Source organism: Trichomycterus rosablanca, chromosome 2 (genome assembly GCF_030014385.1).
Source record: "Trichomycterus rosablanca isolate fTriRos1 chromosome 2, fTriRos1.hap1, whole genome shotgun sequence".
NCBI classification, from domain to species: Eukaryota; Metazoa; Chordata; class Actinopteri; order Siluriformes; family Trichomycteridae; genus Trichomycterus; species Trichomycterus rosablanca.
The window spans coordinates 9,145,313-9,196,830 of NC_085989.1; the positions used below are offsets into that span (position 1 = coordinate 9,145,313).

Sequence of the window (51,518 nt, forward strand, 5' to 3'; positions counted from 1 at the left end):
CCACCACAGGGTAAATATTATTTGGATGATCATTCTTAGCACTGCAGTGACACTGACATGGTGGTGGTGTGTTAGTGTGTGTTGTGCTGGTATGAGTGGATAAGACACAGCAATGCTTAACTGTCACTGCTGAACTGAGAATAGTCCACCAACCAAAAATATGAGTGGACACGGTATTTGTCTGTGTCTGTGTCTGATCCACTCATACCAACACAACACACACTAACACACTAACACACCACCACCATGTCAGTGTCACTGCAGAGCTGAGAATGATCCACCACCTAAATAATACCTGCTCTGTGGTGGTCCGGTGGTGGTCCTAACCATTGAAGAACAGGGTAAAAGCAGGCTAAAAAAGGTATGTAGAGAAATAGATGGACTACAAAGTGCTTCTATATGGCAAGTGGAGCTAATAAAATGGACAGTGAGTGTAGAAACAAGGAGGTGGTTTTAATGTTATGGCTGATCAGTGTATATCTATTTTATTCGTTGTATATTCCCGGTTCACACCTTTCATTCTCTCAGCTCTTATGTAGGTATCTGCTATAAAAAATTGGTAGATGCTGCCCTCTCCTGACGTAAATAGCCACAAAGCTAACTTAAATGTACCAATTCTTTGGAAAATACAATAACAGTTGAAAGAGTCAAAGGTAAAATAGGAAAAGGACGGTCAGCAACAAGATAAAGGGATATAAATAGAGAAGTAATGAACGACCCATTAAGAAGCATGAACATCCAAACAGCAGACAGAATGTTCTGGAAAACACTATTGACTTGACTTGACACTTTAGCATAATAACCTTAAAGTACCTGGCTAACTGGCTTTTACTGATGTTTCTTTTCAAAGTGGCTTTAATCATTTAAAAATCCATGCTTTTATGAAATCTCCTTTCAAAAATTGTTACAGGTAGCACAACATCTCTTCATAACCATATCGAATAACAAAGCTGCACACTAGCATTAAAGTAATCACACCTAGTATACTAGACCACTGCTTAGGTGGTACAAACAAACTGTCTGGTTTGAAGTTGTAAATAAAACAAAAATTAAGCCCAAAGAAAGCTAGATTTTGCTTTTAATTAAGTCTTTATCATGTGGATGATATAGCAAACTGAGAGAAAATAGAGTAGCAGTACATTTTGTTAATACTACTGTTACAAATATTCATTCCCTACATGATATTGCTGATATTAAAACCTACTCCTGGTTTGTATGACCTAAAATTGTGTTACAACATAATTAATCCGTAGGCAACTCAATAACGACCTTTCATTTGCTTCAGCTGTGAAGCCCAGTTGTGTTCAAGGTTTGTTGCAACATGGTGAAACTTAGGCCCTCATTTCTGTCTTTAGCAATCTCTTTAGGACAATAAAAACAGTGTTACTGCAAAACTACTTACAGGATGATCCGATGAAGGTGTGGAAATGGCAACCATGAGAAGATTAACACTTAACAACCAATGACTCCATGGCCAGACTTTATGACTCTCGACCAAGTAACACAGGAAGGGAAAGGTGGAACATGCCAGAAGGAGATTGGATAAACCTGCAGAGTTCTGGGACACAGTTCTATGGCTCTTGACGAATCAAAAACTGGAACTGGTTGGCCACATGGATGAGCAGTTTGTCTGGCTTATAACAAGAAGAATACAATCCTTATAGTCAAGTATACGTTCAATGCTGATATTAAAACCTACTCCTGGTTTGTATGACCTAAAATTGTGTTACAACATAATTAAACCGTAGGCAACTCAATAACGACCCTTCATTGCTTCAGCTGTGAAGCCCAGTTGTGTTCAAAGTTGTGTTTGGCCCAAATTTTTGTCTTTAGCAATCTCTTTAGGACAATAAAAAAAGTGTTACTGCAAAATACTTACAGGATGTTCTGATGAAGGCGTGAAAATGGCAACCATGAGAAGATTAACACTTAACAACCAATGACTCCATGGCCAGACTTTATGACTCTTGACCAAGTAACACAGGAAGGGAAAATTAGAACTTTCCAGAAGGAGATTTCTGGGACACAGTTCTATGGCTTGACGAATCAAAAACTGGAACTGGTTGGCCACATGGATGAGCAGTTTTGTCTGGTGCAATCCTCATGGTCAAGTATACGTTCAGTTTTGACTGCAACAGGGATTCACAGAAATACCAAGACATTTTGATGAGGATTGTTATGTATTCTGTGGTTAAATTGAACTTTGGTGATCATTTGACTTTCCAACAAGACAATAATTCCAAACATACTTCCAAGTCAACCAAACAAAGCTTGGTTAAAGAATGTCTTTTCAGTCTCCAGATTTAAATCCTTTTTTAAATGTTTAATTTTTCCCCCCAATTTTCTCCACTAATCTAGTCGTGTCCAATCACCCTGATTGCGTCCTCTATACTGATTCGACCCTTCACCGCTGACTGAGGACGCCTCTCAACTGATATACGCCCCCTCCGGCACGTACGGTCAGTACAGACTGCATTTTTCACCTGCACGAATCGAGTTCACACACCGACGGGCACTGTGTATGTTGGGCCACACCCCCATCAGCATTATTCCTCAGCACTGTGCAGGCGCCATCAGTCAGCCAGCAGGGGCCGCAGTTGCACCAGTTATGAGGACCTATGATCCGACTTTTTACCCCTAACCCTATGAACAACAGCCAGTCGTTGTTCATGCAGCCGCCCAGCCAAGTCGGAAGGCAGAGCTGAGATTCGATGATGTATTTGAAACCCCAACTCTGGCTGCGCCACCTGAGCGGCCAGATTTAAATCCTTTATAAAACCTTTGGTGGGATTTAAAGAAAGCAGTTGAAGCATAAACACCATCAAACCTCAATGAGCTGGAAGCTTTTGTAAAAGAAGAGTAGGCGAAGATTCCACAAGAGGTTTCAGAAGCTTGTTAGCATTTACCGAAATTGCTCATTAGAGGATATCAAGACAAAAGGATGTTTCAAGTAGTGAGATTGAGAGTTAAATAACAGTGCACATGGACATTCGTCAAGAGGACTTGATGGCTTGGCTTGGCTCTACCATCTAAAGAATGAACAAACTAGCACAAGGAACTCAATAACAACAGAGGTCATTATAGACCTAATGAAAATTTGAATGGAAAGGGAACATATTTTAGCACAATATACCTTCAACTACATAAACATGAGTACTTTTCAGGATTAGTAGTTGTGCTTGTCTTTGGATAATTTAGCTGATTACTATAGCAAAAAATGCTGTAAATAGTAAGGACTGCAGTTTGCTTTTAGTACAATAAATTAGATAGATTGAAACAGATACACTAATTAGGCATAACATTATGACCACATTGTTTCTACACTCACTGTCCATTTATCAGCTCCACTTACCATACATAAGCACTTTGTAGTTCTACAATTACTGACTGTGGTCCATCTGTTTCTCTACATACTTTTTTAGCATGCTTTCACCCTGTTCTTCAATATTCAGAACCCCCACAGGACCACCACAGAGTAAGTATTATTTGGGTGGTGAATCATTCTCAGCACTGCAGTGACACTGGCATGGTGGTGGTGTGTTAGTGTGTGTTGTGCTGGTATGAGTGGATCAGACACAGCAGCGCTGCTGGACTGAAAATAGTCCACCAACCAAAAACATCCAGCCAACAGTGCTCCGTGGGCAGCATCCTGTAACCACTGATGAAGGTCTAGAAGATGATCAACTTAAACAGCAGCAATAGGTGAGCGATCGTCTCTGACTTTACATCTACAAGGTGGACCAACTAGGTAGGAGTGTCTAATAGAGTGGACAGTGAGTGGACACGGTATTTAAAAACTCCAGCAGCATTGCTGTGTCTGATCCACACATACCAGCACAACACACACTAACACACCACCACCATGTCAGTGTCACTGCAGTGCTGAGAATGATCCACCACCTAAATAATACCTGCACTGTGGTGGTCCTGACCATTGAAGAACAGGGTGAAAGCAGGCTAAAAAGGTATGTAGAGAAACAGATGGACTAGGGTCAGTAATTGTAGAACTACAAAGTGCTTCTATATGGTAAGTGGAGCTGATAAAATAGACAGTGAGTGTAGAAACAAGGAGGTGGTTTTAATGTTATGGCTGATCAGTGTAAATCGCCAAGGTAAAAAAAAAAACACAAGTCAACTTTAGGACATCAGGCATTGTTTAGTCAACATGGAAGACACCAGTATCTGACATTAGTACAAACACATCTAATAATCAAAATACAGTAAACAATTTACCACTTAATGAGCACCCCATCCTAAAGCTGATAGTTTCAGAGCCACAGAATACTTTCAATGATAAAGCAGCTCGAATGAGCACACAAATCACAGGCATACTAGAAATGAGTCCTGTAAAAAATCTGAAGCTAGGTTTTACATAGACATTGTGATTTGTGGACATCAGCACCTTGAGCTATGAGAAATCCCGCAATGCAAACTGCAGCCATAGGTTGGAGAGCTCGACGTAAGAGTAACCATTAATATCATGCCATACAAATAATCACAACATCCCTAGGAGCACCAAAATTCAGTCCAACTGAATAAATTGTTTATACTGGAGGCCAAATGCAGCAAGTTTAGTTTCTAGCTTACAATACAGTGAGATGAAGACACTAAAGTGTGCAGCCTACAAGTGTTGCATGAATTTATCATCATGATGGGGCAACACTTAACCCAGTACCATGTTTTCTTTAGTAATGCTATTAGAGTCCAGTAGAAAGTTCAGCACATTAAGGGCTAGATGTACAAAGGTGATAAGGCGCGGTGGAAATCACTGTGCAGTTACATTGCATCTAATTGCATTAGTGATCTAATTCTGTACATCATGCAAATTGGCCTGGTAACATATAACGCACAAACAATACTGCATACAGTATACAGGATACACTGAAAATCTGATTTTGACCACTAGCTTATGTTGTAATATACACTGATCAGCCATAACAATAAAACCACCTCCTAGTTTCTACACTTACTGTCCATTTTCTCAGCTCCACTTACCATATAGAAGCACTTTGTAGTTCTACAATTACTGACTGTAGTCCATCTGTTTCTCTGCATGCTTTGTTAGCCTCCTTTCATGCTGTTCTTCAATGGTCAGAACTCTCCCAGGACCACTACAGAGCAGGTATTATTTGGGTGGTGGATCATTCTCAGCACTGCAGTGACACTGACATGGTGCTGGTATGAGTGGATCAGACACAGCAGCGCTGCTGGAGTTTTTAAACACCTCACTGTCACTGCTGGACTGAGAATAGTCCACCAACCAAAAACATCCAGCCAACAGCGCTCTGTGGATCTAGAAGGTGACCAACTCAAACAGCATCAATAGATGACCAATCGTCTCTGACTTTACATCTACAAGGTGGACCAACTAGGTAGGAGTGTCTAACAGAGTGGACAGTGAGTGGACATGGTATTTAAGAACTCCAGCAGCACTGCTGTGTCTTATCCACTCATACCAGCACAACACACACTAACACACCACTATGTCAGTGTCACTGCAGTGCTGAGAATGATCCACCACCTAAATTATACCTGCTCTGTGGTGGTCCTGACCATTGAAGAACAGCATAAAATGGGCTAACAAAGCATGCAGAGAAACAGATGGACTACAGTCAGTAATTGTAGAACTACAAAGTGCTTCTATATGGTAAGTGGAGCTGATAAAATGGACAGTGAAAGTAGAAACATGGAAGTGGTTTTAATGTATGGCTGATCGGTGTATATTTAATGGGGGAAGAGAGAAAAAAAAATCCCTATGGTTGATTTACACCTGGTTTGGGGAGGATGAAGAAATTACACTTCCAATATCCCCACCTTTTAAGACCAAACCTTCTACATTGTTCCCGTATTTGCATATGTATAAGGTAGAAAGGCACGATAAGTCCTTTCATGTACATGACATGTACACAGCAAATGCGACTAAATTGCGCCCGAAAAGGGGCACAGACGGCTTAGTACATCTAGCCCTAAGTAGTGAACTATTATGAGCACCAGAGAAAATTTCCAAAACCGCAGCGTTGTGGAATGAACCTGAAATGTAGTTAACGACCTGAAAGTAAAATTCACTGTGTAATGTGCAGATAGTGTAAAAGTAAACCAGCAATTTTCCCCACACTTAATCGTTTAAGGTATCCGTGTGGGGAATGGTAGCTAAAGTGGATGTGCATATTTATTATTAGTAAAATAATATCCACAAGGAATGAAAAATGAAGTAAGAAGGTGAGAAGATGTCTAATGTCTCTAAGGTAAACTACTTTTATGGGAACACCTTGTACCAGTGTTTGACTTAAAAGCGTTCGGTGTAGAACGATTTTACTGGAGGGACACCTAAAGGATGTCCACGCTTAAGGACTAAGTGTCATGCTTCCTGACTTACCTCCTGCTGAGTTTGTGTATGTATACAAAAGTAATGCATACAAAAAGCAACCATACCATAGAACTATTCCAAAAACCAAAACAGAAAACACACACATATATATATAAAAAAGCAAAATAAAACCACAATTATTAAGGAACTGTCATTACTGGAACCATAAATTAAGCTACAGTTGTAACTATAGCCCTTTCATCCACCCATCACCCGTTTTGTATGTCAAACAGAGAGGAAAGTGAGGCTGGATGAGAGGAAAAGAAGCACCAGGTAAAGCGGAGTACAGAACTATATTAGTGTCTATAGAGGGTTTGGTGGGGAGGGGTTCACTCAGTCACGTTTCCCTTTCCTTTCTGCATCCTTCACTGCCCGTGTGACTGTATTTTCTTTGAGGAAATCTTATTTCTTCTTCCGCTCCTGTGTACATCTTGGGCAGTACCTAGACAAACATGAAAAATAGACATTTTAATGAGCAATGTAATATCAAGCTTTAGGATTATTGGCACCCTTGGATAAATATGGATAAACAGTTTAATTTTCAGGTTCACCAATCACCCATGGCATTCTATTTTACTAGAGTTTAAAAATATGGGGTGGCACAGAGGCGAAAAATTCACTTAGTCATTAAATTACATGGGGAGATTCGAGAATAGTCCAAATAAATAAATCACCATTGTAAACATTCAGCTACACATCTAAAAATGCTGCTTTTGTTAAAACAGTGTGGAGCTGTGATGAACCTACAACAGTGACAATGCTGGGTAGAGTGGCAACAATTTCTCCAAGTATCAGTAGAACTTAGTAGCATTTAAGGGACACTAATTAAGCACATTTTCATTGAAATACCAACCTAGTGCCAGACATCTTTATGGTGGCACTAGATGGCAGACAAAAGTGTCTACTTAGGCAGAACGAGGTATAAGGCATAACAAAGCCAAAATGTAATGTCCTCACATGTGACCGCGAGGTCTCCAGAGATTAAGGTAACGCCAGACAAATCATGATCACAAATCTAAGTGACTAGAGTTTACTAAACACTACTGGGACTAGTTAAACTAACCCAAAAAGTTGGCAAACTTTGGCAAAGTGTTTGAAAATGGCCCATGTAACCCAAAAAAGGATATAAGCCATAGCTCTTTCTATACTAGGCAATCTGTCTGTCTTTGCCTAAGAAGCTAGAGCTGGGTCAAGGTTTAATCTTTCAGCAGGACAATGCTCCACAAAATACATCCAAGTCCACACAAAACAGTATAAAATAACACAACTTTAAAATAATTACATTAACAGTTCCCTGTCATACACCCTGGATCTTGGAATCGTGAAGATTTTGATGAACCCAGTATTAGGCAGTATCTGTGTTTTCTAATCTCATTGAACAATTAAAGGAGAAAACTGCACAAAATACAAAGTGCAAAAATGACCAATGATTGTGACACATTATTTGGTTTAAAAACTTTTTTGTTGTAGAGTTTTTGGACATGGTTTTATTTTCTTGGAATACATTTAAGATTTGACTTTCTGTATGAGAAAATCAGTAATCACAAAGATATTTATGATTGGTTCTACCCATCCTCACCAAGGATGACAATGACAGCTGAGGGTTTTTAGGACACAGTTGATGTAACCACTCACCATTTTCCCCTGGGCTTGGTTGTCAGGCCTACACAGGCAAAGTGAAACCACTCAATGGAGCACTGTGAAAAGAGAAAAACATGAATGCATAATCAAAACAATTCCACTATATTCACAAAATATTATTTGGGTTCTAAGACGTGGAAGCATAATGTACAGTTTGATTTGAGTGTCGAGTGTTTTGAGTAGTCTGAAATGTTGGCAGCTTTAAAAAACCTTTTTCAAAGATCACAGAAATCAATAATGTGGGTATGACTACAGCCTGTAGTAAACACCGTGTCTTCAACAGCAGTAACTACCTTAGACCACCAATAGAGAAACCAAACTGGGGAAAAGAAACCTATTCCAAAACACTTAAAGCAAAAAGACCAAAATAAAAACATACATCTGTGTTGTCGCAGCCGATCATTTCTCCGTATGAGACCTGGTGGCACAGGCAGTAGGTTGGTTCATTAGGGTCCACCGGCATGTCCAGCACATCTGAGGGGTGAACGTTGCCGAAATTCACAGCCGGAGAGGAAAACTCAGTCCTGTATATAAAAAAGGAAAGGTTAATGTGTGTACATACTGACCTGATACTAGGGTTTGCAAAAAATTTACCTGATACCCAACTGTCACAGGGTTTAAAGACACACACCTCCAAACTAAAATACTGCCCCATTACCCCATTTTACTTCAACATCACTATAACACAAGTAGTAAGTATAATAATACTTCCATAAAGTGAAGTAGTTACTGTTTAGTAGTATTATTAGTTAAGTATTTAAGTTACATGTGCAATAAGGTTAATATATATGCAACATTACTGTTATTTTGTACCACATGTGCAATGCCACTACCTTATATAATGTGAAACCTGTAGCACCAATATACGTTTTACATTCTTTTGCATACTAATAATATTTTTGAGGACGTAACTGTTGTATTTCACTGTTCTAGTGTGTGTCAGTCTAGTCCTTTACTCAGTCTAGTCCTATCCAATTGCAACCTTATAGCAGCTGCTAATAAAAGCCATAGACAGACCACTGACAGTTTCTTTTTACCAGCTAGAGGTGAGCCTAGAAGTGTTGCATAAAGAAAGTTACAAACTGCCATTCACGATCAACTGTCCCTTTATTCAAGATTCAAGATTTACTGTCATTTTACTGTGTTTAAAATATATATAAAATAGTAATGAAGAAAAATATGTAGGATTAAAAAGGTACATCAAAAGTTAAATAATAATACTGACATTATGAAAATTGCACATTGTAGTTAAGTATTGCACATGCAGAAAAATTCAGTGGTTATACATAATGATAATTATTGCACATTTTGTTATTGAACATTTTGTTATTGCATGTTAAGATATAAGGATATTGCACATGTTATACCCATAGAAGAAATATTTATCAGATTTGGGTTAATTTGATGGCAGTCGGGTAGAGTGGCAAAAGAGTAAACAGTCTGCGACAGGGGTGAGTGGAGTCAATAATGATGCTCCTGACTTTCGACAAGAGGTGCTTTTGAGCCAGATCCTCAACAGGTGGGAGTCTGGCCCCTATGGTCTTTTCTGCTGCCCTAACCACTCTCCTTAAGGCCTTTTTTTTCCTGAGATGTTACAACTCTCGTACCAGAGAGAGATGCTGCTGGTTAAAACACTCTCTATTGTGCTTCTGTAGAAAGTGGTGAGGATTGGTGGACTGAGATGGGCCCTCCTCAATCGGCGTAAGAAATGCAATCGCTGGTGAGCCTTTTTGACCAGAGAGGAGGTGTGCAAGGACCAGGTCAGGTTGTAGGTCGGGGTGTGAATGGGCTGTTTTCTCCTGAAGTCAATCACCATCTCTCTTTGGTTTTAACAACATTCAGGACCAGGTTGTTATTGCCGCACCATTGCACAAAGTGTCTCACCTCCTCCCTGTATGCAGTCTCACTGTTGTCTAGAATGAGTCCCACAACTGTTGTGCCATCTGCATACTTTATTGTGATTTGTGTTGGACTTAGCACGACAGTCACGGGTCATCAGAGTAAACAGTAGAGCGTGCTTTAGAAGGTGCCTTGACCTGCCTGTAGAGGCCGTAATTGCAGCATAAATGAGGAACCCTGCTATATCATTGTCTCTCCCATCTACAAACACGACATCCTGCTAAGTCGGCTTCACCTACTCATCCGGACAATATGGCGCACGGAACAAATACCAACCACCTGGAAGAAAGCAATCATTGTGCCCATCCACAAGAAAGGTGACAACCAGGAATGTGGGAATTATCGTGGTATCAGTCTCCTATCCATCGTCGGAAAGGTGTTCATGAAGATCATCCAAACAAGGCTGCAAAGACATCGCGAGCAAACCAGTCGAGAAGAACAAGCGGGCTTTCGCCCAGGCCGTGGATGCTGCGACCAAATTTTTGCGCTTCGCCAACTTATGGAAGAGAGGACCAGATGTGGCCAACGAACCGTCATCATATTCATCGACTTCAGATCCGCCTTTGACTGTGTGCACTGGCCCGCACTGTGGAAAACACTGAAGAGCGAGCACGTCCCACACAAAATCATTACACTCCTCAACACAGCTTACAAGGACTGCACCAGTCAAGTGCGGATCCAAAATGAACTATCAGAGGAGTTCCATATTCAAACAGGAGTCCGCCAGGGAGATGTGGTCTCCCCACTCCTGTTCAATATTGTAGTGGACGCCATTATGAGGAAGGTTTTCAAAGGGAAACGTGGTGTCCAGTTTGACAAAGAGCACTTCCTGTCGGACCTCATGTTTGCTGACGACAGCGCTGTCTTCGCCGACAATGATGCAGCAGCTACGGACATCCTTTATGATATTGCCAATATCGCCCAGTCATATGGTCTTAAGATCAATGTGGGAAAGACAAAGGTGCTCACAACCGATGGATCGCGGGCCGTCATTCACCTAAATGGTACCCAAATCGAGCAAGTACAAGAGTTCAAGTACCTTGGGTCACTGGTCCAGGAGAAGAAAATAGCATCGTCAAATGACATCCACGCTCGAATTGGACAAGCGACCAGAGCGTTCGCCTCGCTCAAATGGTGCCTATGGAAAAAGAAAAATATCTCCACAACGACCAAGATCCGCCTCTTCCGAACGATGATCCTTCCAGTTTTGCTCTACGGTTCAGAGTCTTGGACTATGCTAAAGACGGATCAAAACAAACTCGAGGTCTTTCAAATGCGGTGCCTGCGACAGATTCTTGGTGTTTCCCTTCGTGACTGCATCACAAACTATGTCATCCGAGCCCGTTGTCAACAGCAACCGACCATTAAACAGCAGATACAGCAGCGACGGCTGAGATGGTTTGGACACGTGTGCAAACCGAACACCTCACCAACTCCTCTGGAGAGATCGACCTACCCAGTGGAAAATCCAACGCACAGCGCCAAAGAAAACGTGGGCAAAGCAAATCGAAGACGACCTAAAGCACCAAAGACTTAACCTTGACCAGGCAAAAACAGCAGCCATGGATCGAAAAGCGTGGAGGAATATTGTGAAGGAGTTTCGGAATCCTGCGGCACCCACAGCAGCGTACTGGCTAAGGAGTCGTCCCAAACCAGTCGCCAGCTAGGGACTTAAGAAAAAAAGATCTACAAACACACAGCCAATCACGTGTCCGTGTAGGCACCCAGTCCGTCCATAGCACAACTGTGAATTGGTTTATGATTTTAATAATATCAATGCAAGATAACTAATTATTTAAAGTAAGACTTTTTTCTTGTGTATGTAATGGGTATAGTGCTTACGTTTGCATTTTGACTTTCTTCTGTCCACCCTTAGGACTGCAGTCATCATCCGAGCTTTTGATCTTTGACCTGGTGCGAGATATCTTTTTGTCTTTAGGCCCACGTAGGTCACCTTCAAAATCAACAAAGATTAATATTGTTGTTATTATTATTATTGAGAATAAAAATGAAAAAAGAAAATTCCACTTAATAAGGTTATACAGCCACATAAAAAACACTAAATTAACATAAATAAGCTGATCGATTTATGAATACGCTTACTCTTATTTCCCTTACTGGAGGTAGAATCGTAGTCTGTGCTTTCTATTTGTTTTTCCTTTAGGTCTGCCTCAAAGCGGGCCAAGTCTGTGTCCAGCCTCCGGATGTGTTTATCAACCTAATGAGTGACAAAGCAAATGTAATGGATACCGTCCACGATGCAATAAGAAAACATTAACATTTCTTATCAGTCGATCTCAATTACACTCATTTTTAAATCGAAATAAATATAATTAAAGATAATGATTCACTTGTCTTGTCTTATTCCAAACAAATGTAAACAAATACTGCATTCAGACCCAACTGTATCAGACTGACCATTTCATAGGTTTGCATAGCCAGCTGGACCTTGTCATCCCCAAACTCTTTGCACTTCCCATAGGACTGTTGAATCTGCCTCAGGAGAGAGAGCTTTTGTTCAGAGGAGAGAGTCCGCGCGTTGGTTGTGTACTCATGTGCTAGGGAATCAATCTGCCCCTTCAGATCTTAATAAAACACAATAAACGAGCATGTAAATAAAAATCAGTGCTGTGTAGCCATACTGAATCAGCTGTCACTAAAACCTACTGCCACCTTTCTTTACCTTCAGTTCGCTGGTCCAGTTCTCGCATGAGCTGAAAATTCCTTTGCAGCTCGAAGGGAAGATTTTCTATGCCTGAGAACCAAACAAAAACAACCAAGTTTAAGATTGACTTTGTTTTTTTTAATATATATGATTTTAGCGTGTCCAATTGCGTCACGCTTCCTCTCCACTAATGCCGACCCCCGCTCTGATTTGAGGAGAACAAAGCTAACCCACACCCCCTCCGACAAGTTGGCAGCAGCGTTAAGCATTTTGTCACCCACACTACACGACTCTATTCATGCGAATCAGCCTTGTGTACGTTGAGACACACCCTGGTCAACGCACTCTTTTCCCGCCTCTGTGCAGTCGCCATCAATCAGCCAGCAGAGGTCGTAGTTCCATCAGTTACGAGGAGACCCTATCCGGCATAATACCCCAACCCTATATGAACAACAGACCAGTCGTTGTTTATGTGGCCGCTCAGCTCAGCCGGAGATTCGATACGACGTATTCGAGATCCCAGCTCTGGTGTGCTAGCTAGGATTGACTTTGTTCATGTTAAATTTTGTAAGCTATGAAATACCTATTAAAGTCCACTAGAACTGGTGGGTAATAAAGTTTGCCAACAGTGGCAAATGAATGTTGTCAAATATTTAGGATGTTTGCAGTGTTCCTTAGAGTTTACCTTTATTGTGGAATTTAATATTAGTGATATCCAAATCAATATAAAAAAACAATTAACAAACAGGTAGCTATTGACACAGTGATGTCACATACTACACTGATGTTCCCAGTCACTTAAGAAACATTTGACCCTGTTTTTTCGTACATATTACATTAATGCTGATGAACATGGCAACAAGTGAAAAATCGCGAAAACATTGTAGACACATACTTGTGAGTGGTAGGAATTGTGCTGGAGGTTTAACAAATAAAAACATGGCAGACTCCCTTCCTAAAAGGTTATGTGCCAAAATTCTACATGATGAAATGTTGGCTCAGTGGCAGCGGCCGGTCTGTATTTTACCTGATAATAATTTACTGTATTTCATGTGTACATGCACTGATCAGCCATAACATTAAAACCACCTCCTTGTTTCTACACTCACTGTCTATTTTATCAGCTCCACTTACCATATAGAAGCACTTTGTAGTTCTACAATTACTGACTGTAGTCCATCTGTTTCTCTGCATGCTTTGTTAGCCCCCTTTCATGCTGTTCTTCAATGGTCAGAACCACCACAGAGTAGGTATTATTTAGGTGGTGGATCATTCTCAGCACTGCAGTGACACTGTGACATGGTGGTGGTGTGTTAGTGTGTGTTGTGCTGGTATGAGTGGATCAGACACAGCAGTGCTGCTGGAGTTTATAAATACAGTGTCCACTCACTGTCCACTCTATTAGACACTCCTACCTAGTTGGTCCACCTTGTAGATGTAAAGTCAGAGACAATCGCTCATCTATTGCTGCTGTTTGAGTTGATCATCTTCTAAACCTTGCCCACGGGGCGCTGTTGGCTGGATATATTTTTGATTGGTGGACTATTCTCTGTCCAACAGGGACAGTAAGGTGTTTAAAAACTCCAGCAGCACTGCTGTATCTGATCCACTCATACCAGCACAACACACACTAACACACCACCACCATGGCAGTGTCACTGCAGTGCTGAGAATGATCCACCACCTAAATAATACCTGCTCTGTAGTGGTCCTGGGAGAGTCCTGACCATTGAAGAACAGCATGAAAGGAGGCTAACAAAGCATGCAGAGAAACAGATGGACTACAGTCAGTAATTGTAGAACTACAAAGTGCTTCTATATGGTGAGGCTGATACAATGGACAGTGAGTGTAGAAACAAGGAGGTGTTGCATTAATAAGGGCTGTTAATGTTGCATTGAAGCCTGTGGTCAGCAGTATGATACAGATGTGGTGAAAAAAAAACACAGTACACTGTTACAGCTGATTTAACTACCTGTTGTATTTAATTATGCAATAAATAAAACACTGACATCAGCGTTTACATTTTACAGCATTTATTTAAACACGAATATCTGGAAACTACCTGAATAACGCCCTGCTCACTGCACATGTACACTACATAAGCTGTAAGATTATGGTCTCTGCACCCTATCTAGTGCACTTCAGTCCCTTGCAGCCGCGATTTGGAAAAAAAAAAAAATACAACAAGGCTAGTAAAACCCGTCAGCGAGCTACACAACCGTGGCTAACTTACCATTATGTGTAACTACTAAAACAAGCTTTAATTAAATCCCACATAAATATGTGGAAACAATATAAAGTAGAACCATTCTTACTGCTGCTGCATGTCGCTCGCTAGCTTTATGAATAGTGTCGGATGTGGCAGATTGAATACCGATTTAAGCATTCATTATTAATACCTAATAATTACACATAAATATACGTAAACATTACACATATTAGGTGGCGTGGACACTTCGCTAAATTTTCAGCTCAAAATATTAAGCATTAAAATAAATACAATAGTCTTACTATCCAGATAATGCTCCAGATACATCCCAGCCGCCATCTTGGAAGATACAAACAAAAGTCCTTCTTCATGTTTTGTAAGTTAATGGCGGTTGACAGGACGACGTTACACCGCTGTACTGCCATCAGCAGGGCTGAAGCAAAGAGCTTCCACACAGTGATTTGACTCGCCTTTCCACCATTACTGCTAGTTCAGCAGAAAATGTAGACACGAATTGATTTATTGACGTTGCTTTAGTGTTTAAGTTTTGCTTTCTGGTCTGTTTTTGGCCAGGTCGAACCGAGGAGAAAAAATACCTCACAGACATAAGTAGGGCGGCCATTTCCATAACATCAAAAATGAGGGCATGTCGCTCAGGTGGCGCAGCTGTAAAAGTACGCTAGCACACCAGAGTTGGGGTTTCGAATACATCATACGGAATCTCAGCTCTGCCCTCCGACTGGGCTGGGCGGCTGCATGAACAACGATTGTAAAAAGTCGGATCATAGGTCCTCATAACTGGTGCGACTGCGGCCCCTGCTGGCTGACTGATGGCGCCTGCACAGGGCTGAGGAATAATGCCGATGGGGGTGTGGCCTTCTGTACACTGTGCCCGTCGGTGTATGAACTCGACTCGTGCAGGTGAAAAATGCAGTCTGTACTGACTGTACGTGCCGGAGGGGGCGTATGTCAGTTGGGAGGCGTCCTCAGCCAGCGGTGAAGGGTCGAACTAGTATAGAGGACGCATTCAGGGTAATTGGACACAACTAGATTAGGGAAGAAAATTGGGAGGGGGGGAATGAGGGCATGATAATGGGTAGCTAGCATAGTGTCTACAGTACGCAAAATTAAAACCTTAATTAATATAATTGTGTAGGGCAGCCACTTCCACAACATAAAAAATGAGGGCATGCCGCTCAGGTGGCGCAGCTGTAAAAGTACGCTAGCACACCAGAGTTGGGGTTTCGAATACATCGTATCGAATCTCAGCTCTGCCTTCCGACTGGGCTGGGCGGCAGCATGAACAACGATAGGCTGTTGTTCAGGGTTAGAGGGTAAAAAGTCGGATTATAGGTCCTCATAACTGGTGCGACTGCGGTCCCTGCTGGCTGACTGATGGCGCCTGCACAGGGCTGAGGAATAATGCCGATGGGGGTGTGGCCCTCCGTACACAGTGTCCGTCGGTGTATGAACTCGACTCGTGCAGGTGAAAAATGCAGTCTGTACTGACTGTACGTGCCGGAGGGGGCGTATGTCAGTTGGGAGGCGTCCTCAGTCAGCGGTGAAGGGTCGAACCAGTATAGAGGACGCATTCAGGGTAATTGGACACGACTAGATTAGGGGAGAAAATTGAGGGGAAAAAAGTGGGGGAAAAAATGAGGGCATGATAGTGGGTAGCTAGCATAGAGTCTACAGTATGCACATAAATATATAGAGCTGAGTCCCACAAATTCCTGGGCACAACCATTCAACAGGATCTCAAATGGGACAGGCATGGCACAGCAGTTATGAAAAAGGCTCAGCAGGGCTACACTGCTATAATTGAGTCCGTCATTACATCTTCAATCACCGCCTGCTTCGGCTCGGCATTTCTGCACACCAAGCGTAAGCTACAGCATACAGTGCGATGTGCATCGACTGTCAGCTTTCCACCCTTAAAGATCTGTACTCCTCTAAGACGAGGAAGAGGGCAGGGAAGATCATGGCTGACTCTTCACACCCTGGTCACTTGTTTTTCCAGCGGTTATCATCCCAGCGGAGACAGAGAGTGAGAGCCTTAAAGACTCGGACCAACCGCATCCTCCACAGCTTCTTTCCCCAGGCCATTACCATACTTAACAAGGACTATTCCCACATCCCTCTGCTTTAACAGAATGCACATGGTTTTATCATACAGTCAATGCACATGCACAGCGCTGATGGAATTTTAAAAACACCTCACTGTCACTGCTGGACTGAGAATAGTCCACCAACCAAAAATATCCAGCCAACAGTGCCCCATGGGCAGCGTCCTGTGACCACTGATGAAGGTCTAGAAGATGACCAACTCAAACAGCAGCAATAGATGAGCGATCGTCTCTGACTTTACAGCTACAAGGTGGACCAACTAGGTAGGAGTGTCTTATAGAGTGGACAGTGAGTGGACACGGTATTTAAAAACTCCAGCAGGGCTGCTGTGTCTGATCCACTCATACCAGCACAACACACACTAACACACCACCACCATGTCAGTGTCACTGCAGTGCTGAGATCATCCACCACCTAAATAATACCTGCTCTGTGGTGGTCCTGTGAGGGTCCTGACCATTGAAGAACAGGGTGAAAGCAGGCTAAAAAAGTATGTAGAGAAACAGATGGACTACAGTCAGTAATTGTAGAACTTCAAAGTGCTTCTATATGGTAAGTGGAGCTGATAAAATAGACAGTGAGTGTAGAAACAAGGAGGTGGTTTTAATGTTATGGCTGATCGGTGTATAGCGTTCCTTTTTCTACTATTTAATTTGATGTATATACGTTGACACTTTGCGAAAATAAAGACTTTGATTCTGAAGTAGAAAATTGCCATATTAATGAACGTTCTACTCACCACATTAAGAGTCTACCTGTGATAGTTTAGTACAAAAAGCATGAAATTCATCTTTCCTACTCTTTGAAATGAAAGGCTAGTGAGCCGAGCACTTAGAGCTTTACGTCATTACGTCAGCGTGAATAGTTATTAAAACTGGACAGGCAGATAAAAACAACTCTTAGTCCACCATACAACTGGACGTATGGACACGGTAGACAAAAAGCAGCTCTAAACAACATTAATTGGGTTTTGTTTCATAATTTAAGCCACCTATCTTTAACATTTAATATTTTTGCACCACAGCTACCATGCAAAAATCAGTGCTCACTTTACATTTACGTTTACATTTTCAGCATTTAGCAGACGCTCTTATCCAGTGCGACTTACAGAAGCGCTTCCATAGTGAACATTTCATTACTCTAGTTTAAGTAAAACAACAGTCCAAGAACACAAATCTGTTGAAACCCTGTAGAACCAAAGTGGTTTTTTTTTTTTTTTTTTTTTTTTTTAAAGAAATGAAAAAGTGTTAGTTAGTAAGTACAAGTCAGCTTAAGTGCTAAGTAAAAAGGTGATTTTTTAATAGTTTTTTAAAGACAGCAAGAGACTCAGATGTTCGGACAGACAGAGGAAGTTCGTTCCACCACTTGGGTGCCAGAACAGAGAAGAGCCTTGATGCTCGTCTTCCTCTAGTCCTGGGTGTAGGATCGAGTCGAGCGAGACTAGTGGCTCGGAGGTTGCGCGGTACAGAGCGGGGTTTGATTAGACCACAAAGGTAGCTTGGTGCTGGTCCATTTTTAGCTTTCTAGGCGAGCATCAGTGTTTTAAATTGAATGCGTGCAGCTACAGGAAGCCAGTGCAGAGAACACAGCAGTGGGGTGATGTGGCAGTGTTTAGGTTGGTTACAAACCAGGAGAGCAGCTGCATTTTGAATGAGCTTAGATAGCATTTTATTCAAAGTGACTTAACAACAAGACAATGCAAAACCACATGGCTGCGGAAGAAGAGGTTACGGGTACTGGCCTGCCTGCAGTCCTGACCTGCCCCTAATAGAGAATGTGAGGAGAATTTTGAAACAATAAATGTGACGACGACCCCGTACTGTTGCACATCTTAAGACGTGTTTGCAGGAAGAATGGGACAAAATAAAAGCTGAAACACTAAATCACTTGGTCTCCTCGGTGCCAAAACGTCTTTTAAGTGTGGTGAAAAAGAATGACAACATTAAGTGGTAAATGCTTTACTGTCCCAACTCTTTTTGGAATGTGTTGCAGACCTAAAATGCAGGAATGGATGCTTATTAATAAATGAAATGAAGTTGAGCAGATAAAACATGAAATATCTCAGGTTCATCCTGTTTATCTTCACACAAGCTTCATCAGTTCACAAGGTTATATCGAACACAGTCATGGACAATTTAGTATCTCCAATTCACCTCACTTGCATGTCTTTGGACTGTGGGAGGAAACCGGAGCTCTCGGAGTAAACCCACGCGGACACGGGGAGAACATGCAAACTCCACACAGAAAGAACCCAGACCGCCCCACCCGGGGATCGAACCCAGAACCTTCTTGCTGTGAGGTGACAGTGCTACCCACTTAGCCACCGTGCCGCCCATTTGGAGTTGTACGTAGTTTGTTGGAGCAGATTTTCTGAATTAGATTGTGTACATTGCATATTGATGTACACTAACATTCAGTTAGTTTTGCCTGAAGTTAAGCTGACTAACGACCCCCCACCCCCCAAACTGTTGTCCCCCGACCCCGCCTTAATCCCCATTCACCCCTGTAATTCTAACCATGATTGGAACGATACAGTCTGCTGCTGTAATTCACATTATAACCACTAGGGCTGCACCTTTTGTAAAACGGCGCTTCATTACGAGTCACTCACTCAAGAGTCGACTCTGGTGTCGACTCGTTTTCGAAAGCGCGTCACTAGTGTTTATTTGCGAGATCTTGCGGGGGGTCTAGTTCGTTATAGACGGGCATAATCTAAATGCAGTAAAATTATCTAAGTATTATCTATCGATCAGGATATTGAGATACTTTAATGTATTATGCTCTGATGTAATTTATGATCAGACGTCACTCGGCATCACTTATGCGCTAAAGCGTTTATCGTAGGCGAATAATTCAAAGTTGTGATTAAAGAATTCCGTGCTAAAAATTCTACAGCATTGAAATCGGAGTTCATGCCGGATTTTGAGCACTTTCGATTTTCCTACTCCAGAATGAATCCTGTTTTGGGTGGCAGTGCGTACCCGATCCATCAGCCGCAGAATCCGGGAGCGAGTTTATCAGACCCGGGATTCTTCTCTGACCCCGTCTACGGTTCACCCGATCCAGGATTTTACTTCGGAGAACCAGGACAAGGCGGTTTGGATTCGGGCGGACTGTCCCACAGCCTGCCGTATTTACACCTCAGCGGCTCCCCGCACCGCATCCACGCACCGCATCCTCCCGCAGCGGCCCTGCGCAATGACCTGGGCTCTAACATCAGTGTCCTCAAAACTCTCAACCTCAGGTTCCGCTGTTTTCTGGCTAAAGTGCATGAACTGGAGCGCAGGAACAAAGCTTTAGAAAAGCAGCTGCAGCAAGCACTGGAGTCCAATAACAACGACAAGGGATGTGAACATGACCAACCCATCACCAGAGACAGTACAGTCCAGAGCGGCTTCATAGGTGGGTCAATTTCATGCCTATTTTCTCTTTAATTCTTTATTGGGGTGGCACCGAGGCTCACAGCAAGAAGGTCCTGGGTTCGATCCCCAGGTGGGGCGGTGCGGGTCCTTTCTGTGTCGAGTTTGCGGGTTTCCTCCGGGTGCTCCGGTTTTCTCCCACAGTCCAAAGACATGCGAGTGAGGTAAATTGGAGAAACTGTCCATGACTGTGTTTGATATTAAACTTATTGAATTGATGAATCTTGTGTAACCGTAACTACTGCTTCTGTCATGAATGTAACCAAAGTGTGTACAACAATGTTAAAATCCTAATAATACACACATACTGCCATATTCACTTACACCTGGGTGTAGTGTACAATGAGGCAACCCTGACCAGGTAAATATGCCCTCCTCCCATTTATTTAAAGCTCTAAAATAACGTTTGATTGAATTTGCTTCTTTATAATAAGTGTTTTTATTATTAAAATGTATGAATTATCTATAATAAAAAGCATTTGATGTCCTGTACAAGTAAATAAGGTACAGCTTGCAATTTATAACTGTATATAAATGTAATACCCATGCCACCCAATAAACTTCAGACTACAGTGCATGACATGCAGTCCTGGGTTCAATCAGTTTCTGTTCAATCAGTTACTGTCTGAGGAGTTTGGTATGTTTTCCTTGTATTTTTTTTCTCTCAACTGCTAAAACATGTGAATTGAATTGGCAAAATCTGTGACCCTGATCAGAATAATGAAAAGTAATTATAACACTTTAAAAGCGAATAAATAATACATTAAAGAATAAATTCTCACGTATAAACTTTACAATCATAAAATACATTTGTCAGATCTGATGCACAACCCTGTCACAACTATGCAATTTTAGCTTTACATGTAAATAACCGTAATCATTAAATATGTTTATTATGTCAATTATGACAAACTGGTATAATATTTACACACTGATCAGCCATAACATTAAAACCACCTCCTTGTTTATACACGTACTGTCCATTTGATCAGCTCCACTTACCATATAGATGCACTTGGTAGTTCTACAATTACTGACTGTAGTCCATCTGTTTCTCTGTATGCTTTGTTAGCCCCCTTTCACCCTGTTCTTCAATGGACAGGACCCCCACAGGACCACTACAGAGCAGGTATTATTTGGGTGGTGGATCATTCTCAGCACTGCAGTGACACTGACATGGTGGTGGAGTGTTAGTGTGTGTTGTGCTGTTATGAGTGGATCAGGCACAGCAGCACTGCTGGAGTTTTTAAATACTGTGTCCACTCACTGTCCACTCTATTAGACACTCCTACCTAGTTGGTCCACCTTGTAGATGTAAAGTCAGAGACAATCGCTCATCTATTGCTGCTGTTTGAGTTGGTCATCTTCTAGACCTTCATCAGTGGTCACAGGATGCTGCCCACAGGGCACTGTTGGCTGGAAATTTTTGGTTGGTGGACTATTCTCAGTCCAGCAGGGACAGTGAGGTGTTTAAAAAGTCAATCAGCGCTGCTGTGTCTGATCCACTCATACCAGCACAACACACACTAACACACCACCACCATGTCAGTGTCACTGCAGTGCTAAGAATGATCCAACACCCAAATAATACCTGCTCTGTGGTGGTCCTGGGAGAGTCCTAATCATTGAAGAACAGCATAAAAGGGGCCTAACAAAGTTTGCAGAGGAACAGATGGACTACAGTCAGTAATTGTACAACTTCAAAGTGCTTCTATATGGTAAGTGGAGCTGATAAAATGGATAGTGAGTGAGTGTAGAAACAAGGAGGTGGTTTTAATGTTATGGCTGATATACAGTACGTATATATATATGAATAGAAGTATCTTAAACAAACATGTAAAAAAATTATTTTAATATACTCCGACGAGGTGTAACATTATGACCACTGACAGGTGAAGTGTATAACATCGATTATCTCTTCATCACGGCACCTGTTAGTAGGTGGGATATATTAGGCAGCAAGTGAACATTTTATCCTTAAAGTTGTTGTGTTAGAAGCAGGAACTGGGTCGACTGGGTCAAAAAGACGACTGGGTCAGAGCATCTCCAAAACCGCAGCTCTTGTGGGGTGCACTATTAAAAGTGGTCCAAGAAAGGAACCACTTGGTTTGCCGGTGGCAAACCGGCGACAGGGTCATGGGCGGCCCAGGCTCAGTGATGCACATGGGGAGCGAAGGCTGGTCCGTGTGGTCCGATCCAACAGACGAGCTACTGTAGTTCAGATTGCTGAAGAAGTTAATGCTGGTTTTGATAGAAAGGTGTCAGAATACACAGTGCATCACAGTTTGTTGCATATGGGACTGCAAAAGGGAGACCAACACAATATTAGGAAGGTGGTCATAATGTTATGCCTAATCGGTGTATTTCTCCCACTGTAGATGTTAGGTAAATTTGAGATAGGTATAAGCACCACAGACAAAGAAAAGAGGTAAGAAGTCAGTGACATTACTCAGACTGCCTTTTCATTAATACCTCATGGACCTACTAGTTTATGGCCATATTGATTCATAGTAGTTGAGTCAGAAGAAGCTGCATAATTTAGACCAAGTTACATCATCGGGCCAGCGCCCTCTTATAAATATTAGAGAAGACATTCTGGCATTACACAGCATTTTCTGATATTAAATAAAAGCCACTCATGACTACTTCCATATAAACTATTTAATTTGACTTTTTTTGTCATTACCCCAGGTACCATTCCACAGAGGCCGGACCTGCTGCCGATCCCGAATGCAAACGATTTCACATGTGTGACAGGAAGCGTATTAGGACCTCCTCTCAAGCCCAATGACAAGATCAGAAATTTGGACCCACAGTGTGTGATCGACTCAAATTCCAATCTTGCCCCCACTTTTCCCCTCAGCCCTGTATCGGGAAGGTCTACCAGCCCCACACCTCGGTTTCCTCCGGCTCCGAGTTGGTTGTATACACCATATGGAAGGTTCGGCAATGGGCGCGAGTTGAGGGTTTCAGGTCATAGGGTGTCGTGGCCGTATCAGAATGATGCCGGGGTCCAAATCGATACCATCACACCAGAAATCCGGGCCCTGTACAATGTGCTGTCCAAAGTGAGACGAGAAAGAGACGAGTACAAGCAAAGGTCAGTATTCTAACACTTTTTGTACCTTGTCTAAATAAAAAGTCTGCTTTCCTAATATTGTTATATATTAAGGCAGTTGTTCTTAACCTTTTAGACAGAAACAGTTGGAACAGCATGGAAAATGCAAATAATAAAAAAAACACAGAGTTTCTTACATTTACTTTGACTTTTATTTGATTGCAGACAGGATGAATCTGAGATATTTCATGTTTTATCTGCTCAACTTAATTTCATTTATTAATAAACATCCATTCCTGCATTTCAGGCCACACAACAAAAAGTTGGGACAGTAAAACATTCATCACTTTGTATGAATGTTTAGAGAATAGAGAATTCATCACACATTCTCTATTGGGGACAGGTCAGGACTGCAGGCAAGCCAGTCCAGTACTCGTACCCTCTTCTTCCACAGCCATGCCTTTGTAATGTGTGCAGCAGGTGGTTTTGCATTGTTCTGTTGAAAAATGCATGGACGTCCCTGGAAAAGACGACGTCTTGAAGACAGCACATGTTGCTCCAAGATCTCGATGTACTTTTCTGCATTATTGCTGCCATCACAGAAGTGTTAATGGCCTTTGCCAAGGGTACTGACACAGTCCCATACCATGACAGACCCTGGCTTTTGGACTTGTTGCTGATAACAGTCTGGATGGTCCCTTTCGTTTTTCCAAAAAAGACCTGGAATGCTGATTCATCTGACCACAATACACGTTTCCACTGTGTGATGGTCCATCCTAGATGCCTCAGAGCCCAGAGAAGTCGACGCCCCTTCTGGACATGGTTAACATAAGGCTTCTTTTTTTGCACAGTAAAGTTTTAGATGGCATTTGTGCATGTAACTCTGTATTGTAGTGCTTGACAAAGGTTTGCCAAAGTAATCCCTCACCCATGTGGTTATATCAGCTGTTTTTGAGCGGTTCTTGATGCAGTGCCGTCTGAGGGATCGAAGATCACGGGCGTTTAGCTTAAGCTCGCACCCTTGGCCTTTACGCACTGAAATTCCTCCTGATTCCTTGAATCATTTAATGATATTATGCACTGTAGAGGGAGAAATATGCAAATCCCTTCCAATCTTTCTTTGAGGTACATTGTTTTTAAACATTTCAATCATTATCTCACACATTTGTTGACAAACTGGAGATCCTCTGATCATCTTTGCTCATCAAAGGCTCAGCCTTACCTGGATGCTGCTTTTGTACCAAACCATGATTACAATCACCTGTTGACATCACCTGTTTGGAATCACATAATGATTTAGTTTTTCTCACCTCATTACTAGCCCTAAATTGCCCCGTCCAAACTTTTGTTGGAATGTGTTGCAGGCCTGAAATGCAGGAATGGATGTTTATTAATAAATGAAATGAAGTTGAGCAGATAAAACATGAAATATCTCAGATTCATCCTGTCTGCAATCAAATAAAAGTCAAAGTAAATGTAAGGAACACTGTGTTTTTATTTTATTTGCATTTTCCATACTGTCCCAACTTTTTCTGATTTGGGGTTAGTAAAGGTGTATAGATGTGCTAAGGTCTTTGTTTACATTATGATAAATTACACTAGCTCTAGGTATGCACTTGCAATTTGGAGTTGTTACATTATGTACATATATGGGCAAAAGTATGGGGACACCTGACCATAGAGTGTGGCTGAAACACTTTTACTTAATGACAAGAAGGGGTGTCTACATACTTTAAGCCTTATAGTATACATCAGCACGTATTTACATTCACAAGTCAACATGGTTTCCTCTCTTCTTTCTCTTTTGCATGACACAATGACTTTGTGCTGTTAGTTTTTGGACCATTTACTGAAGACTTGGGCCAAATGTGCGTGTTCCAAAATATAGCAAAGATTGAAATGAAATCAGACACACAGACAGAAACACAGAGACAGAAACACACACAGAGACAGAAACACACACACACGTTTCAATTTTAGTTCCGTCCCCTCCCCCTGTGTCTCAGCATCTGCAATGCAGCAGTGGAGTGAGTTCTGTTAGTGCGCGCTCTGTCACAGGATGACAGTGTTACTTCAGAATGAATGTTAGCCTAAAATAAAACGACATACACACTACAATATTTCAACTGAATAATCCATAGCTACAATGTTAAATATAGTACAACCCCAAATCAGAAAAAGTTGGGACAGTATGGAAAATGTAAATGAAAAAAAAACCCAGTGTCACATTGACTTTGACTTATTTCATTGCAGACAGTGTGAACCCAAGATTTGTTTTAATGATTTGTCTGGTCAGCTTCATTTCATTTGTTAATATACCTCCATTCCTTCAAATAAGGCCTCCAACACATTCCAAAAAAATTGGCACGGGGCAATTCAGGGCTAGTAATGAGGTGAAAAAACTAAATAATGATGTGATTTGGTACAAAAAGGTTTGGTCTTTGATGAGCAAAGATGATCAGAGGATCTCCAGTTTGTCAACAAATGTGTGAGATAATGATTGAAATGTTTAAAAACAATGTACCTCAAACAAAGATTGGAAGGGATTTGCATATTTCTCCCTCTACAGTACATAATATCATTAAATGATTCAAGGTCAAGGACGCATGCCTAAGCTGAACACCCACAATCTCTGATCCCTCAAGAACCGCCACTCAGCAATAGCTGATATAACCACATGGGTGAGGAATTACTTTGGCAAACCTTTGTCAAGCACTACAATATAGAGTTACATGCAAAAATGCCACTTAAAACTTTACTGTGCAAAAAAGTAGCCTTATGTTAACCATGTCCAGAAGCGGCGTCGACTTCTCTGGGCTCTGAGGCATCTAGGATGGACCATCACACAGTGGAAACGTGTATTGTGGTCAGATGAATCAGCATTCCAGGTCTTTTTTGGAAAAAAAAATGGATGCCGTGTGCTCCGGACCAAAGATGAAAAGGACCGTCCAGACTGTTATCAGCAACAAGTCCAAAAGCCAGGGTCTGTCATGGTATGGGGTGTGTCAGTGCCCTTGACGTCCAGCATTTTTCAACAAGACAATGCAAAACCACATGCTGCACACATGGCACACAAGGCATGGCTGTGGGAGAAGAGGGTACGGGTACTGGACTGGCCTGCCTGCAGTCCTGACCTGCCCCCTATAGAGAATATGTGGAGAATTTTGAAACGAAAACTGCGACAACGACGACCCCGAACTGTTACACATCTTAAGACGTGTTTGCAGGAAGAATGAGACAAAATAAAAGTGGTAAATGCTTTACTGTCCCAACTTGTTTTGGAATGTGTTGCAGGCCTGAAATGCAGAAATGGATGTTTATTAATAAATTAAATGAAGTTGAGCAGACAAAACATGAAATATCTCAGGTTCATCCTGTCTGCAATAATTTTTATTACTATTTGCATTTTCCATACTGTTCCAACTGTTTCTGATTTGAGGTTGTATGTATTCTCTGATTACAATTAAGTCTAGGTTGAGAAAATGATCTGTGTTTATCGACTGATTGTTAAGATGACACTTGGCTTTCCAAATCTGCACCCACTTTAAATCTCCATCAGTAAATGTTCAATGTATAACTTTGTGTGACAGGTGGGAGGAGGAGTACACAGTACGAGTAGACCTACAGGAGAGGATGGCAGAGCTTGAAGAGGTAAAATGTGACTTTTGACAACCAGCATAACAGCTGTCTTGTGTTATTTATTCAACATTTCTTATTGGCATCCTGTTTAGATCTACACCTTTTGACTTTACAGGGGGTCAGAATGTTTTAGCCCATTGGTGTATAATGAATGTTATGACCTTCTTTTATCATGTGTATAGGATTTGCATGAAAGCGAACTGTGTAAGGATGAACTAACTTTCCGAGTAAAGCAACTGAAAGCTGAGCTGGTCCTCTTTAAAGGCCTTATGAGCAACGTAAGTCATACATGCTAATGCATTTCTATGAAATTTAATTTTGCAAACATTAAAAACATTTAATAGATAAACAAAGGGTTGTTGATTTATAAAAATTGGTTCTGGTAACTCTGATTCTTTTAGAATCTCTCTGAGCTGGACAGTAAAATCCAGGAGAAGGCCATGAAGGTGGACATGGATATCTGCCGACGGATTGACATCACTGCCCGCCTGTGTGATGTGGCCCAGCAGAGGAACTGTGAGGACATGATTCAAATCTTTCAGGTTTGTATAGTGGACATTAATACTGAACCTTAAATATATATATAAAAAAACTCCCTCTGTTCTTTATCTTTATATACTAATAGTAATAATAGTAATAGTAATAATAATAATAATAGTAGTATTAATAAATATAGTAATAATAATAATAATAGTAATAAAAGTAATAATAATAATAGTAATAATACTAATAGTAATAATAGTAATAATAATAATAATAGCAATAATAATAATATTAATAAAAGTAATAATAATAATAATAGTAATAATAATAATAATAATAATAATAGTAATAATAATAATAATGGTAATGTAATAATAATAGTAATATAATGATAATAGTAATAATAGTAATATAATAATAATAGTAATATAATAATAATAGTAATATAATAATAATAGTAATAATAACAGTAATAATAATAATAATAATAGTAATAATAATAACAGCAATAATAATAATTATTATTATAATAATGATTAACAATAGTAATAATAATAATAATAGTATTAATAATAATAATAGTAATAATAATAATAATAATAGTATTAATAATAATAATAGCAATAATAATAATAATAGTAATAATAATAATAATAATAGTAAGAATAGTAGTAATAATAATAATAATAGTAATAATAATAATAATAATAGTAATAATAGTATGACAATAATAGTAATGACCCCCTGCCGAGGGTATTCCTGCCTTGCACCAAGTGTTTCCCAATGGAACCAGGTCTGCTGCAACCCTTACCAGAATAAAGTGGTTAATGAAATGAAATTGATATGGTTGCCTTGGCAGTAAGAGTCACTTACTTGTATTGTAGCAAAAAGGCACTTGTACAGTTTATGTACAGTGTTACCTTATGACCTTTTATTAAGTGCCTTTCTCACTTTACCAGATGGCCACACCACCCTCAACACTACCCCGTCGTTCTCGCAAACAGACCGGTCAGTCTGTCAGGACCAACGACGCTGAGGAACCACTTAGCATTTCTGAGAGTGAGGAGAGCAGGAACAAGGACGTGGAGTTGTGTGGTTCGTCAACCAATCAGGTCAATGAAGAGATGCAGAGGATGCTTAACCAGTTGTAAGTACTTGAGCTCTTGATTCTGCATGGCATTCCAAATATTGTGGTCATAAAAGAATACATAGGATCAGCAACTGTACTGAAACATTTTTTGAATGGTGTTGAGTGGAGGGAATTTTCAACACCATTATCCCACAGCCACCAGTTTAAACTGTTGACACAAGGCATGTGGGATCCATGATTTCATGCTGTTTACACCAAATCCAGACAGCACAATTTGAGATACATCAGACCAGACAATGTCTCTAACCTTCCAGTTTGGTGCGCATACACACTAACTTCAGATTCTTTGTGCTTGGAGGAGCACTGCCAGAGCCCTACAAAATAACCTTAAGTCATTTAGGCTTCTGATGTGCATGTTTCTGACCAAACTGTCAGAAACAATCTCAGTGAAAGTAGCATGATGGCCCAATATTCTCTAGTGGGACCTGTGCTCACAGCCCAGCACTGTGCAGTTTGCCAGAGAACACCAGAATTGGCAGGTCTGCCATTGGCACCCCATTCTCTTCACAAATGAGAGCAGGTTCACACTGAGCACATACCACAGTGAACGTTATGCTGCCTGCAGCATCTCCAGCATGACCAGTTCGGCAGTGGGTCAGTAATGGTCAAGGGAGGCATATCCTTGGAGGGCTGCACGAACCTCCACATAATAGCCAACAGTACTCTGACTGCTGTTCTGCTGTTAGGTAACAGGATGTGATCCTCAGAGCCCAGGGTTCCACCTGGTGCGAGAAAAGTTTGTAGGCAGTTCTCACATTCTCCAGACTGGAATACAATTAAGAACCTCTGGGGCATTATGTATCAGTGCATCCGATGCCGCCAAATAGCACTATAGTCTGTCCAGGAGTTCATTGATGCCCTGATTCAGGTCTGGGAGGAGATCCCCCAGGACACCATTCGCCATCTCATCAGGAGCTTGCCCAGACGTTGTCGGGAGTGCATACAGGCACATGGATGCTATACACACTATTCATTCATTCATTCCGATTCAGGGTCGTGGTGGGTACAATTCCCTGGGTGAAATTCAGGAACCACAATGGACAGGTCGCCAGTTCATCACACCTAGGGCAATTTAGTATCTCCAATTAACCTTACTGCACGTCATTGGACTGTAGGAGGAAACAGGCACCCAAAGAAAAACCCACACAGACACAGGAGAACATGAAACTCCACACAGAAAGGTCCTGGACTGCTCGACCTAGGAATTGAACCCAGGACCTTCTTGCTGTGAGGCGAAAATACAGAGGGGGGTTGCATTTTTAGTTTTGTTGTAAGAGCCTATTGCTTTATGAGACTCTGTATAATGTTTGTGTGTTTTGCAGGCGTGAGAGTGAGTTTGAGGATGACTGTGATAGTCTGGCATGGGAGGAGACTGAAGAGACTCTACTGCTATGGGAAGATTTCCCAGGATACTCAGTGGGTGTGGACACTCAGGGGGAGGTACATAGCTCTTAATACTAGTGTATTGATGAACTGTGGTCTTTGATCTTGTGCAAGATGATTTGATTCTTTGTGCAGTTTAGAGGGTTAGTGTTTGGACAGTAGGGCAAGTATACATAGTCCAGTGTATACACCACTGCATCCGACGCTTTGCATTGCGCTTTGTGATGTAAGACTTGGATGCAGCTGCTCGGCCATGGAAACCCATTCCATGAAGCTCTCTACACACTGTTCTTGAGCTAATCTGAAGGCCACATGAAGTTTGGAGGTCTGTAGCGATTGACTCTGCAGAAAGTTGGCGATCTCTGCGCACTATGCGCCTCAGTATCCGCTGACCCCGCTCTGTCATTTTACATGGCTAACACTTCATGGCTGAGTTGCTGTTGTTCCCAATCCCTTCCACTTTGTTATAATACCACTGACAGTTGACTGTGGAATATTTAGTAGAGAGAAAATTTCACGACTGGACTTGTTGCACAGGTGGCATCCTATCACGGTACCATGCTGGAATTCACTGAGCTCCTGAGAGCGACCCATTCTTTCACAGTCTGCATGCCTAGGTGCTTGGTTTTATACACCTGTGGCCATGGAAGTGATTGGAACACCTGAATTCAATGATGTAAAACAATGCCGTTTTCCTACAAAGCCAAAAATAAACCAGCCCAAAGCTGCCTTAGAGAACATACAAAACCCTTGCTCTGTTCCACGCAACCTTTGAATCAAAAGTCTTGCTTGTCTTGATCCTCCACCAGAACTCAAGGAAGACAGGCATCAAGGCTATTCTCTGTACTGGCACCCAGTGGTGGGACAAACTTCCCCAATCTGTTCAAACATCTGAGTCTCTCACCATCTTCAAATGATGATTGAAGACCCACGTCTTTACTAAGCACTTAAGCTGAGAACTAATGTGCACTTACTAACCTTCTATACTATCTGTCATAAATAATCCTTAATAATACCTTTGCTCTAATGTGGTTTTAGCAGATTTGTAGTCTAGGGTTATGACTACTTGAAATAGAGTAAGTTAATATTTACTATGGAAGCACCTTTGTAAGTCGCTTTAGTCAAGTGTCCTGCTAAATACAAAAAATGTAAATTTTTGGTATCAATGTTGGCATTATATTTGCAGTGGGTGCTTCTCAGCAGCAGGGTCAGGACGGCTAGTAAGAATTAACCAATGGATGAATGCAGCCAAACACAGACACATGCTCATACAAAAACCTCCTTTAGTGCCAGAAAACTCAGACTGGGACGTCGGTTCAACTTTCAAAATCACAATGACCCAAAGCATACAGCCAAAACAAGACTAAATTGGCTTTGAAGCAAATCTCTGAATGTCTCCGAGTGGTCCAGCCAAAGCCCAGACTTAAACCCCATTCAGCAACTATGTAGAAGCCAGAAGATGGAAGTTCGGAGATGCTCGCCATTTAATATAATGGAGCTTTAGAGGGGCTTCCATGAAGAGTGGGATTTTCTGCTCATATCCAGATGTTCAAAGCTTGTAGAGGTGTATTCACACTCTCTTACAGCTGTAATTGCTACCCAGGAGGCTTGGAGCATTGAATAACATTTACATTTTCAACATTTAGCAGACGCTTTTATCCAAAGCAGCTTACAGTACTGTGACAGTATATTGGGTTAAAGGCCTTGATCAAGAGCCCAACAGTGGCAACTTGGCAGTGGTGGGGCTTGAACCAGCAACCTTTCGGTTACTACTCCAGTGCTGTACCCACTAGGCTACAACTACCCCACTAATAAAAAGCCTGAATAATCGATTTCAGTTTTTGATTGTCAGTATTTGCTTTTACTTTGTCATTGTTACCCATTAATCTACACTTAATTACTAATAATGACAATTATATCAATTCAGAATCAACTCCACAACCCAACAAAGTGTGCAAACATCAAGGGGTCTGCATACTCTCTGAATTGGCTGTACATATATTAAACCAGTTTGGTTATTCAGGAAGATACATCATTACACCACACACTGCACTCACTGTTGTGCTAGCCCTAACTGCAGCCAAAACCTAATGTGTGATTTGTCAGACTGCCAGATGTCAATTCGATCATTTTTCTTATTTAGTGACCTATCGTGTTAAATACTGAGCCAAATATGAAGGGCAATGAATATAGCCTGTCAGAACCTGGTATATTTACTTGGTGACTAATGAAATTTCATTTTCCGCATTCTGGCTGAGCAACGTTGCCTCGGTTTATACACTGATCAGCCATAACATTAAAACCACCTCCTTGTTTCAGTCAGCTTCACTCACCATATAGGAGCACTTTGTAGTTCTACAATTACTGACTGTAGACGATCTGTTTCTCTGCATGCTTTGTTAGCCTCCTTTCATGCTGTTCTTCAGTGGTCAGGACTCTCCCAGGACCACTACAGAGCAGGTATTATTTAGGTGGTGGATCATTCTCAGTACTGCAGTGACACTGACATGGTGGTGGTGTGTCAGTGTGTGTTGTGCTGGTATGAGTGGATAAGACACAGCAGCGCTGTCCCTGCTGGACTGAGAATAGTCCACCAACCAAAAATATCCAGCCAACAGCACCCTGTGGGCAGCATCATGTGACCACTGATGAAGGTCTAGAAGATGACCAACTCAAATGGCAGCAATAGATGAGCGATCGTCTCTGACTTTACATCTACAAGGTGGACCAACTAGGTAGGAGTGTCTAATAGAGTGGACAGTGAGTGGACACTGTATTTAAAAACTCCAGCAGTGCTGCTGTGTCTGATCCACTCATACCAGCACAACACACACTAACACACCACCACCATGTCAGTGTCACTGCAGTGCTGAGAATGATCCACCACCTAAATAATACCTGCTCTGTGGTGGTCCTGACCATTGAAGAACAGGTTAAAAGCTAAAAAAAAGTATGTAGAGAAGCAGATGGATTACAGTCAGTAATTGTAGAACTACAAAGTGCTTCTATATGGTAAGTGGAGCTGATAAAATGGACAGTGAGTGTAGAAACAAGAAGGTGGTTTTAATGTTATAACTGATCAGTGTATATTGGGGAAGGGGGGGCATGTTCCTCCCAATACCTAGATATGCTCCATATATACAGTATATACAGTGTATCACAAAAGTGAGTACACCCCTCACATTTCTGCAAATATTTCATTATATCTTTTCATGGGACAACACTATAGACATGAAACTTGGATATAACTTAGAGTAGTCAGTGTACAGCTTGTATAGCAGTGTAGATTTACTGTCTTCTGAAAATAACTCAACACACAGCCATTAATGTCTAAATAGCTGGCAACATAAGTGAGAACACCCCACAGTGAACATGTCCAAATTGTGCCCAAATGTGTCGTTGTCCCTCCCTGGTGTCATGTGTCAAGGTCCCAGGTGTAAATGGGGAGCAGGGCTGTTAAATTTGGTGTTTTGGGTACAATTCTCTCATACTGGCCACTGGATATTCAACATGGCACCTCATGGCAAAGAACTCTCTGAGGATGTGAGAAATAGAATTGTTGCTCTCCACAAAGATGGCCTGGGCTATAAGAAGATTGCTAACACCCTGAAACTGAGCTACAGCATGGTGGCCAAGGTCATACAGCGGTTTTCCAGGACAGGTTCCACTCGGAACAGGCTTCGCCAGGGTCGACCAAAGAAGTTGAGTCCACGTGTTCGGCGTCATATCCAGAGGTTGGCTTTAAAAAATAGACACATGAGTGCTGCCAGCATTGCTGCAGAGGTTGAAGACGTGGGAGGTCAGCCTGTCAGTGCTCAGACCATACGCCGCACACTGCATCAACTCGGTCTGCATGGTCGTCATCCCAGAAGGAAGCTGACGCACAAGAAAGCCCGCAAACAGTTTGCTGAAGACAAGCAGTCCAAGAACATGGATTACTGGAATGCCCTGTGGTCTGACGAGACCAAGATAAACTTGTTTGGCTCAGATGGTGTCCAGCATGTGTGGCGGCGCCCTGGTGAGAAGTACCAAGACAACTGTATCTTGCCTACAGTCAAGCATGGTGGTGGTAGCATCATGGTCTTGGGCTGCATGAGTGTTGCTGGCACTGGGGAGCTGCAGTTCATTGAGGGAAACATGAATTCCAACATGTACTGTAACATTCTGAAACAGAGCATGATCCCCTCCCTTCGAAAACTGGGCCTCATGGCAGTTTTCCAACAGGATAACGACCCCAAACACAACCTCCAAGATGACAACTGCCTTGCTGAGGAAGCTGAAGGTAAAGGTGATGGACTAAACCCAATTGAGCACCTGTGGCGCATCCTCAAGTGGAAGGTGGAGGAGTTCAAGGTGTCTAACATCCACCAGCTCCGTGATGTCATCATGGAGGAGTGGAAGAGGATACCAGTAGCAACCTGTGCAGCTCTGGTGAATTTCATGCCTAGGAGGGTTAAGGCAGTGCTGGATAATAATGGTGGTCACACAAAATATTGACACTTTGGGCACAATTTGGACATGTTCACTGTGGGGTGTACTCACTTATGTTGCCAGCCATTTAGACATTAATGGCTGTGTGTTGAGTTATTTTCAGAAGACAGTAAATCTACACTGCTATACAAGTTGTACACTGACTACTCTAAGTTATATCCAAGTTTTATTTCTATAGTGTTGTCCCATGAAAATATATAATAAAATATATGCAGAAATGTGAGGGGTGTACTCACTTTTGTGATACACTGTATATATATATATATATATATATATATATATATATATATATATATATATATATATATATATATATTAGGGCTGTCGAAGTTAACGCGATAATAACGCATTAACGCAATCTCAATTTAACGCGATTAAGATAAATAGTGCCATTAACGCAAATTCTAGTTCATGTTGAGACTTGACTGGTAAAACAAACGTTTTAATGTCGGACTTGCCACCGTTTTTCATTTGCGGTTTGTTAACAAAATTCTCTTGTCCCAGCAGTTTTTAACATAAGTACATTTAGCATAAAATGTGTTCACCATTTTAATTGTAACATTTCACTTAAAAATCCTTGTTTTCTATAACATTTACACAGATTTTTTTTAATGCGATTAATCGCGATTAACTATATGAAATTCTGAGATTAATCGCGATTAAAAATTTTAATCGTTTGACAGCCCTATCGTTTGACAGTATATATATATTCAACAAGCTTTGCATAATGTTAGTACCCCCCCCCCCCCACCCCCCCATCACATTTCCCCCATTTCCTTCCCCCAATGTTCAATTCATGACTAAGGCCTTGCAGACTACTATCCGGATTTGTTAAAATTTTTCCTTTTTTTTTACATACAGCCAGATGAGTCGCTAGAGGAGGTGATAAAGGACACTGAGTCGCTGTTTCAGTCTCGTGAGAAGGAATACCAAGAGACCATAGACCAGATTGAGGTAAGAGCTTTTAAAATGTTGTATATTTATAGTGTTTTGCCTTTTTTAAAGCTTTGCATTAATATATGTTTTATTTGTGTGACAGTCAGAGATTTAGGGTTTTCTATAAATATTCCTTGATTAGGGTTACAAATGTTTAGAGAAATTTAGGCCATACTCCACATCAAAAAGCTTATAAAATTGTCATTCACCCTTTTCAGCTGTTATAAACATAAGTTATGCTATTAATTATAGTTGTAGAACATAGACAGTTTTTTGGTTCTGTGGTAAGGGGCGATAACACCAAAGATGGTCAAATAGAAGACAGGAAGCTAACAAAAGATCATTTTAGTATCGATAATTAGCTTAAACCATAAGTTTACTTATAAATATCTGTTAATTACCATCATAGCCATCAAATCTTTGGATAGATTTTGATCAACTAAAATTATACACCGATCAGCCATAACATTAAAACCATCCTTGTTTCTACACACATTGTCCATTTTATCAGCTCCATTTAGAAGCACTTAGTTATACAATTACTGACTGTAGTCCATCTGTTTCTCTGCATGCTGTTAGCCCCCTTTTATGCTGTTCTTCAATAGCAGGTATTATTTAGGTGGTGGATCATTCTCAGCACTGCAGTGACACTGACATGGTGGTGGTGTGTTAGTGTGTTGTGCTGGTATGAGTGGATAAGACACAGCAATGCTGATGGAGTTTTTAAACACCTCACTGTCACTGCTGGACTGAGAATAGTCCACCAACCAAAAATATCCAGCCAACAGCGCCCCGTGGGCAGCATCCTGTGACCACTGATGAAGGTCTCGAAGATGACCAACTTAAACAGCAGCAATAGATGAGCGATCGTCTCTGACTTTACATCTACAAGGTGGACCAACTAGGTAGGAGTGTCTAATCGAGTGAACAGTGAGTGGACACGGTATTTAAAAACTCCAGCAGCGCTGCTGTGTCTGATCCACTCATACCAGCACAACACACACTAACATACCACCACCATGTCAGTGTCACTGCAGTGCTGAGAATGATCCACCACCTAAATAATACCTGCTCTGTAGTGGTCCTGTGAGGGTCCTGACCATTAAAGAGCAGGGTGAAAGCAGGCAAAAAAGTATGTAGAGAAAGAGATGGACTATAGGTAAGTGGAGCTGATAAAATGGAGAGTGGGTGTAGAAACAAGGAGGTGGTTTTAATGTTATGGTTATACAGTTTGATCAGTTATTATTATATATACAGTTGCATCACAAGAAATAAGCGTTTATCATGTTTTTTATGTACAAATTTGTTAACAAACAAAGAAAATGAAGAATGTAGTATTAATACTGCCATGTCACATTTACTCTGTACATAATATTGCTGATATTGAAACCTATTGCTAGTCTGTATGACCTACAGTCAGGTCACAACTTGATTAAATTATTTGAAACTCAATACTGACCTTGCATTTGCTTCAGATGTGATCTGTTACATAAACATAAATCATAGAAGTGTTCAAGGCGTGTTGCAACCATGGTAAAAACTAAGGGGCTGACAAAAGCTGAGAGAGATCATTTCATTGCACCAAGACCTTGAACATTTCTAGAGACACCACTGGGAGCACTGTTCAGAAGATCCAAACTTATGGTGCAGCAGCAAACCTGCCAGGCTGTTGCAGGTCATTACAAGACTACTGAGGAAAAAAATGGTTTATAACATGAACAAATTTCTGTTGAAACTTAGGTGCCACAAAGGTCAATTATGCCAGCCCACTATTGCTAAAATCTGGGTTTGAATCTCAGTGGTGCTACGACAGAAATAAAAGTCTAGTGGAAGGGAAGAGGAAGGGGTTGGAAGCCCTGTGATGGATTGGCACCCTGTCCAGGTTTTCTCTGTGGAACCATACCCACGATGACCCTGACCAAAAAAAAATGCGGTTGATTAAGCTGACATTGTATTCGATAGGTTACATGGTAACATTAAAAAAATGTATTATGTTGGTTGGATCTCATGTTAGTGCTTGTTGTTCTACAGCTGGAGTTGACCACAGCAAAGTCGGATATGAACAGGCACCTGCATGAATACATGGAGATGTGCAGTATGAAGAGAGGTCTGGACGTGCAGATGGAAACATGTAGGAGGCTCATTACACAGACTCGAGACAGGTAGCTACAGAAAAAGGACATAACTGTGTGAAATCATAAGTGCATGATACAATGTTTTACATAACATTTGTGCAGGGATAGTGGAGGTATTACATTTTGTGTAAAATTATTGAATTAGACTTGATGAAATGTTTACTCTTAGGCTTTGTAGTAAAACTATTAATACTTTTATGGGCACATGTGGTGCGGCAGTCTAAGGCGCCACCCCGCCTTAGCAGTTTAAGTTTGTAGGAATTTACTATTACTACTGTTAAAGGACCTCTATAAGAATCCACCACTGGTGGGGCAGTTGGGGGCTTCACACAAGTTGGAGGGGTTGTAAGCTAGCCTGCAGCCCTCTTCAGGCAGGGTGGGTGCAAAGCATGAAATAGTGGAATTGCATAAATGAAAAGGATAAACATTTGTGGGAAAAACTAATAGTTTTACCTGCCTTTCAACCTGATATGTTTAAGCTTAAAGCAGGAGGCGATCCTGGTATTATAAATACACTGACATGCTACTAAACATGACTAGTGATGTGCTACATGTACTTTGTTACATTTACTTAAGTAACCTACACATATTTTAGTAAAAACAAATTCAAGGCACCCAGGTGGCGCAGCAGGATATTCCTCTAGCACACCAGCACCGAGATTCTGAACTCCTCTGCATTGCCACCGGTCGGCTGGGCGCCATCTAGCAGGCATAATTGGCAGTGCCTGCAGCAGACACGGTTCTGCTAGGGCGGGATGACCTGACTATGTGGGTGGGGTCTTCAAACGCTGTGTAAGGACCCTGATTAGCAGATAGAGAGGCGCCTGTGCAGAGTGCATAGGTGAAAAAGGGTTCCGCAAAGGGCTGCGCGGGGGTCTGAGGAGGCGTGAGCAGCAATATACCCACCTCAACTGCAATCAGGGATCCACCAGCAGCGGAAAACAAATTGACTACACTAAATTGGGAGAAAATGGGAGAAAATGCATAAATGAATAAAAACAAAATCGATTATAGATTAAATACTTATTTCACTAGATAACTTTTGATTTTATACATTCTGATACATTCTTTATGGGGTTAATCAACACAGTACCCTGTGTGTTTAAACAAGTTCTGGAATGCAGCAGCTCAGAAGGTGGCATATTACTGCATGTAAATAAATCTTACAAATGTAAAACCTTGAGATTTATGTTGATATGATCATTCATTCTACTCATAGTAAGATTAGAATAAATGATCATATTAACAATTCATTCTAATCATGGTAAGATTTTTAAATACTGAACATTGAGTCCAATTTGTATGTGAATTTGTTTAATGCTAACATTACACTGCTAGTCAGCAGCATTTGCTTTCACAAACTAGCCTTTTGTATAGTGTTACATAGTTTGTATATATCACACAACTTAATAAATTTGAATGTGAATGTCACTTATTAAAAGGTTAGTAATTTTTGCCACTTAGGTGGCGCAGCGGTAAAAACACACGCTGGAACCAGAACTGGATCTTGAATACATCGTATCGAATCTCAGCTCTGCCTGCCGGCTAAGGCTGAGCAGCCACATGAACAACGATTGGCCTGTTGTTCAGATATGGGCGGGACTAAGTCGGATGGGGTCTCTCTCCCATGACTGGTGCAATTACGCCAACTCTGCTGGCTGATTGATGGCGCCTGCACAGAGATGAGAAAAGAGTGTCAGGGTGTGTCTCTCCATACACAGTGCTCAGCTGCACTGCACTCGTCAAAGTACTGGTGATAAGATGCATACGGCATGCTGCCTACGTGTCGGAAGGGGCGTGGGTTAGCTTCGTTTAGAAATATTATAAAATACTTAGACTGTATCCCAAATCACTAGTATAGCATGCAGGTGAGTGTCTTGCATATTTTTTCATGGTATACAGTAACATATTGAACTGTTCTTATTTTGTACCTAGGAAATCACCTCTTCTCTTTTCGGTCACTGTGGAGGATGGTGAGGAGAAAGAGAAAGAGAAAAGGAAGAGTTTTCTCCCCGATTATGGCAGAACTGAGTCATACTGCGGCACAGCCAACAACCTCTCTGTCACTCACCCGACCTGAAACAATGCCTTATAGCATTATATATCAGATAATATTTTCATAGAAGCATATATAGTGAAATGCACTTTAAATTAATATTAAATCAGTAATAGCAAACAGTCTTAACATCTACAATTAATACCTAGACTGGGACAGTCCAGTAAATCATTCCTAGTATAGTTTCAGACATGCCACTAGTGCCCCCTAGTGGCACAGATTTTTACTACTTGTATGACACTAAAACTTGAACAAAACATTAAATTTTATTTAAATAAAACTGCATGTAACAGAACTACATGCAACATTTACAGTAAAAGTGGATTATTTAATAAATGGGTCATTAGCTGGTTAGGGTGGCAGGGTACTTTAAATGAAGTTAATGAAGATAAAGTCTTTACTAGTGGAAAGTAATGATAGATAAATGCATTAGGCAGGTGTATTATGTGTACTTTACACACGTGTCATTCTCTGCATTCATTAATACTAAAATAGGCTATCTGCATCCAATTTCTGCCCGTCGATCATCCTCTCACTATTGCTGGTCCCTGCTCCTGATTGAGGAGGACGAGGCTGCTCCACGCCCCCTCCGACACATGCACAGCAATCGAACATCTTATCACCTACACTTGACGAGTGCAGTGCAGTACAGCACTGTGTACGGAGAGCCACACCCTCTACCGCACTCCTTTCCCATCTCCGCGCATGCGCCACCAACCAGCCAGCAGAGGTCGTAATCGCACTAGTCTGAGAGAGAGTCCCCATCCGGCTTAATCCCGCCCCTATCTGAACAACCTGCCAATCGTTGTTCATGTAGCCGCTCGGCCTCAGCCGGCAGGCCGAGCCGAGATTCGATACAATGTATTCGAGATCTCAGCTGTGGTGAACAGCGTGTGTTTTTACCGCTGCACCACCCGAGCGGCAAATTTGCATTTTAAAGTATTTTTGATATAGAACAATGGAGTGAACAAAATTCAGTGTGTTGGAACATGTATTTTCTTTATAATGCAATACAATTATATCAAATATATGAAATATTTAATGTTTATTAAAACATTACCCTAACATTTTGGACACATCCTGGGTGTTACAAGAACCCTAGAATACATTTTCTGAACTAGGACATTTTCAGTATAATTGCATCCTGGGTCACAAATTCAAAGCTTTAATAAAATTTATACTATTTTTTTTCTGAAATCTGAATTTTCTATTTTCCCCGTTTTCCCCCCCAGTTTTTCTCCCCAAATCTAGTCGTGTCCTATTACCCTGATTGCATCCTCTATACTAATTCGATCCTTCACCGCTGACAACGCTCCGGCATGTACAGTCAGTACAGACTGCATTTTTCAGCTGCACGAGTCGAGTTCATACACCGACGGGCACTGTGTACGGAGGGCCACACCCCCATCAGCATTATTCCTCAGCCCTGTGCAGGCGCCATCAGTCAGCCAGCAGGGACCGCAGTTGCACCAGTTATGAGGACCTATGATCCGACTTTTTTACCCCTATGAACAACCCAATCGTTGTTCATGCCTCCCAGCCCAGGCGGAAGGCAGAGCTGAGATTCGATACGATGTGTTCGAACCCCAACTCGCTGCGCCACCTGAGCGGCAAATTTATTCTATTTTTAAAAATTTTATATTTGGTAATTTACATTGCAGTTATTTTTCTCTAACTCTTTTTTTTTTTTACAGTTTAAATAACCAGAATGTATTATTTATTTTAATATGGTTACAATATTGGTGGGGAGGTAGCTATATTGTGTCACTATATGTCTGGCATTGTCACTGTATGTCTGGTACATCTGTGACATGATTACTGTGTTACATTTTAAGCTAGAATTAAAGAATAGATTACTTTTTTATTCAAAACTGAATTAATTCATATAAAATCTACACATTGTCTTACACAAAACAGCAAATATTGGTGTGAAAAAGAGCATCAAAAATACCGAAATAGGGCCGCTCAGGTGGCGCAGCGGTAAAAACACACGCTGGCGCACCAGAGCTGGGATTTCGAATACATCGTATCGAGTCTCAGCTCTGCCTGCCGGCTGGGCTGAGCAACCACATGAACAGCGATTGGCCTGTTGTTCATATAGGGGCGGGGCATTAAGCCGGATGGGGACTCTCTCATATCTGATGCCACGACCATGACCTCTGCTGGCTGGTTGATGGCGGGGAAAAGAGTGTGGATCAGGGTGTGTCTGTCCGTATACAGAGCTGATCCGCAGCTGATCTCGTCTAGCGTAGGTGAAAAGATGCAAACGGCTGCTGCCCACGTGTCGGAGGGGGCGTGGGTTAGCTTCGTTCTCCTCAAATCAGATTAGTGGAGAGGAAGCATGATGCAATTGGGCAAAAGTCGGGAGAAAAAAGGGGAGAAAATGCATAAACAAAATGTTTAAAAAAATACAGAAATAGATTAGCTCAGTTTTTGTCTAAACTGTTAATGCTTAATTAAATACCCTCAAAATCTATCCAGATAATGACCCACTTCATTTACTGTATGCCGACTTAAAAGGGAACAGTCACTTTTGGCAATTACTGGGCCGGTGATGTAATTCTGTCTCTATGATAAATCATGCGCCTCATGTTTTTTGCTGTCACATTGATTAGCAGTAGTTTAGGCTCACCCGGCATGATGCAGAGACAATATTGCCATTGGTTCTTGTTTCTCTGCCCTTTCCGGTAAGTGGATTTGAGAAATATAAGGCAGATATTGAATCACCTTAATTATTATGAATAGCCAAACATAACTTTCTCTTTAAGAAACAATTAATGTGCTTCTTAATGGACACTTAAAAGTGATGCCTCCAACCATGTTCCAAAAATGTGATTAATGTGAATTAAAAATGTGAATGATTTAATACTAGGAATGATCTGAAATGTACAAAAAACATTTTAAAGGAGTAATGTTATCATGCTTGGACAAATATAGCATGCAGAAAGGCCCATTATTTAAAAGCAACATTCCTCAATGACCAGTTGCATTTCATCCACTACAGTGCATAATACACTGATCAGCTGTAACATTAAAACCACCTCCTTGTTTCTAAACTCACTGTCCATTTTATCAGCTCACTTTGTAGTTCTACAATTACTGCCTGTAGTCCATCTGTTTCTCTGCATGCTTTGTTAGCCCCCTTTCATGCTGTTCTTCAATGGTCAGGACTCTCCCAGGACCACGACAGAGCAGGTATTTTTTGGGTGGTGGATCATTCTTGGCACTGCCGTGACACTGACATGGTGGTGGTGTGTTAGTCTGTGTTGTGCTGGTATGATTGGATTTTTTAAACACCTCACTGTCACTGCTGGACTGAGAATAGTCCACCAACCAAAAATATCCAGCCAACAGCGGCCCATGGGCAGCGTCCTGTGACCACTGATGAAGGTCTAGAAGATGACCAACTCAAACAGCAGCAAGATATGTAGAGAAACAGATGGACTACAGTCAGTAATTGTAGAACTACAAAGTGCTTCTATATGGTAAGTGGAGCTGATAAAATGGACAGTGAGTGTAGAAACAAGGAGGTGGTTTTAATGTTATGGCTGATCAGTGTTTTGGCCTGTCCCACATTGAAAATAAGTATTCACATTACAAAAGCATTAAAAAACAACAAGAAGCCCTGAATGCTTGTGCAGCTACTGACTTAAATAGCTTAAATAACTGGAGTGTTAAAATCATTCATTTTAAAATTTGAACTAACCGTTTTAAGCACATACTTTTCTGAAAATGATGTGTGTACAAACACAGCTTAGATTTTGGTGGAATGTTTTTTATTTAGTTTATGTTTTTATGTATAATTTTGAACCCACAAAGTTGAATCAGTTCATCTGGACACAAGTTTGTTGTAGTTTGCATAACGACCGATCACCGCCCATTGCATAACAATGGAACCGGTGATCAGGTCCATAGGCAAATCACAATGACCATTAATTACAGTGGCCATGTGTGCCTTTCACACACGATTGGGGTATAGCTCCTATTACGGCGTTGTAAGATGGTGAGAGATGTACTCTCAGGCCCCCTCCCCGGTTCAGAGATGGTCATTCCCTCTTCACATAGATGGCCCCTTTGACTCCCCGTTCAAACCAGCGTTCCTCCTCGTCAAGGATCTGCACATCGTCATCATTAAATGAGTGGCCGCTGGCTTGCAGGTGAGTGTAAATCGCGGAGTCCTGACCAGAAGAGGTCGATCTTCTATGTTGGGCCATTCGTTTCGCCAGTGGCTGTTTAGTTTCCCCGATGTACAGTTCCCGACAATCCTCCCGGCACCTAACAGCTCTACACTAGGTGTTGTTATGCAATGGGCGGTGATCGGTCGTTATGCAAATCGGCTGCATATAAGGTTGAGGGTATCCACCACCAGCTCAGACTGAAGAAGTCATGCATTGAGTGGCGAAACGTATCTCTACAACAAACTTGTGTCCAAATGAACTGATTCAACTTTGTGGATTTGTGTACCTGGATTATTGAGCATGCATCAACAGATATAATTTTGAATGTTATTTGATGTAAATTGAATTAAACTCCATGCTGAATTGTACAATGTTTTATGCTATTGTTGCAGAAGGAATTTAATGCAACAAGTCCACATTTAGCAGGCCATGTGGACACTGTACAGTTCCATGGCCCTGAGAACCTGTGTTTGAAGCTAGCCTCTAGCCACTGGGTGTTTCCACTGGGTACTTATAACATATAATAATAGGTAGATTGACTGCTTTAAACTGCCCCTAGGTGTAAGTGACTATGTCATTGCAAAAAACAGATAATTGTTGTTGAATCTGGTCATAAATTTGACATTTCATTGTTTACAGTTGTCATGTATTTTTTTTTTTTTTTTTTTTTTTTTTTTAATTTTCTATTCCCCCCCCAATCCCCCCCCCCCCATCTAGTCGTGTCCAATTACCCTGATTGCGTCCTCTATACTGATTCGACCCTTCACCGCTGACTGAGGACGCCTCTCAACTGACATACGCCCCCTCCGGCACGTACAGTCAGTACAGACTGCATTTTTCACCTGCATGAGTCAAGTTCATACACTGTGTACGGAGGGCCACACCCCCATCAGCATTATTCCTCAGCCCTGTGCGGCGCCATCAGTCAGCCAGCAGGGGCCGCAGTCACACCAGTTATGAGGACCTATGATCCGACTTTTTACCCCTATGAACAACAGCCAATCGCTGTTCATGCCGCCCAGCCCAGTCGGAAGGCAGAGTGGGAGATTCGATACGATGTATTCGAAACCCCGACTCTGGTGTGCTACCGTACTTTACCGCTGCGCCACCTGAGCGGCAGTTGTCATGTATTGTTAATATGAAAACACTCTTTTTATACTTCATTTTAAGGTGTTTATGCTAATGGTGTGGTGAGCAAATTAAATTCTGAATGCAAGTGTAAGAATTTTGAAAACTGATCAACATTTGCCAAAGTTATTGTCAAAGGTACCTTTTTTGACTCACAGCTATCAAATTTGATCAAAGTACTGACTTAGGGCCGCTCAGGTGGCGCAGCGGTAAAATACGCTAGCACACCAGAGCTGGGATTTCTAATACATCGTATCGAATCTCAGCTCTGCCCTCCGACTGGGCTGAGCGGCTGCATGAACAACGATTGGCTGTTGTTCAGGGTTAGAGGGTAAAAAGTCGGATCATAGGTCCTCATAACTGGTGTGACTGCGGCCCCTGCTGGCTGGCTGATGCCGCCTGCACAGGGCTGAGGAATAATGCTGATGGGGGTGTGGCCCTCCGTACACAGTGCTCGTCTGTGTATGAACTCGACTCGTGCAGGTGAAAAATGCAGTCTGTACTGCCGGAGGGGGCGTATGTCAGTTGAGAGGCGTCCTCAGTCAGCGGTGAAGGGTCAAATCAGTATAGAGGACGCAATCAGGGTAATTGGACATGACTAGATAAGGGGAGAGAATTGGGGGAAAGTACTTAGGGCCACCAAGGTGGCGCAGCGGTAAAATATGCTAGCACACCAGAGCTGGGATTTCTAATACATCCGGCCATCCGGCTGGGCTGGGCGGCTGTTGTTCACAGGGTGGGAAGAGCCAGACCAGGTTCCTCATAACTGGTGCAATGACCTCTGCTGGCTGATTGATGGTGCCTGCACAGAGCTGAAGAATATTGCTGATTAGGGTGTGTTTTTCGTTGCACAAAGCTGATCTGCATATGAACCCACCTCGTGCAGGTGAAAAGATGCAGATGCAGAAGACTGCACACGTGTTGGAGGGGGTGTGTGTCAGTTGCGAAGCTCCTCAGTCAGCAGTGGAGGGTTGTATCGGTAGAGGTGAAGCGTAACGCAGTCAGGACAGTTGGTAAATAGTCAACAAAATCTGGGACACTTGTAAAAACATTTCAAGCTTAATTAACTAGCAATAATGCAGAACAGCTGTACGGTTTTAATTAAAGCCTTTTTGTAATACCACTGAAACTAGCATTATTTTCAGGCCTGATGTTTAATTACATTCTGAATTAATTTCTTTACCAATTCTGCAAATGTTACTTTGTGAGTCGTAGCTGGATATTAATGTACAAGGATTAGCTCTACTGTTAAATTATTAAGGGCTTTCTGTTTTCCAGACCATGTAAACTGTCAGTAAATGTCTTTTTGAACAGTTGTACAACCATGCATTTGACATAAGAACAGTTCAGTATATGTGCAACTGCTTTGTTCTAAGTAATACTTGACCATTTCATGCCCTAATGTTTAAACCTTAATGTAAATTCTGAAGAGGATGGATGAATGTTGCGAAACATAATAAATGAAGACTTGAGATGTTTGAGTGTATTTGCAAAATACAAATAAAAAGATTAATGGAAAAAACAATACAATCGTGTATTAAAGACATTGATTCACAAAAACAGATAATACAGATTTTAACAGCCTATGAAACTGGACCAAAAAGACAGAACATACACCGATCATAACCGCCATAACATTAAACCACCTCCTTGTTTCTACACTCACTGTCCATTTTATCAGCTCCACTTGCCATATAGAAGCACTTTGTAGTTCTACAATTAGTGACTGTAGTCCATCTGTTTCTCTACATACTGTTTTAGCCTGCTTTCACCCTGTTCTTCAATGGTCAGGACCCCCACAAGACCACCACAGAGCAGATATTATTTAGGTGGTGGATCATTCTCAGCACTGCAGTGACACTGACATGGTGGTGGTGTGTTAGTGTGTGTTGTGCTGGTATGAGTGGATCAGAAACAGCAATGCTGCTGGAGTTTTTAAATACCGTGTCCACTCACACATTCCTTCCTAGTCGGTCCACCTTGTAGATGTAAAGTCAGAGACGATTGCTCATCTATTGCTGCTGTTTGAGTTGGTCAACTTCTAGACCTTCATCAGTGGTCACAGGACGCTGCCCACAGGGCGCTGTTGGCTGGACATTTTTGGTTGGTGGACTATTCTCAGTCCAGCAGTGACAGTGAGGTGTTTAAAAACTCATACCATCACAACACACACTAACACACCACCACCATGTCACTGCAGAGCTGAGAATGATCCACCACCTTAATAATACCTGCTCTGTAGTGGTCCTGTGGGGGTCCTGACCATTAAAGAACAGCAAAAAAGGGGGCTAACAAAGCATACAGAGAAACAGATGGACTACAGTCAGTAATTGTAGAACTACAAAGTGCTTCTATATGGTAAGTGGAGCTGATAAAATGGACAGTGAGTGTAGAAACAAGGAGGTGGTTATATACAGTGTATCACAAAAGTGAGTACACCCCTCACATTTCTGCAAATATTTCATTATATCTTTTCATGGGACGACACTATAGACATGAAACTTGGATATAATTTAGAGTAGTCAGTGTACAGCTTGTATAGCAGTGTAGATTTACTGTCTTCTGAAAATAACTCAACACACAGCCATTAATGTCTAAATAGCTGGCAACATAAGTGAGTACACCCCACAGTGAACATGTCCAAATTGTGCCCAAATGTGTCGTTGTCCCTCCCTGGTGTCATGTGTCAAGGTCCCAGGTGTAAATGGGGAGCAGGGCTGTTAAATTTGGTGTTTTGGGTACAATTCTCTTATACTGGCCACTGGATATTCAACATGGCACCTCATGGCAAAGAACTCTCTGAGGATGTGAGAAATAGAATTGTTGCTCTCCACAAAGATGGCCTGGGCTATAAGAAGATTGCTAACACCCTGAAACTGAGCTACAGCATGGTGGCCAAGGTCATACAGCGGTTTTCCAGGACAGGTTCCACTCGGAACAGGCTTCGCCAGGGTCGACCAAAGAAGTTGAGTCCACGTGTTCGGCGTCATATCCAGAGGTTGGCTTTAAAAAAATAGACACATGAGTGCTGCCAGCATTGCTGCAGAGGTTGAAGACGTGGGAGGTCAGCCTGTCAGTGCTCAGACCATACGCCGCACACTGCATCAACTCGGTCTGCATGGTCGTCATCCCAGAAGGAAGCTGACGCACAAGAAAGCCCACAAACAGTTTGCTGAAGACAAGCAGTCCAAGAACATGGATTACTGGAATGCCCTGTGGTCTGACGAGACAGAGATAAACTTGTTTGGCTCAGATGGTGTCCAGCATGTTTGGCGGCGCCCTGGTGAGAAGTACCAAGACAACTGTATCTTGCCTACAGTCAAGCATGGTGGTGGTAGCATCATGGTCTTGGGCTGCATGAGTGTTGCTGGCACTGGGGAGCTGCAGTTCACTGAGGGAAACATGAATTCCAACATGTACTGTGACATTCTGAAACAGAGCATGATCCCCTCCCTTCGAAAACTGGGCCTCATGGCAGTTTTCCAACAGGATAACGACCCCAAACACAACCTCCAAGATGACAACTGCCTTGCTGAGGAAGCTGAAGGTAAAGGTGATGGACTAAACCCAATTGAGCACCTGTGGCGCATCCTCAAGTGGAAGGTGGAGGAGTTCAAGGTGTCTAACATCCACCAGCTCCGTGATGTCATCATGGAGGAGTGGAAGAGGATTCCAGTAGCAACCTGTGCAGCTCTGGTGAATTCCATGCCCAGGAGGGTTAAGGCAGTGCTGGATAATAATGGTGGTCACACAAAATATTGACACTTTGGGCACAATTTGGACATGTTCACTGTGGGGTGTACTCACTTATGTTGCCAGCTATTTAGACATTAATGGCTGTGTGTTGAGTTATTTTCAGAAGACAGTAAATCTACACTGCTATACAAGTTGTACACTGACTACTCTAAGTTATATCCAAGTTTTATTTCTATAGTGTTGTCCCATGAAAAGATATAATAAAATATTTGCAGAAATGTGAGGGGTGTACTCACTTTTGTGATACACTGTATATATATACAGTGGGGGAAATAAGTATTTGATCCCCTGCTGATTTTGTAAGTTTACCCCCTTACAAAGACTTGAACAGTCTATAATTTTTATGGAAGGTTTATTTTAATAGAGAGAGACAGAATATCAAAAAATCCAGAAAAAAAACATTAAATAAAAGTTATATATTAATTTGTATTTAATTAAGGGAAATAAGTATTTGACCCCCTACCAACCAGCAAGAATTCTGACCCCAACAGACCGGTTATGTCAAGTCAAGTCAAGTCAACTTTATTTATATAGCGCTTTTTACAATAGACATTGTCTCAAAGCAACTTTACAAAATCCAGGACCAACAGATACAAAAAACCCCTGTTGAGTAAGCCGAGGGCGACTGTGGCAAGGAAAAACTACCTGAAAATTACAGGAAGAAACCTTGAGAGGAACCAGACTCAGCAGGGCCCATCCTTCTTGGGTGGCCTGGAGGCACACAAATTAGTCCTGTCCCTGTATAAAAGACTCCTGTCACAGAATCAGTTTCTTTCGTTCAAGTCTCTCGACCACCATGGGCAAGACCAAAGAGCTATCAAAGGACGTCAGGGACAAGATTGTAGACCTGCACAAGGCTGGAATGGGCTACAAGACCATCAGCAAGAAGCTTGGTGAGAAAGAGACCACTGTTGGTGTGATAATTCGAAAATGGAAGAAATACAAGATCACAGTCAATCACCCTCACTCTGGAGCTCCATGCAAGATCTCACCTGGTGGGGTAAGAATGATTCTGAGAAAGGTGAGGTCAGTCCAGAATTACACGGGAGGAGCTTGTCAATGATCTCAAGTGAGCTGGGAGCACAGTCACCAAGAAAACCATTAGTAACACACTTCGCCGTAATGGATTGAGATCCTGCAGTGCCCGCAAAGTCCCTTTGCTCAAGAAGGCTCATGTACAGGCCCGTCTGAAGTTTGCCAATGAACACCTGAATGATTCAGAGAAAGCTTGGGAGAATGTGATATGGTTAGATGAGACCAAAATTGAGCTCTTTGGCATCAACTCCACTCGCCGTGTTTGGAGGCAAAGAAATGCCCGGTGGGGATGGTGTTCTTGGGGTCATATCCAGCATTTCTCTGCTCCCAGCTCCCTTGAGATAATTGACAAGCTCCTCCCGTGTAATTCTGGACTGACCTCACCTTTCTCAGAATCATTCTTACCCCACCAGGTGAGATCTTGCATGGAGCTCCAGAGCGAGGGCGATTGACTGTGATCTTGTATTTCTTCCATTTTCGAATTATCGCACCAACAGTGGTCTCTTTCTCACCAAGCTTCTTGCTGATGGTCTTGTAGCCCATTCCAGCCTTGTGCGGGTCTACAATCTTGTCCCTGACGTCCTTTGATAGCTCTTTGGTCTTGCCCATGGTGGTCGAGAGATTTGAACGGAAGAAACTGATTCTGTGACAGGAGTCTTTTATACAGGGACAGGACTAATTTGTGTGCCTCATGGGCACATAATCGGTCTGTGGGGGTCAGAATTATTGCTGGTTGGTAGGGGATCAAATACTTATTTCCCTTAATTAAATACAAATGAATTTATAACTTTTATTTAATGTTTTTTGTTTTTTTTTTGTTTTTTGATATTCTGTCTCTCTCTGTTAAAATAAACCTTCCATAAAAATTATAGACTGTTCAAGTCTTTGTAAGGGGGTAAACTTACAAAATCAGCAGGGGATCAAATACTTATTTCCCCCACTGTATATACAGTATATATACAGTCATTTAGTGGCCCTTTGTCTTCTCAGAGGCATTGTCATTCCAAAATATACAACAACCATGCAAGCAATATGCCCCCTCATAGCATAATCAAGGTTATGACACTCTAGTGGTGAAGTATTCAGACTAGTAGACACTGATGGCTAAGTCTTCTGACTAGTAGACTTAAACTAGTAAACTAATAATAACAATAGAAACACAACCTTTTCTATTGCACTACATAAAACACAGATGCTTTTTGGTACAGAAGGTGTTCAAATGTCTGTTGGTATTCACACACGTGATATAGATGTTGTAGACACATATAAAGGTTAAATTTATTATTAAGTATTTCTTATAAACAGTGTTGTAAAAATAATTCCCTATTATGGCATATCACAACCCATATGATCTCAGATTATTAAACAAAACATATGACACAAAAGGGACTTGAGTAAAACACATTTTGTACAACCCCAAATCAGAAAAAGTTGGGACAGTATGGAAAATGCAGATAAAATAAAAATGCAGTGTCCCTTACATTTACTTTGACTTTTATTTGATTGCAGACAGTTTGAACCTGAGATATTTCATGTTTTATTAATAAACATCCATTCCTGCATTTCAGGCCTGCAACACATTCCAAAAAAAGTTGGGACAGGGGCAAATAATGATGTGATTTTAAACAGGTGATGTCAACAGGTGATTGTAATCATGGTTTGGTACAAAAGCAGCATCCAGGTAAGGCTGAGTCTTTGATGAGCAAAGATAATCAGAGGATCTCCAGTTTATCAACAAATGTGAGAGATAATGATTGAAATG

The 51,518-nt window shown here is 41.6% G+C and overlaps 2 protein-coding genes across 2 annotated transcripts; one reads left to right on the forward strand and one right to left on the reverse strand.

Annotated features, from left to right (window-relative positions):
• Positions 1-5,665: 5,665 nt before the first annotated feature.
• ing4 (inhibitor of growth family, member 4) lies at positions 5,666-15,121 on the reverse strand. The gene is made up of 8 exons (XM_062985519.1): positions 15,085-15,121; positions 12,591-12,662; positions 12,326-12,492; positions 12,011-12,125; positions 11,750-11,861; positions 8,388-8,532; positions 8,003-8,064; positions 5,666-6,809 (listed from the first exon to the last, which is right to left on the reverse strand). Exons 1-8 carry the CDS (start codon positions 15,119-15,121, stop codon positions 6,770-6,772), a joined length of 750 nt encoding a protein of 249 aa, XP_062841589.1. The 3' UTR covers positions 5,666-6,769.
• Positions 15,122-19,821: 4,700 nt separating this feature from the next.
• iffo1a (intermediate filament family orphan 1a) lies at positions 19,822-39,724 on the forward strand. Its single transcript, XM_062990068.1, is given in 10 exon segments — positions 19,822-20,450; positions 23,207-23,428; positions 26,977-27,037; positions 27,208-27,303; positions 27,427-27,576; positions 28,513-28,655; positions 29,981-30,098; positions 35,394-35,486; positions 37,500-37,630; positions 39,539-39,724. Coding segments are annotated over 10 exon segments (1,788 nt in total). The 3' UTR covers positions 39,684-39,724.
• The last annotated feature ends 11,794 nt before the right edge of the window (positions 39,725-51,518 follow it).

Bases quoted from the DNA above. Each gene is read 5' to 3' on its own strand.
- ing4 (XM_062985519.1), bottom strand. From the start codon at position 15,121: ATGGCGGCTGGGATGTATCTGGAGCATTATCTGGATA. The intron at 12,493-12,590 runs GTAAAGAAAGGT...TGTTTTATTAAG, and splicing joins ACTGGACCAGCGAACTGAAG to ATCTGAAGGGGCAGATTGAT. The intron at 12,126-12,325 runs GTCAGTCTGATA...GTCACTCATTAG, and splicing joins CTATGCAAACCTATGAAATG to GTTGATAAACACATCCGGAG.